Consider the following 72,089-nt stretch of genomic DNA (forward strand, 5'->3'; position numbering starts at 1 on the left):
CTCTATATAAAATGAGAGGGAAAAAAAAAGTGTTAAATCTCCTAAGCAGGCATCACATTTTTTTTTTAAAATTACTCTATCAGATGCTCAAGGAAAGTTATCAGAAATTAGTACAAAATGTTCAAAATATCTAACATAGAATCTTCTCCATTCCCCATTTTTTATACGATTACCATGAAATATTTGAGTATTCCTTAAAAATATCTGATGGCTCTACGATAGGTAATTAGAAATTAAATATACAAAATTCATGCCCTCCCCCATCCAATATAAATTATATATTTTATCCAAAAGAGGAAAGAAATTTAAATCAAATAATTACAACAGTGATAAGGATTCATTTTATTGTGTTTTCCATATAGACAGAGGTTTTTTTGATGAAGAAAAATCTTTACAAAGATCATCTATAATTGAATCAGCACCAAATAAAATTTAGCTTTTAAATGAGTCAGGTATTCTACATTTGGAATTCAATTTCACAAACATTCAAGGTTAGCGACTTTTGGTAAGAAAAAAAGACTAGCAGAAAGGAAAAAGACACCTTTTCAACAGATAGTAACATAGTTTTTTTTTTTTTAATTGCTCTGGGAAAACACAGTATAGTTATTTAAGAAATGTCTTTTAAGCAATATTTAAGTGCTTCAAGTCAAGAGGTCTTCAGACTAAAAAATATTTTAAAATTTGCCAAGATACTGCAGCATCAAAAATATTCTCCTTATTCACTTAATTTCATGTTGAAGGAAACATTTGACAGATAAGTAAACAAAAGGCAAAAAAGTTTACCTGCATTTTTATATAATAAATTTTAGATCCATAAAAATTTCCTGGTTTGTACACAAAGGCCAATGCTTGACCTTCATTGATCCATTTCTATGTAGTTAAAAAAATACAGTATCAAATCTTTCTCCCTCCCCAAAAAAACTAGAAGAAATATTTTAAATTGTGAGTGTGTGAATGTAGCTATGCATATCTTTAAGTGCACAAAATACACAAATATCACTTTACTTGGAAAATTATTTTCATCATACTGTAAACATCTCTTTCCCTAAATCTGGACATTTCAAAATAGTCTTTGGTATTCTTAGCTATTGTGCTTTGAAATGGAAACTTAAAAGATTTCTGTAGCAGTGCTACATAGACATTTTAAGATATAAATAAGAAAAATGCACTTGGAATAAGTTATAATTAGCTGCTTTTGCATAATTTTCAACAACTACAGTGTATGCTTAGTCACAGTTTTATGAGAAAGAATATCTTCTTTTTCAACTCCTTAATTTTAAGGAACACTTAATCATTTTGGCTAAAAATCCATTTTTGCAGTGGATCTGACGGATTGCATGACACTAAGCTTGGATGCTCTCCATTTGCTGAAAGGCACATTTTTAAGAATGGATTATATAGAAGTTGATCCTACAATAAAAGGAAACACAATAGGCATTAAATTTCAAGACTCATAGCTAACTGATAAATATGGAAACTACATTATGGTCTCATGGAAGCTAAAGGGAGACTCACATACCAAATGTACATTGTTCTTAACTTTTAATCTTCCTCAGATCAACTATGTCATAAAATCTTGTTGGTTTTTGGCATTTTGGCATTTATGCCACTACTGTTCAATTCACAGAAGGTATTACATAAATGAAGAGATGTAGACAGAGTGAGGGCTGCATCAAGTTTTCAAACAAGAAACATTCCATTGGGATATCCATAAGTGACAAACTCTTTTAAAATATTATGTTATAAAAATCAGTCTCTTATAGTGTTCTGGTAGGGCACAAAACACTTTTTAGGTAAGAACTGCTATGTTCTAGCTAAGCCTTAAAACAAAAACAGAGGGGCACCTGGGTGGCTTAGTCGGTTGAGCATCCGACTTCGGCTCAGATCATGATCTCACAGTTTGTGAGTTCAAGCCCTGCATCAGGCTCTGTGCTGACAGCTCAGAGCCTAGAGCCAGGAGCCTGCTTCGGATTCTGTGTCTCCCTCTCTCTCTGCCCCTCCCCCACTTGTGCTCTGTCTCTCTGCCTCTCAGAAATAAAAATTAAAAAAAACAAACAGAAAAACAGGAAAGATATTTTATATATTCTTTCAATTCTAAATTCATAAAAAAGTTCTAAAACAGGTGAAAAGAATTAATTACTGTAGGTGAGGAAAATATAATGATTTTTTTTCTTTCTGTCAGGATAAAAAAAATGTGGCTGTTGTCAGAAGCCTTATAAGAAACTCTTAAAAAGACAGATATGGGCAACTATTATTAATAATTCACAAAAGTGTTGATCTGTATAAATCATGCTTTCACTAAGCAACTTTACTATTATTTTGCTTCTAAGAGTATTTAATTCCTAGATATATTCTCTTTATCACATTGGTAGATATACACAATAACAAAGTTAACAAGGAGAAATTCTGATAGATAACATTAATATGCTATGTTTCATTCATTTTCTCAGATAAGCAATTAGAGCTAATCAAAATAATTACATGGAGAGGTGAATTAATTGCACTCAGTTACCTTTTGGATCTCCCATATCTGTTCTCCACTGGCCACTGTCTTGTGACCTTTGTAGGCACATGCCCTCAGCTGAACAAGACCTTGAGCAGCATGAAGACATAATTCCTTCTGGATGTTATGGCGAATTTCACGTTGAGCCGAGTATTCAAAATACTGTGAAAAGAAGAATGCTATTACTGACTTGTATCCTCAGTTGCAAAATAATGGTCCAATAGTAATAATAATAATAATAATAATAATCACTGAATAATGAAGTCATGTATACTGAACAAAATAATACAATAAAAGTAGGCATTAGAAACATAAGCTGAGCTTTTATGACAGAAGATGCTAAATGCTTTTCCAGTGTATCAGCAATAGGTAGTTACTTAAGAATGTATTGTCTTCCTCTCATGTCAGAAATAGGAGGTTATCAGGTGGGATGGAGGCTAGCTAGGACAGGTACAGCATGGAAAAGGATCTGGAAACTTCTAGCAAGCATATTAATTGCCTCTTCCTCTCTGCAAAGTGTTCCTTTTCTCTTATTCCTCTCAATTAATGGCATTTTCATTTACATTAGGAACAATTCTCCATGTCTCAGTTTCCTTGCCTGTAAAATGGGTAATTTATTTATATTTTTTCTTTTTTCGTTTTGAGAGAGAGAGAGAGGGAGAGAGAGAGAATCCCAAGCAGGCTTCACACTCAGCATGGAGCCTGACACAGGGCTCGATCTCACGATTCTGAGATCATCACCTGAACCCAAATCAAGAGTCGGACGCCTAGCTGACTGAGCTACCCAGGCACCCCTAAAATGGGTAATTTAATAGTTCCTACCCTACAGTGTTATGAGGATAAAAGGGATAATAAGTGTAAAACACTCAGAACAATAACTGGTACATGGTAAGCTTTTAATTCATTTTAGCTGTTATTACTAGGATTGATGTTTCTCTCTCCCCATGTGTCCAGTTACATAGCTTCTTAGCTCTACCAAATTTCCTTCTCAGACGTCACCATCCCACTTTCCTTGGTACATCACTTCTCTTATTCAGGCACTCAGAATCTTTACTGTAATACCTCCAGAGACCTGCAGTCTCTGCCCCCATAATCCAATTCACCCTGCTGCCAGTCTTTCATAAGACTGATTCAATCTCCTACCTCCCTTACTTGAGTGAGTCACTAATGCTGCTAAGAGAAGTCTACACTCCTTAACTGGTACGTGAATTCTTCCGTTTTCAATCTTATGTCAACCAATGCCTAAACTGTATGCTATATTCTTTCCGCACAATTCTACCAATGCAGAGCATATGCATCCATAACTCTAAGACTGCTTTACTGTGCTGTGCCTGAAATATCCTTCTGGATCCTTCTCTGCCTAGCTAATTCCTTTTTAGCCTCAAAAAGCCAATTCAAATGTTACTTTGCTTCTTTAGTTTTCCTGAACTTGTCCTACTGAACAAAATTACACCCGTTTCAGGGTTCCCGTGGCATATCAGAAATAACTTTTATTGCACTCTATCGGAATTGTGTGTGTAGCTAGCTGGCTTCACAGACCAAAGTCAGGCAGTGTATCTAATAATAACATCCATTACAAATCAAATATTTCACAATGTTGACATTCCAAAGATAAAATAAGTGAACATAATGGATTTTTAATAATGAAGTGATTAGTCTTAGCACTAATATTTATTGAGCCTTTATTATGTGCTAAGCAGGGGCTGTTTTAAACCCTTTATGTGTATTAGACTAGGCACTTCACAAACATTAGCTGAATTAACCTTGAGTTCCCCTGATCTTGGCCTCATGCTTAATTTAGCTCCTTCCATAAATATATCCATCATTTTTATAACTGATAGTTCTTCAGATGGAGACACTGAAAGAATAGGAGTATAGATCATGAAAATAGTACTTTGGCTAACATTCCTCAAGAAAGATAAATCTTAGAATTTCAAAGATGGTGTGAAAAGTTGGTCCAGTATCTTAGCTTACACACGTTATATATTTTTTAATCATTAAAAGGTAGTTATAAGGAATAGGAAAGAGTGGAAGATACTTAAGCAACCAAAAGAATGTATAATTAGCTAGCCGGGGATAGTGGAGAGACATAACTTGGAACGAGGACAAATGCCCTGGAGTAGAAAGTAGCAGCAGCAAAGCATTACATGTTACAAAGCCATAATGACTTACACGGCATTATTGCACCAGTATATTTGATCAATATACTCACATTATCAAATTACTTATTTTAAAAAAATTTTTTGAATGTTTATTTATTTTTGAGAGAGAGAGAGAGACAGAGCATGAGTGGAACAGGGGCAGAGAGAGAGGGAGACACAGAATCCTTAGCAGGCTCCAGGCTCTGAGCTGTCAGCACAGAATCCAACGTGGGGCTTGAACCCACGAGCTGTAAGATCATGACCTGAGCCAAAGTTGGACGCTCAACCGACTGAGCTACCCAAGCGCCCCTCAAACTACTTATTTTTACTTGGCATACACAAATACTGTTATAATGGAGTTTTTATGTTATAAAATTGTCATTATCTGGTCAAAATAGTAGAAGGGAGCATGAAGAAATGATTAAGTTGGATGACAGATCAAAAACACTTAGCACTAAAGGAACTAAAATTTGCAATGTAGTTTAAATGCAATGCTTGACTTAAAATAAAATTTAAAGGAAAGAAACCAAAATAAAATCGACCACGGTGTTACAGTGCTAGAAATCAGAGTCATCTTCTTAATATTTAAACCAGGACCCACACCTGGGTGGCTCAGCCGGTTGAGCATCCAACTTTGGCTCAGGTCATGATCTCACAGTTTGTGAGCTCATGAGGCTCACTGCTGTCAGCACAGAGCCAGGTTAGATCCTCCGTCCCCCTCTCTGCCCCTCCCCCACTTGCATGTTTTTTTTTCCTCTCTCTCTCTCTCTCTCACACACACACAAATAAACATTTAAAAAAATGAAACCAGGAAATATTATTCTCCTTCTCAAAACTCTCAGATGGCCTCTGTCATATTCAGAACTAAATCCAAGTTCCTAGGGGAGGTCTGCAAAACCTTCAATGACCAGGCCCTTTATCGATGTCTCTGACCTCATTTCCTACCCTGTCTTCCTGGACCACTCTGCTGCAGCCACACTGACTTGCTGACCACTCCATTTACCTGCCACTGGCTTCTAGCCTTGCACCCCTTCTGCCAGGATGTCCCCTTCCTGGAACACGGTTCCTCTCCAATTCCTTTAGGCCTCTGCTCCAACATCACCTTTTCAAAGAGGTCTTCCTGAACCTCTGAAAACAAATCCCCCCTCCACCCTGCTCCTCACATTCAAATCACCCATCTACCTCACTTCATTTTTCTTTATGCCCAAAATTACATATGTTTATTTCTTCTCCTTCAAGAATACAAGATCCACAAGGTAGGATTTTTCAATACAACAGTGCTAGTTACATTACAGGCTCTAAACAAATATTTATTGAAAGAACATGTGAACTACTTCTCCATCCCCCAAGTTTTATTATTTTTTTAATTTATTTTTATTTTGTTAAGATTATTTATTTTGAAAGACAGAGACAGTATGAGTGGGGGAGGGGCAGAGAGAGGGACAGAGAGAAACCCAAACAGGCTCTGTGCTGCCAGTGCAGAGCCCAATGTGAGGCTCAACTTGGGAAACTGTGAGATCATGGCCTGAGATCATGGCCAAGAGTCTTATGCTTAACCAACTGAGCCACCCAGGCACCATGCCTTCCATCTACATTTTTAAAATACATCTATACTGTATTTATAATTTACAAGTTATTTCAGAGAAAAGACTATAAAAACATCTTTATGGCAAGGACAAGAGAAAAACAGATAAACAATGTATAAGATATTTTCAACTCTTATGATAAAATAAATGTAATGGTAGAGGAAGCTTAGGAAAATTTGTAAGTATTTACATTTAGTGATAAGGTTTTTACAAATGACTAAATACTTATTGTCCAAAAACTTAATTTTAATTAGCATGGTCCAGTATTATTTCCAAAAAAAAAAAAATACAATTATTTATTTTTCTTCTAATATATAGAAGGCAATGTTATTTTAAAACGTGTGTGTGTGTATAATATATATATATATATATATATATATGCATGCACATATGTAGATATATGTATGTATAGGTATATATGCATGTGTCTATACCTGTGTATATGTGTGTATGTGAATCTCCATCACATTCTATAATTATATCTCAATCACTAGCTATGGCTTCTGGGCTTCTGTGTTCTCTACCCTCAGTAGATTAGTTGGTTTGATGAGAAGGGATTAGAACTAGAGTAAGCTGAGGTTAATGACTAGGAAGAAACATGGAAGAGGATGGACCAGGAGATAAACTGATACTTTCTTAAAGCTGACATCACCAAAGTTCCATCCGCTTAAAATAAGACATCGTGAGTATTTAATAGTACGAAAATCCTCCACACACATCTTGAACTCTACACCAAAATACCTGCAATTCGCAGAAGAAAGACATACCAGCTCTCCTCCTTAGAACCCCCCTTCACATTCTTCCCATCCTGTTCTCACTCCCACCAGCCATCTCATAACTCCTATGTACCTTTCAAAAAATGTTTTCAAATGTCATCTTTCCAAGGAAAATGTATGGGCACCCAGTCTAATTCATTCAGATGCCCTCCCCCATACTCTGGAAGCACTCTGAATGCTTTATCCCAGACCTTATCATGCTGACAGTAACCATTGGTTTTGAAATATAGATTTCTTGAGGGAGACAGAATCTAAATTTCTTGAACCCAGCAGAATACCTGGCATGGAGGGGTCACTCAGTGAATTTGTTGAATGAACAAATGAGAAGAGTTCAATCCTTCCAGGAGTTAACTTGTAAAAGGCAAGGCAAAGAAGCTAAATGCTAAAACTGTATGTTAATAAGTTCTCTACCCATAGTAGGCCAAACAGTGACACTTGACATTTGTCTTAATTGTTAAAACAGTCAAAGCGTGGTAACAAGCAGATAAATCATCAGTCAAGGATAATCAAGAACATGCCTTTTTTTATTAAAAAAAAAAATTTTTTTTAATGTTTTTTTTTAATTTATTTTTGAAGGAGAGAGAGACAGAGCATGAGCAGGGGAGGAGCAGAGAGAGAGGGAGACATAGAATTTGAAGCAGGCTCCAGGCTCTAAGCTGTCAGCACAGAGCCCAATGTGGGGTTCGAACTCACGAACTGTGAGATCATGACCTGAGCCGAAGTCAGACGCTTAACTGACTGAGCCACCCAGGTGCCCCATACCTTTTTGTAAAGAACATATTGAAATAATATCATGATCCACAAAAATAACTTATAATACTGCTCTTCTGGTATCACATTTAATATAATTTGCTATCAAATGCAGTTAAATATAGCCTTTATGTATAATTTTGCAAAAGCACCTTGCCAATAGTCCCAAAACATCAAAGACCCACATACAAGATCCTGTTGTTGTTTTTTTTTTAATTTCAGATGGCATGACTCTATTATTTTCTCATTTGCCTTTCTACTGAATGGGTAGGTAACTTCCAATTGTTTTCCGTGTCAGGATGAAAGTCAAAACAAAGTATGCAACAACTTTAATATTAATTGCCAAACATTATTAACCTAAAAGCATTTTAAATACCAATTTATACCAAAATATAAAGCTGATTTGGGACTTCTGACAACTTATTTGTAAGAGCCAACAAAAAGGGAGGATTTTTAGCGCAGTGCTCACCTGGTTTCCCCCAAGTCCATGGCATGTATACAAAATTAATGGTTTGCCTCCTTGATTATTTTCTCCAACATCCAGACACAAAGGCTGACCAATGCTTTTAATCTAAAGGGAAATTTTCAAGTTATAAGAATTTTTTTTAATCTATGGGGTTTATATATTTTTTTCAGTTAATTCCAGGAAGTAGTATTAATAAATAGTAATGTAAAATCTCAAAAGCAATAAACCGGGAAGTATTTCAGCAATTTTCACTGAACCACATAAATGTTTGTGGCAAGGCATAAACCAAGTAAAAAGGAGGAGGAAAACACTCACATATCCAGATATAACAGGATTAAGGTCTGGCACATATGCTTCTGGATAAATAGTGTTCAGATACCACGTAAAATTTTTACATTGAAGGCGGTGCTTTATTTCAAATCTTTTTGAAAGATCACCAAATGATTTCTGGAGAAAGAGAAGAAGTAAAAAGAATGCTTAATCAAAACAGCACTGATAAAGTAGTTTAAATGCTACTATTTGTGTTTACATTTGGATCTTAAAGAAAAAAATTCTGGGCCAAAATGCAAGATGCAATTTAAAGTATCCACCATTTATTCAGGCAACAAGTATGCCTGCCTGCTTGTCTCTGCCTTCAAAGAGAGTCACGTTACCACTGTGGTGCTGACGTAATACTATTTTATTCTTTCTTTGTGGTACCAGACGTCCCCCATGGGCAAAAGGTCTCTAGAGAAATGCTGTGGGCCAAGAAATGGTAGTGGGGGCATCCAAAATGGATCTTAATTTTATACCCAAAAATGATCTGTAAAGTGAGGTGTGAGGAAGCAGGTATAAAGAAACAGTTGCCAATACAATGTAATTTATATCTCTTCTCTAGTCAAGACTACAAAAAACAACACAGTTGGGAATAATTTTTTTTTCTAGTTTTAAATGGGTTACTTACTCCTAACAAAATCTTAAACATAATAATGTATTAGTAGAAAAAGGCAAGTTTTTAATAACTGCATTTTATTTTCCTTTATCGTGAAAGGACTAGGAAAAGAATTTTAAAGAACACTATTAAACTGAAAAGGTATTTGGTCTATAGGCAAAATTTTAAAGGAAAATTATATTTGGTACCTATTATATAGAAAGTTTAAATACTCAAGCTTATCATTTCAGTTAAGAAAATATTTTCTCTGCCAATTTTAATGTCTTGACCAGGGATTTTAGCAAAAAATGTAAACTCTAAAGGACTTCTGACTAGCTTATTCATTTTATCACGAGATCTGTTTGCCTTGTGGTAAAAATAGGGGTTTACTGGCTCCCCTGCCCTGTTGTGGGAGATAAGCAGTTAGCGCCCACTTGCCTGCTTAGCCAAGTACACAATCTTCCCAATTTGTCCTGGTGGCCTTAGATAAAAAGATAGCCATCTAACCCAGTAGTGCTCTGACTTTGCATGCCACTGGCATGTTACAGGAAGTTACTGGAGACCACAGAAAAGCTGGAAAGAGGTAACCAGACCTTTCTTTATGACAGTCAAAATGTTGATGCCCTTTAATCTCAATATATACCCTCTGCAAATCAGCACTGTTTCTTAAAAAGGGGGTTGGATGCCATTCACTGAAGCATGTTCTTAAAATGTTGAGCTTGTGAACCACACCCAATATTGAACCTGTTGGAGCTCGGTTCTAATGTCTTAAGCATTACAATTCTGCACAGCTTTTACTATGACAGGTCAGTAACAATAGTGCCATACATTTGTGAGCACTTACTTCTTTATTTCATAGCTACTCTGGTAGACAGGCAAGTGTTTCATCTCTGAAAACAGGGAAGCAGAGAGAAGCTTGGCTGAGCACACACCTCATGTTGGGCCAACTCTCAACCACCTTATGAAGTGTCATCCCATTTTACAGACTCAGAAGGCCTTTGCAAAGGTAACCCCTCCAGTGAGCAGTGGAACCAGAATTTGAAATAAAAAAGCCTTGATACTTCTGGTTTATTCTCCTACCACACTCTGACATTGTCTCCATCTCCAGTTCAAAGAGCCACTTAGCACCTTTATTTAGGTGTTAATCACATCACCTAAAACCAGTTAAAAGCGGTTCCACTTAACCATATTCTTTGGGTAAAATACTACACCAAAGCAGTTACAAAAACTAAATATCTTCCATACTTAAAGAGTAACATCAAGTGGAATGCCTAAATTTTTAAAAAGGCATTTTACTTGATTTTTCCTCAAGAAAAAAAAAGAAAACATTGGCATCAATCAGTTATGTGTGTGTGTATACACACACACATACACACAAATATATATAATATATTTAATATATTATATATAATATATATAAATATATATTTAATAAATATATATAATAATTAATATGTATAATATATAATATATAATAATTTAATAAATATATAAAAATATATATTTAATAAATATATATTTTATATATAATATATATATAATATATATAATATATATATATTATATATATATATTTGAGAGAAAGAGCACGTGCATGTGCACACGAGGGAAAGGGGCAGAGGGAGAGAGATGACCTGAGCCAAAATCAAGAGTCAGACACTCAACTGACTGAGCCACCAGGTGCTCCAATAAGTTATATATTCTGAGTTAAAAAACTCGATTTCAAAATTAACTTTTAAAAATGTTTTGCACTTGAACTGACACAAATAAGTAAAAGAATATGTGAACTTGATGTGGATTTTTATTGTAATTTAATGATTTAGCTCTAACTTACTTGTTTAACAATTTTTGCTGCATCTGTGTTTCTCCTATAAAATATTTCCTTGTACTCATCCATCCAGACTTCTGCAAGGCGAACTTGGTTGCGAGCAATCACCTGAGTGCCTTTTGGAAAGGTATGAGGGCTTTTGCTGCGAAAGACATGTCCAACAACAGAGCAAGGCATAATCTCCAACTGCCCACCACATTGCCATACCTGATAATTAATGATATTTGTTTAAATTCACAGTATTTTTAAAATATAAAAGTGTTGCTTTTAAATTCACCTTTAAGATACTAATAAAAACAAAACAGAAAAGATTTATAATAACTTCACAAATAGTCTCTGTCCTCTGCCAGTTCAACTTAAATTCTTAAATATAAAAAAACAACTTTATGAAATGGTACAAATACTAAAGACAACATAAGTATACTTTCAGGAAATATTTCAACAAAATAGTGATTTCAGATCTCTCATAAAAATAAAGCCCCACATTTTTTTTTTGCAAACAATTATGCAAGCTCTCTAATATATACAAAAGACCAAAGACTCTTCTGTATTTGAATTCTATCTTCTTATACAAGTTATATGGCCACTTCACTTGAACCAGATTCTCTCTTCTCTGGCATGAACTAGCAGTCTTGGAGTAAGTGGACCCAGACTCTATTTACTCCTTGCATATTCAATTTTCTAATTTAGAAAACAATTCCAGATAATACCAAAGTACAATCTTTTAAGCTTGTGAAGTAGTTGGTCATTATTAAAGACTCATACCTATTTAGAGATAGAGGGACAAAAAAACTTATTTGCATTATCTCTAAATAAAATGAAAAATTATTAAATCAATACTTGCTCATTTAAAAATCTTAGCAATCAGTTCTGCCATGAACAGTCACTAAGCAAAAAATCAAAAATGAAGACATGCTTAATAATCTGTGCTAGCATTAGGGCAAGAGACCATATTCTCTCTCTCTCTCTCTTTTGTTTTTAAACAAATGAGAAAACTCAGTGTTATTTTTAATTCAACAAATTGTGCCTGAGATCTAACACGCGCTAGGGGTTGGGAATACTTAAATGGATATAATAAGACCCCTCCCTTGAGCAGTTCAAATTTGGCTAAGATCATCATTGCCATTATGTAATGGAGCCAGAGCTAAAACTTAAATCTTCTAACTACTAGTTCAGTTCTTTTCCCAGTACCTTCCAGTCTAAAGGATGAAAGATGAATGATAGAGTCATTGCAGAAAATGAATCATGAAATGAAATAAGTGTATGTGGAGACCATCCAAAGTTTTTGTTTTGTTTCTTATATTAACTTTTAATATGTATAGGGGGAAAAAAAGGTCATTTAATCCAAAGAGTTAAGGTCTTTTTAAAGTTATACATAAATATTTTTCCATTCTGACTCCCTTGATAATCAACTCATTTCCTGAAGCACTAGACTGAATTATATTTATCTTGGCTGGAATTCAGTTGCTACAAGTGCATTAATTGGTGCTATTGGCTGGACACAGGAGTTTAACTGATTCCTCTTGTTACACTGGCCGCAACAAGTAAATATATTAAGTTAACATTTTGAAAAGAAATACCCGTATTCTAAAAGTTCTAGCAATTGAATTTTAGAAGCACAAAAAGTAGAAACTGCACACATCTAGGATAATCATATCAGCCAATTAGAACAAAATGTGTATTTTATTGTCTAATATGCGTTATATTTATAAACTTACTCTGAAAGACATTTCTATATTTTCACCTCCCCAGATTTCCATTTCTTCATCATAAGTTCCAATATATTCAAAATATTCTTTTGATATGGAAAAAAGGCCTCCTGCAAAAGTGGGTGTTCTGAAAAATAATCCATTGTCAAATTTTGTTATAAAAATAAAATAAGGAAAAACAAGTTATTTAAAGAGTGACTAAATCAAATCACAAACAAATTAGATCACAATTTCAAGAAGTTTTATATTGGTTAATAGAAACTAAAAATGCTACCTTCAGAGTCAAGTTTTATGGGGAAGCAGGGAGGGAAGTACTTTAAATATATTTTCCCAGAGAAACAAAATTATTAAGTGTCTTCTAACCAATTCTAAAGATTCTTTACTAATGATTATGAGAAGACAAAAGGCCTCACTGATTCTACTTCCTATTCGGTAACATCATGTGTAAGTATATACATAAATGGCTTCTCTATTCCCAACATAGGATGTGTGTGTGTTTCTTTATTTCATTAGTGTGAATTACCTTGGAGGCAAAAACTGTAAAAAGCAAAGTGTGAATACATATTCAAATAACTGAACTGCATATAAGACTTTGGGAGCAATCGTCTTACTTAATTGGGTAGGTTTCATCTTTCCTTCTTTGCCTCTCGTGATCAGGAAGCGATTCCCAGCCAAAGGAAAGGCTCCAGTCAAAGTTTCCACGGTTGTGATTGCTTCCATAAGGAGAGGGTTTGTTGAATTCAAATGTGTTCAGGTCTATGGATGCAATATCCGGACTCACCACGGCAGTGTAATTCTCAGCTATCCTGGCCAACAAAGGTTCTAACCAACCATAGAAACACTCACCTGGAAGGGAACACAATTCTAATTAACCCAACGAAAACACTGAGGGTTTTCTCTTTTGTGGTTTGAAGATGATTTAGAGAAACAAGAATAACAGCCATTCGTGTTTTGAACATTTACATAGGGGAGATTTCTTAAAGGTTTCTGGTGACAAGATGAGGGTTGGATGAAAAAGGTAAGGCACAATTCAGCATAGTTAGGAAAATTTATCTACAGAGGATGATTTTTTTTTTTAACGTTAGGGAGGAAATAAAATGATACTGGTGTATTTAAATTTCAGATGATGTGTTTTCCTCTAAAATGGCCTTGGATCAAAGGTAAGTTTTTGCTGATCCATGCCATCTAGCCCCAAAAGTGTTCTGATTTATATAAACTTGTCTCCCTCAGTAAGGTATAGTAACAAAATCTTCATTTCTCTGAGTCTTAGGAGAAAATAAGCCAACGAGTCAGAATATTCTTATGTCAGCAGTTGGAGAAGGACCAGCCCTAATGGAAAGTGGGGGCAAAGGAATGCCATACAAAGTCTGGGTCTTGGCTGGGGGCCAGGCTCACTTAATACACAGAGTTCAGGAGACTCAGTCCTACCCACGTCTCCCCATCAGGCAGAGTTTGGCAGTTATTAGAAGGACCACTTGGCATCAAGGAGGATCATCAGATACATTTGCCTCAGAGGAAGAATGCCCAGTGTGACATAATTGGAATTTTGGACCAGGAGAGGAAATATTGGAGAATGAACCATTTCCTTTTCAAAACACTTCCCTTGGATTACCTATAGACCTCTCTTCATTTGAAGGCCAGGTATTAAGGGAGTACTGGATATGAAAACTCTAAAGAGACTCAAATCCAAAAGTCCTCCTAGAAAAATTAGCATATGACCAAAACCATTTGCTGGGTCAAACATAATCCAAGGGCTAGTCAGTTCAATTCAAAACAAAACAGTCATACAAAGAGTATAATCCAGTAAATCTAAAGCTGAAGGACTAAGGGACATTTTGGTGATCCCTAACATGCCCATTAAAATTTACTCTAAAAATACTTTCTAAATACTTTAAAATCATTGACACTAGAGAACAAAACCATTAAAAATAAAGGGCAAAAAAAAAAAAAAGGCAGTAGCAACAAAAACAAAAATTGATACTATTCATGGAAAAGATACCAGAAAAAGTTGGAAGGGGACACCTCTAACTTAGCACAAGAGGAGTGTGCAAATCTTTGAAAAAAGAATGGAAATATAGAAATTGAAAGTATCAGTACCAGGTCAAAGTTTAAAGATAAAATTGCTTACACTTAAAACTTTCATTCATTTTAAACTATAAGAATCAATAATAATAACGAAAAACATTTGGGGGGGGGGGGCGGGTGGACACAGTGAGTATCTGAAAAAAATCCCAAGCAAGGATAACTCGCTGGGAAATCTGGTCGCTGAAGGAAAGATACTGAAGTTAAGGAGCCTAACTCCATGTAAGTGAAAGGAGGCTCCTACCCAGAGCTATAACCTGCTTAGGCTGTCATTGCTATAAGCATCAGCTGAAAATGATGTTAAAGAAAATACAATTAGTTATTTAAAGAAAAGCTTTCTTCACTTTTTAAGTTAGAGGGAAGCAGAGGGGAAAATGTTACAACTACATCTATACATATATACTTACAGTGAGCATCTAAAAATGTGAGGGTTTCAGCTGTTGCAACTGTTGCTCCTAGCAACCTGGCAGTGATCAGACCTTTTCTCTCTCTTTGTCTAACTATTTTTACTATAGAAAATTGTTTTATATATTCCTCTAGTTTATCATGTAAGTACTCTGTAAGAAAAAAAAAATATCAGGATTAACTCTTCCTAAGTTTATTTTCATATATGAACACATGAAAGCAAATGAAGAAACCACAGGGCAATGATATCTCCACATTTGTCATCTTAACAGTTGCACACATCCTCCCATTAAGACGAAATTGTATCTTTAACTCTTTAAAGAAAAGCAATAGCTATATATGCAAATCTTAACTTCTGAACAACTATAACACATACTGTGGTAACACTGACTTATCCTGTACATGCAATATCAATAAATATATTTTGTGGGGAGGGGAGAGACTTCAAATGGAGTAGACCCAGGAGTTAAGAAGGCTCATTTAGGGGTCTGAGAAAACTAGCTAAGGGAGTGAAGGAAACTGAATTTGGCCAAAAAGATATTTGACACATTTTAAAATTGGAATTTAAGTCTGGAAATTCAAAGAAAAATGCCAAGTATCAAAAGGATTCTCTGATACTTAGGCAGTGATCATAATAATTTAAAACAAAAATGATTAGGAAAATGGCAAATAGGAAAGCCCAAGGCTACAGCAGTTTAGGAATATTTTTACAAAGAGTCAGCATAAAATTTTTGAAAGCTTTGGAGTCTGCTGACACAGAATTTTTTCCAGTAAAAATATGAAAGAAGAAAGGAGCATGTAGTTAGGAATGGAGCTAAAAACAGGCTAAATCTTATTAATGGGTATATAATTTAAGATATTCAACATTCCAATTTGGATGAGACATGATAAGCAAGAGTTAAAACAGTAGGTAAAAGAAAACACATTAATCATGTCAGTCAAGTATTGTTCATATTTTGAAACAGCTTCTTAAGTCTGCTTTTTTTCACCAATAAATTCTTGATTCTTTGTTAAGTATACAATGTGTTTCCTCAGGTGGACTTCTTGGGCCCATAGCACAGCCTCAAAAAGATCTGGGGATGCTGAGAACATCAGTAAATGTCCTAGGGTAGATGTTTGCTTCTGCCTGATTCCAGAAGCAAACATAGATGACTTTATCTATGATTATATATATTTTTTCAGTTCTCCAGTGGTACAGATAAAAGAGTTGCTTATTCAAAGTTTAAACATTCATAAAGGAAGTGAGAGTTCAGGAACAACTTCTGTGGACAATAAATCTAAGCATTGCTGCCTCAAAATAATAGGCTAACATTTTCATACCTTCTAAGAACCTCAGAATTAATTCTCTGAAAGACAAGCAGGATTGTAACTTGTCTTAAAATATAAATCATGGATATTTCTGCCTTAATCGTAGATTTATAAAATAGAAACTTGTATAAAAACATTTCAAAGTCTTTAATGGGGATTGAATCTTTTTTAATGGAGTCACTATAGATTCCTTCAATAAACTGTCCCCTGTTTGAGTCATTAAAGAATTTTTTATTGACCCACAACTTCCAAACTTCCTATAAATTTTTATCTGCCCCTTAAATTCAAGCCCCATCCATACCTGTATTTTTGCAAGGTTAAGAGCACAAAGCCGTGAAATCAGACCTCCTGGGTTTATTTATTTATAGCACCATTACTTTTAGCTGAGTGACTTTTGGTAAGTTATTTTATTTTACTTGGACCTCAGTGTATCTATAAGATGGGGATAACAGCATTTACCCTTACAAGGGATTGCTGAGAGTATAAAAATGAAAGATTGCTGTGCATTTAAGACAAGGCTTACCACATGGCCCATGCTCTGAAAACGTTGTCTTGTTTTGCTGTCACTAGGATTTAACTATCTCTTTGTCACTTGATTATCCACATATTATGCTGCTCTTTCCTAAACCAATTGAAACCAGGGACTATAGTTTCTACATCACAAGCTCCTCTACAACAACTAGGAACACATTTTCTATAGCGGGTACTCATTAAATCTTTGATTCAATAAGACAAATTAATTACATTAGGATGCAAAAAGATTCCTCACCAAGAAAACTGTTGCAAATTCATTGCCAATGCTATAAAGAATTAAAATATTCAGACCCTTTGACCAAGCAGTCTAACTTACCCAAAGATACAATTCAAAAGAAAGGATATTCATTACAGTGTGATATATACTAACAGGGTGGGGTGAATGAAGGGGAATGGTAAAATAAGTAAAATGCATCTAGTCCATCATGGTCATTAAAAATAAAGTTTTGAAGGTAAAAGAAATGGGCTAATAATAATACTGTATGAAAATGTCAGATTTCAAAATTGGATTTCTGACATGGATGTAACTAGGTAAACATTCTATGTTTATTTAGACAGCGATCAAGAGAGAAAAAGCGAAATTAAAATTAAATAGGAAGATTATGATTGGATATCACTTTTCTTTCTGATTTCCTTTAATTCTATTAATTTTGTTTGAGCAATAATAGAAGTTACCTTCAACTGAAGGCTTATTACAAGTAGCCTTACTGTGACCCTAATTTCTCACTGCTTGAAAAATCAAACAAATAAAAACCATCTGAGAAGGAAGCTCAAAAAACCAAAGAGGGATTATTTTTTTCTTTTCTTTTTAGAATATAACATATGAAAGGCATGCAGAACTTAATCAAATGTCACTTAAAACTCTATGGATACAGGGGCGCCTGGGTGATTCGCTCAGTTAAGCGTCCCACTCTTGATCTCAGCTGAGTTCATGATCTCATCGTTCATGAGATTGAGCCCTGCATCGGGCTCTCTGCTGCCAGTGCAGAGCCTGCATGGGATTCTCTTTCTCTCTCGTTTTCTGTCTGCCCCTCTCTTGCTTGTGTTCTCTCTCTCTCTCTCTCTCTCTCAAAACAAATACATAAACATGGGGGGAAAAAAAACACACCTCTATGGACTACAGACCAAGAATTAAAAAAAAAAAAAATCATAACATTTCAAGCAGTAAATAAATCAGTTGGTTACAATTAAGTGGTGTTATAACCTGGGTAAGAGGACTGGAGATTCAAATCTCTGATCCAGTACTGTGTACCCACATGCAGGGAACTTGAATTATAAAACTTCCCCATTTAGTGAATACATTTCACATCCATGTCAAACATCTCTGGAGATAAGCAAATTTATTCCACCTAGATGATACTTAACTTGAAAACAATCTCAATTCACTCATGATATTTTATTTTGAAGTTAAAGACATGTTTAGGATTGTATGTAGAAAATTAAATAAGCCAGGTTAGTAATTTTATGCTTTATTCACTTATTATCATTTCTTAAGTCTGGATACATCTTGTTATTGATGACATGTCACTTAATAAGCAGTATTTTTTTCTTTTTTCATGGCACATAAATTAATGGTTTATCTTAAAACAGATGTTGCTTTTGGATAGATGAAAGAGTATCACTATCTCCATTTTACAGATGAGGAAACAGCTAGTTAGTATTGGAGTGAGAATTTGACCTTAAAGAATCAGGCTCCGAACTCAACTAATTCAGGAATAAATTTTGTGATCATTGAAATAATCTATATCTGTTTGGTATTTAAAATACTCGTTAATGTTTGAAAACTTAGCAAATTAGGGCATTTGTCTGATTAGCCTTGCAATTCCAATTTAAAATGTACAATTTAGTAACTGACCGTTGATTTGTAATTTTAAGTAGACATTCATTAAAGAATTCAGCTAACTTTGTAAACAATATTGAAATACTTAGCAGCCAAAATAAAACAGGATGTAGTGACTTTGTAATGATTTTTAACTACTCATTTATATTATTAATTAATGTATTATTTATATTAACTCATCTAATCTTCAAAACAATCCTAGGAGTTATGTATCATTTATGTATTTCCTCAATTCTAAGCTGCACCATTAGATAGTTATTATAATCAATGGCATCTTAATGTAATTGGTTGTGAGGGTTTTTTATTCTAGCGGTATATAAACTAATGATGAAAAAAGATAAAAATTAAAAAAATAAACTAATGATGTATTGTGCAATAAATTCGATGAAATATGGCATTTTCCCCATTTTACAGATAAAGAAACTGAGGCATAAAAAGGTTAAGTAATTTGTCCAAGTTACACAGCTGGATAGGACCAGAACTGGGATTCAAACCAAGGCAGCCTGACTCAAGGCTCAAGTTTGTGTTCTTAACCACTATGCCTTACAATAAAAATCTCACATTGAGGACCACAAAGTTAGAAGTCATGGTACTTCAAACATTTCTGAACTTTAAAATATTTAAATATAGACACGTTTGAATTCTACTCTCATCCATCATACCCATCATCCAAGGTACTATATTCAAGCTGGGGGGGCGGGGGAGGGGTGCATACAGAGAGTACAATACAATCAAATAGACTTTGGACAACATCACATGGATTTACTTGGAAAACAACCTAATTTGCATGTGCTTTCTTACCATCTACACTAGCATCATCCACCAAAATGATTTCCTTCAGCAGTATGGCAGGGGAAGAATAAAGCACACTGTGGACAGTTCTAAGCAGCGTGGACCAGGCTTCATTATGAAAAACTATTATGACACTGGTGGTAGGCAGGGGAGGACAGCGCTTAAATTTTTGTTCAATACATCTAGAAGAAGTCAAAGAAGTAGAACAATTATGAATTTTATTACTTTATTTCAGAGCTATGCCATTACTAAAATTATTATTTAACCATTATCACCATAGAAACAATAGCAGACAATTTTTTTTCTATGTAAGTTGATCTTAATGCTATGCAAATGCAAATCAAAACAAAATTTTTTACACAGAGATCATGTCCACTGATACAGATTCCAGGTCAAGGATTAAAACGTGCTATTGTAAGTTTTCTCAACAATATAATTTCAAATACAAATAGCATTTTAAATAGAAAATATAACCTACAAGCGAGATAACCTATAACAATGGCAAACACTTGTAATCGCTCAAATAAAAACCAATTTTTCTCCCCCCCCTCGTAGAAATCATCCATTTTTCTTATTACCTCCAATTTTTTTTAACAGTGCAACTTCAAGGGCACCTGGGTGGCTCAGTCAGTTAAGTGTCCAACTCTTGCTTTCAGCTCATGATCTCGTGGTTTGTGGGATCAAGCTCCGCATTAGGCTCCATGCTGACAGCATGGAACCAGCTTGGGATTCTCTCTCTCCCACTCTCTCTGCCACTCTCTGTGCATGTGTGCACGCACACACTGTAGCTCTCAAAAATAAATAAACTTTAAACAGTGCAACTTTATTAAATGAATATTCATCTTCGTAGAGATTCTTACTTTCCTAAGTATGTAATATTTTTCAAGTTTTTAAATCAATTTACTTAATCTCTACTTGAACCAAAAGGGAAAAAAATGGCTTACTATAAAATCTATTTTTTTATGATGCTCACGATTCAGCAAGACTTACTAAGTTGCTACCATATACCAACCATGCTGTGTTAAAGATTTTGCTCCAGTAACCTGATCTATAGTTTAATTAAATAAGACCTAGCATTTTAAAATACTAAACTTAAAAATTTTACATAAAATCCTAAATCCCTGTTAAAAGTCATGTGATCTTTTTGCCATATGAAACATTGATAGGCACAAGGAGTCGTTTTTGGCTGATTAATGGTACTAACCATTAGCTAAACACATTAGTTACAAATTGATCTTGAGTTTATTTTTATAATAATATCTTCCTCAATGAAAATAATCTTCATAAGAAGCTGTTGGGTATGAGTGGATCTGTACAGTCCCCAGCCTTTGAGACTGAAGCTGACCACAGTCCCTCACGTACTGAGTTGAGGTGAGGATCCAAAGATATAACAGAGTAGAGGGTTTCAAAACACTGTAAAATCAGAGTAACCCTGGGACATAAAATATGTGTGGTCTATGGTAAAAATAAATAATCTTTAAGTTCACTTAAAAATCATAAATGGTGGGGCGCCTGGGTGGCGCAGTCGGTTAAGCGTCAGACTTCAGCCAGGTCACGATCTTGCGGTCCGTGAGTTCGAGCCCCGCGTCGGGCTCTGGGCTGATGGCTCGGAGCCTGGAGCCTGTTTCCGATTCTGTGTCTCCCTCTCTCTCTGCCCCTCCCCCGTTCATGCTCTGTCTCTCTCTGTCCCAAAAAATAAATAAAAACGTTGAAAAAAAATTTAAAAAAAAATCATAAATGGTTATACAATTTTAGACAGAATATAAAATCCTCCCACTCAAAAGGCACTATAAATACAGCGTGTGAACAATCAAACAGTGCTGTTCAAACCCAAAGATAGGAAGCAAATCATTCACTTATGGAGATAAGAAACTAACACACTTCAAATGCTCTGTGAGGGAAACAGAGCCCCCAGTATGACCCTAGAGGCCTGGGAAAGCCACCCAAAGAAAGATATCCTGTATGTTCTCATTATTCACTTTTATAGCCATACCTCAGTTTGAATGTTTCAGATACTATTCTGAGAGGCTGTCTTTAGGGTGGAATATTAGTAGGGATAAACAAGGAATTAGGTTGAGGATAAAGTATTAATAGAGTGTGTCAACACTGTTGAGTAAGAAAAGGAAGCAAAGGTTATGAGTGAAAGTGATTTTGCTCTCTTTGTGCCTTCATGATTTCAAATATACATGCATAGTCAGAAGCAAATAATGACATTCATCCTCACTGACAGATGAAAGCAAATGATATATTTTAAAGTGAATTTTGGATAAACTACCAATTAGAAGTAAGGTCCAAACACAAACTACCTATTCACAATTAGTCTTGACTCACAATTACACAGAAATGTATGACTAAATATAAGCTTGTATTTTTAAGACATAAAGGTTTGCAAACCAACATAAATTAAAAGTAAAAATTATTTAAAAACTCCATGCTGTTTTTCTTAAAAAAAAAAACAAAAACAAAAACCTTATGATTTATTGTTTTAGAAGCATTGGTATGGGGTGTTGGGATTAAAAAAAACAAAAACAAAAAACCTCACATACGTTTACTTGTCATGTGACTAATATTAATAATTACAAAAAGGTTTCAAAATTTTAAATTCAAAAATTCACAAAAATTCACATTAATGAAATGTGATCACTTTAATCTTACAAAGCTTTCCTTAGTTCAAGCTAGGATTTCTTTGCTTAACTGATAACTGCTAACATCAAGTAAAGGTGTCATGTTATAGCATTAATGCAAGTGATACAATTTCACAGTATGATTTCATAAACCTCATTTATTCTGAAACAATAAAAAAAATTAAACTTAGGCTTTAGATATTGTTTTACATGTCACTTAAAGTAGTGAAGTTAAATAACTTGCCAAACTGACTGCTTATACTCAAACCATTTGTAAAATTTGGCATATAGATATGTACTTAAATTATCAATCACATGACCATCTGACTTTGAGAGACACTGGATCTATATTTTCAATGAGCATGGAAATGACCAGCAATTCTTCAGAAAATGTGTTCCTTGCTGATTTAAGTTAAATTTAAAGTAAGAAAGTGTTAAATCTTCACCAATTCTTCACAGTTCTAGGTATCCAATTCTTATCCAAAAAAGGTTCTTTACTTTAAGTACCTCGTTGTTTTTCACTTACAATGATTTCATTATTGAATATTATTGTAGCTCCTCAATGCTATATTGGGGGAAAAAAATAACTTGTCTTGAGCTGACATTGACTGTCATGTCAAAGAATAAAAGTTATGCTTCTTGATTTGTGATGTGGATTGCTTTTCAGTCAAGACCTCTCCCCAAATCAGTCAAATGCAATACTGCATTTTAACTATTAACATAAGAAAAGAACTATTCCGTGCCTTGTTATAAAGGTAGAATATTTTATAGACATTCATTTGTTTCTTCACACATTCACTTAAAAATGATTAGCACCTTAATCTTGAATCACACAGATTACAATAGAGAGACAGAAATCTAATCTACCCAACTTCAATATTAAGGGACTCTTAGTTAGAGCAAGTATTCATGATCATATATCTAGAAAAACAGGAGTGAAGCCATCGACCTAAGTCTATCAAAGTTCTTTTCTTCAGATGCGTTTCCAAATGTAATTCTATTATAACCAGGAAGCAAAATATGTAGGCATGGCTTGCTTACGGTTTATCTCATACTTTCAACAAATCAACAAATGGTTTGAAAACTGCTGGAATTTATTTTAGTTATTTGAATTCAAATAGAACACTTGAACACTACCTCAAAGATAACAATGGACAGAGCATAGTTGGAACTGGAGGGAAACCAGAATAAAAACACTGTGTACTTGAGATACCATGTAAACAAAGGGACATAAAAGGCAATGTTGGCCTCTTAGAAGCTAAAGAGAGACAATTCTATACATATGGTAACTTATTCAACAAAACTCTAGAGAAAAAAAATCATAATTGAATTAGCAATTTAACAATATTGTTCTTTAAAGGAAAGATTACAAAAGGTTACAAGGCATTCTGAAATACAATTACAGTACTGAAAGTAGCCACAAAGTCTGTGACTTAGTTCATAGAAAATTCTTATCTAACAGCTCCAAAATTTCGGCACTTTTTAAACATTTTTATTCTACAGCAACACACAGAGGAACAGAAACAGCTCCTCTGCCTCCCACATCTCCCATAAAATTGCCCAATATTCCCTTCTTAATAAATTAGAAAACTAAAGCATCTAAGAATTAAGAATTTCCTTGTGGTTCTACAGAAATCAGATCTAAAATTTAGTCTCCTAATTTGTAAGGTAACAACCTTCTACATCTGCAATGCCTCACCAAGCATAGATATGGAAAGCCTCAATAATAATAAGCAAACATAATTAAATTAAACAGCAATTGCTGATATTTTGCCTCAGAGAGTGACTACAGAACAAGCAAATTCCTTAGCTAATGCCCCTCCCCTGCAAACTCTAATGTTAAACAGTAAACAATGAATATTCTTTAACATACTCAGGAGGTCGAGTGTCTGGTCCAAGATCTCGGTGTAGAGAAATCCTGTCACTTGCAAAAGCATTAAAACAGTGTTTTGCTTCTCCACGTTCTTTTTCCTTCTGCTCTTCAATACTTAAATTGGTTGTCTTGAATGCTTTGCCAGAAGCACCAGGTGCATTAGAATCCTGAGGTGGGCGGTCAAGAACAGGTTTCAATTCTGCTGCTGTATAATATCCTTGCAAACAGGGTCTCTCACCAGCATCAATGTTTTGCCTGACCGGTGCTCCTATTTGCATTTTTGGCATTGCATCTTTAATATTGTTTACAGCTTCTATCATTAAATCAAACATCTTGTTTTTGTTTTTCATGTTTCTTTCCATCCGTGATTCCTCTTTGGAATATTGAACACTTACTTCTCTTTGCATTAAAATCAAAAATATTATAAAGAAAAAAATTACTGCCCCAAATTTCCAGAATTTTTTATGATAATGTCTTTTAAGATGTAATTTTACTAGTCGTTTTAGGTGAGCCATTCTGACATTAAAAGCTTCCCACTTGACAAATAACAGTTATAGTTCCCTCTGTTACTTATATTTTTTATCATAGATTTGCTGGCAAGAAGGTTTCATTAAATGGTAATACCTATAAACGGAAATGATAAATGGCATTAGTAGCTAATCATTCCTATAGGCATGGTTCAATTGATTCATTCAACCAACAACATAAGCTACAAACAATTGTACTCTTATGGTTAAGAAAAATACAAAGATATCTTGCCCTCAAGAAATTTACACTTTTGGAAGAACACATTTACTATAATTAGCTATAATCTATCGAGGATATACTAGAGATTTCTCTCCAATAAAAAATACCTTGTAAACTGTGGCTAATATTTATTATATGATATGCATACAATTATTTTTATAAACATATTTAGAGTTTCTTTAAAAAAAAAAAAAGGTACCTTAACTCAATGACCAAGGGGCCAAAGGACCTCATTGCATTGATTATAAAGAAAGGGGGAAATCCGTAAGAAAGCGTAGGTATACTGATAGGTACTGTTAGGCATACATCTAAAATAGTGGCTTTTATTTTATGGAGTTTGTCCTCAACTTATGCACTTCTATTCCAACTAAACCAGTTAAGATTATAAGTAGTTTTAACAAGTAAACTGGCACACTCTCAAATTTATTCACCTGATAATACTTGTGAATCCTGACAGAACCACTGAAGAGTAGAAAATTAAGAGTGTCTAAGGTGTTGTTATACCACAGCTATTTTCTATAGTTCACACAAATAATAAAATCTAATAACAAAAAGAAGATGGCACTAAGCTTTTTACTTGAAGTGACTCTAAAGAGGCAACAGTGTCTACCCTAAGAATAGACAACATGTTTACTGAACTCTAATATGGGCCACCAGAAGCAAAAGAAAGGAAAAGGAAAAAAGAGAACATCGATGACAGCCTGATTTTCTTCACGATGTTTTAAAAAATATAATATGAAGGGGTTTCAGTATATAATTACATACCATGCACCATTATACTCAAATTTGTAGGCACAAAGGGGAAGGAGAATGCCTGTTCTCCCTACATTCTAAACATATTTTAAAGAAAATTTAATTTATAGATGTGAAAACTAACTTTGACACTTTATTCAGTTTTTCTTCCAAAGATACCACTAAATTTAAAATTAAAAAGCCAAGTTTTAAGATGGATTCTCTGGCCTTTAGTAAAAAATTTTAAGCTAAATAAGCAGAAGAGGCAGAATTTGAATAGTTAGTTCTGTATACTACTTCTAATTGGAAAGATACGTATGTATGTATGGAATAGGCACTTTGGTTTCAAAAGATAATTCAATTATAATGTATTCTGCCCAGAAAAATGAGATCCTAATACATCTGAGTTTTGGTTGCTTTCAGAGCCTCATGTAAGGATTAAAATGACCTCGTAAACTTTTTACATTATTTGAAGATACAATGTAGTTTCAGAACCATACAATTCTTGCTGTGTATGTATGTAAGCTAGATTAGGCATCTGAGAAGGAATGTGCTGGTCTCCTTAGGATGTTTTAATACAGCATAAAACAAGAAAGGGTCCAGGGAAAGCATACAGTAAAGGGAGATGACAAAACTAAATATTTCCATAGCAGTGATGGTTTTCCCAAGATACTATATGCCCAAAATCATATTAGAGGGTAGGCTGGGGAATGAGAAAGAAGAATGGAATTCTTCACCAATAGGGCAATAATCTTATCATTGTGTGTGTGTCTATCTGAAGAAGTCACTCAATTAGCAGGTTTTAGTTTGGGATGTCTCTAATGAGGGAGTCAAAGGAAGCTTATGAAGGACACAAATGATGTCTCCCTTCCTCCTGGTTGTTTTTCTGGCACTCACGATGTCGGTGACACAGTGAGCACCCAATAAATTTTTTTACCAGGAAAAGGAAAGAAGGACCAAGATTTAATTTATTAGAAATAATAAAATAATAATTTACTTTTGTTAAATACTGATTAGGTCCCCAATACTTTAATATTACACAGGTTCTCATGTAGTCTTCCAATAATCTTGAGAAGTCATTCCCATTTTGCCCACAAACACTGAGCGTCAAATAGATTCAGTGGCTTGGCCAACATGATTCAGTTTAAGTGGAAAAGCAGTACTCTCCCAAATGTGTTCAAACTCAGGTCTGATCTAAAATATTAAGCTTTTTGGGGCGCCTGGTTGGCTCAGTCGGTTGAGCGACCGACTTCGGCTCAGGTCATAATCTCACAGTTTGTGAGTTTGAGCCCCGTGTCGGGCTCTGTGGTGACAGCTCAGAGCCTGGAGCCTGCTTCGGATTCTGTGTCTCCCTCTCTCTCTGCCCTTCCCCCACTCATGCTCTGTCTCTGTCTCAGAAATAAACATTAAAAAAAAATTTTTTTTTAAATATTAAGTTTTTTACTCCTGAAACCAATATTGCACTGTATGTTAGCTAACTAAAATTTACATTGAAAACAATACTAAGCTTTCAGTTGAAGTTATCTGAAATAAGATCTTCAAGGGTCAAGAAATGATACTCTAAATGTAAGGAGATAAGGGGAAACCCTAAGGAAAGAACTACAATAACTTCATACCACATAAGGTTTTCTGGACAAATGAGTCAAATAAACACACACACACACACACACACACACACACACACACACACACACACACTGGAGCGCTGGGGTGGCTCAGTCAGTTGAGGGTCCAACTCCATTTTGGCTCAGGTCATGATTCCAGGATCCTGGAATCAAGCCCCATGTCATGCTCCTCACCGAGAGTGGAACCTGCTTGAGATTTTCTCTCTCTCTTTCTCTCTCTCTCTCTCTCTCCCTCCCTCCCTCCCTCTGCCCCTCTACCCCACTTGTGTGCACTTTCTCTCTATATAAAATGAAAATAAAAATAAAAAAATAAAAATAAAAACAACACAACTGTCTTCAGAACGTGTTTTTGGAAATAAGGCTGAGGATGAGATTATAGATTTTAACAATGGAGGATTAAGAGATTGAGACCTTTTAGTGGCAGAGTTTACTAGAATAGGAACATGACGCTTTGCTCTTTTCAGATTATTTCAGAAGGGAACAGTCTTCTTTTACCAATTGCTGATCACTTGAAGATTCTGAAATGAATCTCCCAGGGATTTTTATATGACTTTTCTGTCCTTTGCTGCTAATGTGCAATATTAGGCTTCCATTAATGATAAATTACACTCAACATTAAGCATCTCTATTAGCGGTCTTCAACTCTGGATACACTTAGCAGAAAGCTCTTTAAAAAGAGTGCTTTAGGCCTCCCCTCTAGAGAGTTTGATATAATTATTTTAGGGCCAGGGCCCAGGTCCTGCTTTTGTTGTTATTTTAGGCTCTCCAGATAATTCTAAAGGGCGGCAAGGGTTAAGAATCACTGGTGTAGGTCACGAGACTTTAGGCAAATCAAAACTAGCACTTGATAGGGAAATGACTGCACCTAACCAAAAGCAACCACACTATTAATTTCTGATACTCCAAAGACAGGTTTTTCAAAATAGAATGCTGATATAAAATGAGCAAAAGTTATTTTGACATGGAGAGATAAGATGAAATCCAAAGCAAGAATGACCCAAAGTTTCCTGAAAAGGCTCAGAGATTAATGCTGATATAAATGACACATTGGGGTTTTACTACAAATTATGGCGTTGTAAAATTACTTTGAAAATATGTTATTCCCATCACAAAGATGGAAAAACTCAGATTCTGCACAATAAAACACATAATCCAAAAGCCACACAATAAATGAATGAGTTAAACAAAACCAGGATTCTTAACTCCTATTCCTGGAAATAACATCACGTTCCTAAGCCTCACTACTTACCAAATGTCAAGACCTATGGGAAAACAGCCAATGAAACAAAACAAATTTCTCTTAATTTCAACTTCCAATTAAACTCAGAAGTTTCAAAAATGAAAAAAAAAAAAACCAGCACAACAGCAAATTCAGGATATAAAAATGATTAGCAGGTAGAGGTCTTATTGTACTTTCTAAAACCTTTAAACACACCTATCTAAAATGTCATTTGCTAATTATTAAAGGTCAGATTCACAGGAGAGATTAATATCACGAAATAGTTTTTTTAAACTAGAAAAAAAATTAATTTAAATTCAAAGATGTATTCAAAGATCTCTAAATTATTATAAATTTCTAAAATTAGAACAAAGTTAATATTCAGAGGGCTTATCAATCTATATGCTAGAATATATGTAGACATTACAAAAAGGCATTAATAATAAATTAAAACATGCACAAAATAATGATACTTTAAAATGACTAAAACAATATGCATGATTCTAACAGTCTGTGAGATTGGGTTAAAAATCAATGGGTTATTCTCCAGGGTAAAAACATGTTGCTATCTGAACAGAAAAGACTGAGCTATCACAAATCAAAATAACTACAGAGCTGTGGCTTTCAGTTATGTAGACTCTAGTTTCTCAAACTTTAATGTGACAATGAGTCACCTGAGGATGTCGTTTACATGCAGATTCAAACTGGAAAAGATCCATCTTTAGTCCAGTTGTCCCTTCCAGGTGGAAAAGGACACATTGCAAAGACATTAGTTAAGTTGTTAGTTTAATTTAAATATTCCAACTGAAGCAATCTTCTAAAGCAGTGAAAAGCAGAACGTTTCATAACCGCATGTGAAAGTAACATTTAATAAAATAAGAGGATAGTAGTTCTTTCCATTTCTTGTTCCTATATTTGTGACAATAAACCTTTATAGCTCCAGGGATTTAAGGTCTGGTTCCAGGTGACTTTAACTGGCACAAAGCCTAATTGGTATATGAAACTTGCTGGCTACAGCATGAATTAAAGCATGCGATAAAAAATTAAGGGTAATCACAAAAAACAAAACATTACAAAATTATATATCCAAAATGTAGCATAGAGTGTAGAGTAAGAAGAGTACACTACTGTAAATTAATTCATATTTGATCTTTGCCACACATTATCTAGATCTACTAATCAAATCAAAACAACAACAAAACTTGCTCTAATAATAAACCTTACGTGCTTGGGCAGAAACTTTATTAAGCACCTCTCATCTACTAGTTAGGGAATGGAGGGGTGGCAGGAAGTCATTTCTGCTTGTATTTATTGGTAAAACCAAATTTCATGGTGACTTACTATTATGGTTGGCTAGTTTCAGTTATGATTAAATCCATTTCCACACCCTTGCCTGAAATTCTTCTAAGCAGGAAGTGACCTGTGGATGTTTGACAAGGGACAAACACTGATACAAAGCAAACTGCCCTGAGATGGCAGTTCCTCACAGGAGGAAGCAGCAGACATATCCCAAATATCCCAGCTGAAAAACAAACTGGGGTTGCTCTGGCTGGCTGGAAAATGCCACCAGTGAACAACTAACTGCATGTAACTGTCACAAAGTAAGATGACTTTCTGAACAAAAGTCATCTGCAGGTTATGTGACAAAAAGTCTAGTAACAGAGCTGAGCTCCAACAACTCAGAGGCACTGCTTTTATTTAATACTGAAAAGGGTGTGGTCACACATCCAACTTCTCAGCTAAACCTGGTCAGATAAGCATCTCTATTGACAATATTATCTTTGAAGGTGAAAGGTTATGAACAGGATCTTAATTTGTAGAGCAGCCAACTCTACACAGTTTGGAGCATACAAGTAATTATGGAACTGTACTACCCTTTGCAGGGGAGGGTAATATGGTGGTGAAGGCAAGCTCACATATTCTCTCTCCTGCTACTGTGATTGAATCTGCACCTGTGAAAGGTATATACTGATTGGTTATGGCATAATTTTGAGGAGTGAATTGAGTGGTCCCACAGATTATCCACTTAACTAGTACTTCTCCTGGGTAGAAGTACTACCTTTTAAAAGATTTGTCTATTTACTTTGTAAACACAGTTGATGGCTCTTGGATTAGTAAGGAGACAGAAACTACATAGTGATTTGAAAAAGGAAAGTATAATATATTATTCTGAGAGGACTGGAGTAACAGGGAATTGGTTAGTGAGAGTTAAAAAGAATTCAAAATAATATAGGAATAGTAGATATAAGGGGCAATCACCACCTACAAGGCTGAGATGAGAGCCCAAGGAAGAACCTTCCCCTCACCAGCACATAGATCCAGAGATCTCTACAGAAAGAGCAGTGTTGGCTCCTTGACAGTGGAAAAGTTACAGAGGTATCTCACTAGTGAAACTTGCCCAAAATCTGACCTGTGGAGTCCCAGAAGAAGCCATTCATAGGAAGATGTCAAACCCTGGAACTTGTTAGGTGCCGATGCTAACAGCTGGCTGCTGATGGCACCTGGAGTTAAGAAGCTGTGCTCTGCAGGAATGTAGTGCACTTTCATGTATAGCCTGGGCCAATATGGTGCAGGTTGGTGCCTAGGATAAAATTTGGGTAGTTGGTGCCTTGGAAACCCAGTTTTGTGGGGTCCCCAATGTGCACATGTATAAGGCTAAACAAAGAGTGTATGGAGCAGTGACCTGGGCTGGGGAACAGGTCCATGATGTCTATGACTCCAGGGTACAACCCTGCTGTCCAAGTCAAGCTCTGGAGAAAGTGCAGGGGGCAGAGGTGTGCCAACTCTAGAGAAAGCTGTGCCATGCAGTTACTTAACACTAGAGAATACTATGTGGAGGCCTAGAAGTAGAGAAAAAGGTATATGCTCAGTAAGAGCCTAGCCAGAAAGTCACCCTGAAACCAGGAAGGAAAAGTATCTTCTACTTTCAGTATCCCTCCAGTGCCCTCTACTGACAAGGCTTAATTAACATCGTGCCAGCCAGCAAAGGAGAAATATTTACAGATTTACAGCCCCCCCCACCCCGCCCCGCTCCATTATTACAGAGCAGGAGAAGAGAATGAATTTACAGCTGAGAGACAATAAGCAGCATAGTCTACCCTTTTGACTTCTCAGTTTCCATATGCACACTTTCTCGCACATTTGAACTCCGGTGGAAAAACAAAACAAGCACCTAGCAAGATGCAAGCATCCTACTTACAAGTGAAGAGGAACCCTGGAATGAGACACAGAATGCCAACAGCCATTGTCTCCAGTGACAATGGGAATTACTTTTCAAATTCTGACACAGTCCCAACGTAATATTCAGTTACCTAAAGACTAAATTGTAAACTTAGTATATAACAAATTCTATGCAATATTTTGTTAAAGAAAGAAAGAAAGAAAGAAAGAAAGAAAGAAAGAAAGAAAGAAAGAAAGAAAGAAAACGGGAAGGAGAGAAGAAAATATTGCCTCCAAAACACAAAAAACAAAAACCAAAAAACAAAAGGCCTATTAAGTACAGTGACAACTGAATGCCCAGAAATGTTACTGAGGCACCCCTAAATTTTTGTGAGTCTGATTACCCGCTGGTTCTCATATGCTTCACTAAGATACCTAAAGTAATTGCTACTTTCTGCTCATCAAATACAATCAGCATGATATTATCAACATAGTAAACCAATGTGATATCTTGTGGGATGTTGGGATAATTAAGATTTCTAGGACAGGAGAACTGACCTGACCCTGAGACAAGACTGTGAAGATACAATGTTGGCCAAGCTAGATAAGAGTAAATTGCTTTGGGGTGCCTGGGTGGCTCAGTCCATTGAGCGTCCGACTTCAGCTCAGGTCATGATCTCACAGTCCGTGAGTTCGAGCCCCGCGTTGGGCTCTGTGCTGATGGCTCAGAGCCTGGAGCCTGTTTCGGATTCTGTGTCTCCCTCTCTCTCTGACCCTCCCCAGTTCATGTTCTGTCTCTCTCTGTCTCAAAAATAAATAAACATTAAGAGAAAAAAAATTTTAAAAAGAGTAAATTGCTTTTGGTGGTCCTTGTAAATTGGTACAGAGAAAAAGCAGTTAACCAAGTTGATAGCTACATACCAAATGCCAGAGGTAGTGTTGATTATATCAAGTAAAGACACCACATTCTGTTTCAGCAAGCACATTTGGAATCATCCAATGATTAAGTTTACAACAGTCCATTCATTCTTTAAGATCCATCCAACTTGGGCCCAGGACAAATAAGTGAGTTAAATGAGATGTGATAGATAACTCAAGTCTTATTTCAAATCTTTGATGGTGGCACTGAGCTCAACAATTCCCTTCAATATAGTATTCTTTCTGATTTACCATCTTAGAAGGAGGGCAAGTTTTAAGGTCTTCCACTTAGCTTCTCTTATCACAATGGTCCTCAACCCATGACACTTAGAGAACCAATATAAGGATTTTGCCAGTTATCCAGGATGTCTACTCCGATTATATATTAAGGAAATGGGGAAATAAGCACAGGGTAGATCTGCTGACCAGCTGGACCCTCCTGTGAGTCAGACTTTGGCTAAGACTCCACCTATTACCTAAATGCTATAACTCCACACGATGACTAGAGAGCCACAAGTGGTATTTTGGCTCCATAGGAATTGGTACAAAAGGTCTGAGTGTATTTTCTTTTCCCCAAAGCATAGCCTCTCTAATAAATGGCTATAGGTCCCTTTGGGGAAGGCTTTTGAGGAAAATTTGTGGTGTATGCTTGAAGCAATGGTGTAGACTTCAAGACTGGCCTCAACTTCAATCAAAGGGCTCTGGGCCTGTAAATTGACTTGGGTTTGGAAACTGAGTGAGAAGTAATGATGCTCAACTGTGGCAACTAAAGCCAATGCTTTTTGCCACCAAGCCTAAAGTTTTTTCTGGTATATACAACAAGTGATACTGTAGTACTGCCCATCTATTTCATTCATCACATTTGCAAAACAATGCCTTCTGATTATATCTATGTCCCAGATTTCCATTATGGTAGATACCTACTTTGTCCTTGGTGGTTAAATGCTGCGACTTGTCTTCTGCTACTATGGAATCCCATCATCTCCATTGAAACCAAGGAGCCAATCTTAATGGCCTACAAAGGAGAGCAACCACAGATTTTTTTTTTTCTCACTAATGCAGGGACTTCTCTCACTAATGTTTTTCTCAATATCTTAGTAAAAGGGAGAGTGTACTGGGCCTTGACATGGAATATAATTGGAGGATGGGCACTCAGGTTGCAAACAATTAAGTCCAGTGAACATTCCTTTTATGAAAGAATCCCAAATCTCATGAGTAGTAGACAATTTCTACTCATTCTCCCTTTTGAGGCCCCAGAATTTAAGGGATAGGTGAATAGGGGAGCAAGTGAGCAATTGCTCAATTGCTATCACTTTGCATTCACCTTTCTACAGGCTTAGCTATAACTCACTGGGTACATACTCATCCTCTACCTCTCAGCTTCCATTCTTCTCTAGAAAAAGTGTCAGCAAACTTTCCATAAAGGGCCAAATAATAAATATGTTTTGCTTTGTGAGCCATATGGTCTCTATTGCAACTACTCTATTTTTGTGGTGCAAAACCAGTCATACACAATACACAAATGAATGGACATAGCTAGTTCCAATAAAATTTTGTTTACAAAAACAGGTGGTGGATAGAATTTGGCCCAAGGTACTGTGCCAATCCCTAGAAATTCAAAATGGCTTCAATCTCAACATTTCTTTATTTCCCTGTGCTTACCTCTTCTCCATTAGTGTCCACATTCCCAGATGTAAAAGAACAAAACAGTTCTTCACAAATCCATAACATCATTTAAAAAAAGTAAGGCATAAAAGCAATGTCTGCCTTTACGATTAGGCTATTTTTGCACCTATTTTGAAACATGCAATATCCCTCCACTTATCTAGTCACCATCTGAAATTCCTGCATTCCCCACTCCTCATGGTTAGAGTATGAAAAGATCTTATTAATACATGTTTCAGTTGGAAATAAACGAGTGTCAGACTAAACTTTTATTCTCCTTTCAAAAGCCAACTTCAAATAGGAAAATTTTCCTCATATATAGACAATTACCACACAGTGAGGTCTATGAGAATACTGAATGCCCAGCTCCATATAGGGAAGGAAGGGGGACCTAACTCTGTGGGGTTTGTACTTAGTTCTTCTGGCAAAGGGGAGAAGCCCTAAGAGGTATTAAGCAGGGTGATGACCTAATTACAACTGAAATTTAATTAAATTTAATTAAATTTAATTTAATTCTTGGGGCCCTGGGTGGCTCAATCAGTTAAGTCCAGCTTTAGCTCAGGTCATGATCTCACAGTTCGTGAGTTCAAGCCCCATATTGGGCTTTCTCCTGTCAGCACAGAGCCTGGATCCTCTGTCTCTATCTCTCTCTGCCCCTCTCTGACTGGCACTGTACACACACTCTTTCTCTCTCTCAAAAGTAAATAAACATTAGGGGTGCCTGGGTGGCTCAGCTGGTTGGGCACCTGACTTCAGCTCAGGTCATGATCTCACAGCTCGTGGGTTTGGGTCCCATGGTCAGGCTCTGTGCTGACAGCTCAGAGCCCAGAGCCTGCTTCAGATTCTGTGTCTCCCTCTCTCTCTGCTCCTCCCCTGTTTGTGCTCTGTCTCTATCTCTCTCAAAAATAAATATTTTTTTAAAAAGTAAACAAACATTAAAAAAAATAAGATAAAATAAAATAAAATAAAATAAAATAAAATGATTATTCTTGAAGCTGTTTTTAATATGGATTTGGTGGAGAGGGTGGTGAACCAGAGAGGAGACTGAAGGTGATTAGCAGACTATTAAAATTAATCCAGGTAAGAAATTGAGAAGGGGTGTGGAGGCTTGGGAAGAGATCCAGGAGGTAGAGTTGGCTAAATTCAGCAAATGAATCAATATGGAGGCTGGAAAGGTTGTTAAATTGTGAATTGTGTAAGGATGGGTTCTTGACTTATTGAAAAAAGACCAGCTAATGAGTGCTCTCTGTTCTGGATTATCTGCAGTGGAAGAGCTGGAGTTAAAATAACAGGGCAAGGGGCTGTGAATGCTAAAAGACTAATGACAGAGGGTAAAGGATATAAGAAGGAGACTGAGGTAATAACAGCAACAAGTCTTAACCAGTTCAAAAAGATGGGTCATATCTGAAAGCTCAAATAAAACAACGAAAACAATAATTTGCATTAGAAGCCCTCTCTGTACTATGAATTGCCCCTCACAAGGGTCCACTCTGCCATGAGGTATTTACTACCAGGTATTCTTCTGCCCTTTACCCTATCCATCTGACTTAGAATTATCAAACTTGCATGGTCTCACACTACTCGCCTCCAACAAATTATCAATCAGGTATGAGGATAACTTCTAGAAATTTATCCCACAGATATGCTAATATGCAAGTAGAATGATAACCTGTAAGTCTGCACATTAAAGCATCATTTTAACATCAAGACACTAAAACAACCGATAACTCTATCAATAGGGAAATAAATTACAATAAATAAATTATGATACAGTCATATGATGGAATATTATGCCAGATTAAAAACAAAGAAGCTACTTTATATGCTGATATGAGGTTATCTCCACGATAAGTTAAGTGAAAAATGAGACTCATTTGCATTTTTATGTATGCAATTTATATATATAACATATACTTTATTATATATACATATACACACACACATAGACACACACATGTATATATTACACATATACAATATATATATATGTAAAAGGAGCATTGTTTGCTCATAGGAAAACCAGGTATTAGAGGGCAACAGTTAAAAGAAGACTTGTCGGGGCGCCTGGGTGGCGCAGTCGGTTAAGCGTCCGACTTCAGCCAGGTCACGATCTCGCGGTCCGTGAGTTCGAGCCCCGCGTCAGGCTCTGGGTTGATGGCTCAGAGCCTGGAGCCTGTTTCCAATTCTGTGTCTCCCTCTCTCTCTGCCCCTCCCCCGTTCATGCTCTGTCTCTCTCTGTCCCAAAAATAAATAAACGTTGAAAAAAAAAAAAAAAATTTTTAAAAAAAAAAAAAAAAAAAGAAGACTTGTCATATATACGTCCTTAGTTTTTTTAAATTTTGGACCATGAGGATAGAGTAACTACTAAAAAAATAAGCAGGGAAAAAATTGAGAGTAGAATAAAAATTTTCGGACAGGTAACATCTCAAATTTATTAATTCCATTCATCATTTCTCAAGAAGCTACTGGGGGATGTGTTCCTACATGAGAAAGTAAACAACAAAATCATCGTATCTAAAAAATAGGGACTCCTTCAAAAATGTCAGCAAAGAAAAATCCCAAACAACTGCCATGAAACAGGCTTAGAAAGCAATAGGCCAAATTGGAACAAGAGAACAGAGAGCTCCAGAAGAGACCAATAAATCTGATAGGTTTGATTATGTGGAAGAATCATACTGAGAAGATATTGGAGTATATAGAAACAGAAATTGATACTCAAAAAACTAAGCTATTTTTTTTCTTAAATGAATTATTAACTCTATGGTTCAAAAATTTTTACTCATACTCATAATACACTTGCTTGGCTCAGCAGTAAACAATATGTACACAATAATCATAAGTAAATACCTAAATGCAAACAAAAAATGTGAGAATTATATTCAGAGATGGAGGGAGAGCAAGAGGCATGTGTGCGTAAGAGCTAAATATTTATCTACTTTAATGGGAAGTCAGTTGATAATGTCAAACATTGATAAATTAAAGAATAGTAGTATAAGCACATTATTGCAAAAGGCAAATAGGAAGCAACACCTAAAAGAGGTTAAAGCATTCCTAGACGCAGCAGCACTGGGGGAAATGAGAGTTGACTGGATTTTTGTTGCTATCGCTGTTGTAAGGCTTTTAATAATTCTTTTTAGTTTTATTTACATTTAAGTAGGATAGAAGTACAGGACTTGGAATCAGACAGCTTGGATTGGAATATTGTCTCCGACATTTTACTGCCTCCTAGACAGAGGCAAATTACTTACTCTATTTTCCTGTCTCTAAAATAGGGAGAAAAATACCATGCACCTCATTGAGTGGCTTTGAAGATTAAATGTTTTAATTCATGAAATTGTTTAAAATATGCCTGGCACATAAGTGCTTAATAGTAAAATAGTAAAGAAGGGGTAATACTTATTAAGACAACAAATATTATCTTCTGTTACTTGATAAAAATGTAAAGGCATTAATAACTGAAATCTAATTTTAAATATATGAGCCACATATTAAAGTCTGCTCCCTTTGTCAGGAAACTTTAACTTTTTTTAAGTTAATACTCCCAGGTACTAAGTGGGAATTTGTTTCTTGAGGCTACAGTCTTCAATTTAAATCCATAGGCAGAAGCAGGAGGTCGGGGGGGTGGGGGGAGGCGAAGACTGGTGAAAAATTCTAGTTAGTCCTGGAAAAGGGGAGCTCAAACTGGAATCTGAAGGATGAGTTTTTAGCTAGATGGGCCAAAAGCGGAGGGAAGAGAGTTCCAGGCAGGGATGATGACACTTGCAAAGACCAGAGGCAGGAGGAGCGCATGGTCATAAAAAGGGCCAGTAGAGCTGCAACAGAGTAACATGACACAGGTGTGTGCAGTAAGCAGAATCTCAATCGTGCCAGGCCTTTAGGCTGAGTGAAGCAGTTCGTCTAATCCTAAGGCAACGAAGGGCTTTAAGCAGTTTTGAATGTTTTGAAAAGATCCCTCTGGGAGCAGCGTAGGGAACTAACCAGAAGGAATTCAGGTAATCAATAGGGAGGCCATTTGTAAAAATCCAGGCAAGAGATGTTGATAGTGACAAGAGTGGAGAAAAGTAGATGGATTCGAAAAATATTTATTTAAGAGGTAAAACTGACAGAATGACTTTTTTTTTTTTTTTTGGTCTAGTCTGATTAAATTACATTATTTAAGTAAAAGTTGCCCCTCCGGTAATTCCTCACCAATAGCAATATACTCAGTTGTACAACATTTATAAACTAAAACTATAAGACATTTCAATCACAAAGTTAACTTTTCACTTGTAAATGGTAAAACCCAGAACTTGGAACAAAACCAAAAGCCACAATAATATGGAATTCAAAGGAAGAACATGGAAATAACAGCAATCTAAATTAAATAGACTAATTAAGCACAGTGAAACAAGTTTCCTAAATCCTCAATTTCTGTGGTCGCTGCCCAATAGGAAAGCAAATATACTGCCTGCCCAATGCCTCTCCCCTCCCTGTGCCACTTTTACTCCAATATTTTTACTCCACAATAGACTTAGAGGAAAGAAAAATATTACATGCTTTGCAAATATCTAAATGGGTGTGTATGTGTACACAGGCACAAAAGCAGACTATATTAAATCACATATGTAAAGTGCATGATAGGAGTATGCATAAGACATCACTCCTAGCCCAGATGTATGTAAAAGGCGGGGGGGGGGGGGGTTTCCTAAGTGAGGTGAGGCCTCAATTGAGTCTTAAGAGCTAAAAAGAGGTATAGAAGTAACATCAATGGGGGGTTAAAAAAAAAAAGCACATAAGAAAAAGCATTGAAATCTGTTGTTGGAACATAAAATTTGATTTATGGAGTAGAAATCCATAGGTAAGCACGGGTCAGATTCTGTGAGACCATTTTAAGGACCATGGGTTCTATCCTGAGTTATGTGAAGTTATTAATAGGTTTAAGCAGAGGAGAGAGACATCCAGGTTTACATTTTTACAGATCATTAGTGGAGGGGTTCTGCTGAGGATGGATTTGAGCATAACACCATCTGCTGAGATATTAGGTAGCAGGTAGCTATGGTACCCCATTTAAGAGTTGATGAGACCCTGAACTGGAGCAGAAGTAGAAGAATTTGTGGGGGAGGGGCAGAGGAAGAAGGGCAAAAAACGTTAACAGATTCAGTGATATGATAGTTGTGGAGGTTAAGAAAAGAGAGTTAAAAAATGACCTCTGGATTTCTGACATGACACCTGGATAGTGGAACAGATCCATAACCCATTCTCCAAAATACCTGGAGCCAAATATGTTTTAAAATTCAGAACATTTTGGATGTTAGAAAGGAGATATGGTTTACACACCCAATATAACAGTGTACCCCCAACAGGGCCTGGAACAGTACCATGTAATTAAACACATTCCACCAAGTGGAATAGATGATAAAGAGCTCCCTGACAGTAAAATTAGGTTTTGTAGCAAATTGAGTTCAAGTGTTGCTGACAAAAAAGTTATCAAAAACATTTTGGTTTTCCAGGGTTTTTTTTGTTGTTGTTGTTGTTTTTCTTTGGTTTGGGTTGGCTTTGGAATTGTGGATAAGAAATGATAGATGTACTAACACCTGTAAACAAAACATAGGAAGTAAAACAGGCTGTTTTTGTTTTTGATGGAATGAAGGTTCTGGTTTACTCAGGTATGATCTCAGATAATTATGATATCTTAAAGATGTCTAGGAAGCAATGGGATAAATGAACAAATTAGTTGGGACAGTTTGAAACTAAAACAATCACAAGGAAAATGTACACTCAGGGAAATATTCTCTATTTGGTGCCAAAACTATGAACCCAACTCAGAGAATGACTCAAGGAGACTTCATCTGTCAATAGACACTAATGACCTCGAATTGAGAGTCCTATTTGCTTTACCACATAAGTTAATGCATTTTGGTCTCTTGCCATTGTTGGCATTGATTTGAATTCAATGTTGCTATTAACAGTACATTAATTTTGTTAAAATTACTCAAATTATATAAAAGAATTATTCTGGTATTAACTAGATGCATAATTAGGTGATTGGAAATATGTCCTTCTCAATCAGATTTTCTAACCATAAAAGATCTGTCATAACAAATGCATTTCTACACTTTACGAACCAAAAAACTGACTATGTTCTGAAGACGATTTGGGGGTTGATCATTTCAAAAATATTAAATATACTAATTTTCTTTTAGAGAAAAATTCCTTCTACCAGGAATTAAAATTAAATTTTTCTATGGAAGGCTTAATCATCCCATGAGAGTTTTCCAAGCCTACATCCCTACAGATCCTTAGAGACCTAATCTAATCTCTCAATCTCCCAATCTAATCTTTTTAGGGCATAGGGGTCTGATTCCTAGAATTTGTTTCCTGTTTCACAGTAAAAGAAAAATATATACAAAATCTTAACAGACTACAAACCAATAATAAACTGGCTTATGTTTACTCTAACAGTTTTTTAAGCCTCTGTCTAGCACTATTAACATAGCCATAAAATTTAGAATTTGGAATAGAGGTGGGCAGAATTATTATGTTGTTTTTTTTTTTAACGTTTATTTATTTTTGAGAGACAGAGAGAGCCAGAGCCTGAGCGTAGGAGGGGCAGAGAGAGAGAGAGAGACAGAGACAGAGACAGAGAGACAGACAGAATCCAAAACAGGCTCCAGGCTCTGAGCTGTCAGCACAGACCCTAACGCGGGGCCTGAACCCACAAACTGTGAAATCATGACCTGAGCCAAAGTCAGAGGCTTTGAGCCAGGCACCCCAAATTATTTTTCACTTTCAAACTTTCACTTGATAATTGCTACCATCAAAAATTCTTCAGAAAAACCCTTCCAGTTTTCCCTGTCCCTAAACATACTGCATACACTATGCTGAGGATCCATTTAAAATACAATAATGTACGGTGAGGTTTCATGCAGTTCCTTATGTTTGAGAAATTTAGTCTAGCACCAGATCCTAGAGTCTAAAGCCCTTCAATAAAAGTTTAATGAGGAATGATGGTACAATTCTACATTTTTAAAATATACAGTTTGTTTTTCTTTCTTTCAAGTATGTGTGTGTATATGACATAGTATGCTGATAGAAAAATCAGCCTTAAAAGTACAAATTCAATAGGATACTGCTATTTGCATTATAGGTTCTAGCCCAACTGTGGTCCTAAAAGTCAACCAGTGTGTTGAGATCAGTATTTTAAAGATAAGATAATAGAGAAAATCCACGTTATGAGCCTAAATATTGTTTTGTGAGCCTTGTTTAATATATATACACAGAGAGTATACTGCATTGAGGCATAGAATTCATTTCTTATTGAGGATTGCAGTCCAAAAAGAAGTTTTAAAAATACTAATGTTGAAGAAGTATGCTTGCCAGCCAAAACTCTAGAGTGTTGCCAATGGAGGGATGGCCCTGGGTTACTGCCTTATAAAATATATTTTAGGCCAATACAATAAAAGATCAGAAGACTAAATTGTGTTGTCCATGTTGACTCAAAAAATTAACTGTGGCTCTGAAAAACCAAGAAAGGATGAAAAATCTCAATCCACATGGCATCTTCAATACACATGTGAGAAGAAGTGTGACATCCTCACTCACTCTCCCTGGAGTCCGGCATCCTCTGGACAAGTAGAAATTAGGGTAAATCAGAGCTGGACAAAGAACAATGGAGTATTCTGTACTTACAAAGGCCTTACAAATTATACAAAAGACAAAAAGATAAACATCTTATGGTAAGTGAGAGTGAGGGTGGTGAAAAGTAAAGATAATACGACTCTTGAGTCAAGTCTTTGGAATAATAATAATGCCACTAACTTGCTGGGTGAACTGAAATTAGAATCTCTCCCTCAGCCTTGGTTTATCACGAACTGGATGGATTGACTATCCAAACTGAGAAGAGGATCCTGAGATTGGTAGGGGTAGAGGAGATTCCTGATTTAAGGCCTCATTACCTTAATCTAGGGAAGTATATTTTTTTTCTATTTTACAGATAATTTAACTGAGGCACACTGTTACTCTAATGCAAACATGTCACATTTCTCCCTTAAGAGTAAAGGTAGTCTAGAAACATCTGGCTCAATAATCGATGAGGTTTAAATTAATACTCTAAACTCAGGGAACAACACCTACACCTAATTTGTAAAGAATATTCAGCATAGGTATTTCTCTGTATGGAGATGAGATTAAGAGGGCAGGCCAGGCTCTTTTGACATAAGCAGAAGGCACTGGTTGAAAATATCATTAATAATCACGTCCTGTTTGTGTGGTTGTCATGTATCTTTAATTGCACCTCTATGAGTTAAGGCATTTTCTTAAGTGTGCAGTTTGAAATACATTTTTAAACCTCAGTGAAGATAGAAGTAAAATGCAGGCAATGGAATTGCCATTTATTATGAGAAACTTCTATGTAAAAATACTAGTTAAAGCGATATAAAAAGAAAGATGCTTGGTACAAATAAACTGTTCAGAATGTTTAGTGCATATGCTAGACTTCAGATATTAAAAGTAAAAGTTAAGTTTAAAGAATTCTAACTGTAGGGTATGACTTTAACCTCATGTGTTTTAACCACAGACTCAAAGAAAACGTACACAGTAAATGAAGCAACACATTCTCCCACAAGCAGAAATTCTCAAATGAAAACGCAACTTTCTTATTTTTCCACAACAGTATTTGAACGCAAGTGTCTTCATTATATGTATTATAACTTTTATAACAAGTTACGTTGGCTTCATAACATATTCTAAAAATCAGAAAGGCTGTTAACCTATGGGGTTCTAAAAACAGAAATAGTTATTTGAGGAGTTTGAAGTGAAGTGTTTTTGAGGAGTTTTGAGGGAGAAGGAAGCAAAAGGCTATAAGGTAAGCACCAGTTTCACCCTCAATTCTTAAGCTTTAGAAAAGCCTAATTAGGCAGGGAAAGGAATTTGGGCCTGGCACACCCAGGTTCAGACGTGGCAGGATCCTGAAACAAAGTTTTTCTGAACCTTTGAGTCATATGCCACAGGCAAACCAGAGCCGCGATATTGCAGGTCGTTAAGTCAACAGGTCCTTTAACGAGATGGTGTGCGGTTGGTGAGTGGCAGTTGGATTTCTTCCTGCCACGAAGAAAATAACTCTACTCGATCAAACCGGAAAGTGGGCGCAGCTCTGGCTTAGGGAGTGCACCCGGAAAAGTGCAGAGAGAGAGAAACAGACAGAGACAGAGGGATGTCCGCGTCCCGACCACAGAGCGCTTTCCAAACCACTCGGAAACCATTTAAATGGCTCGGGCGGCCGCGGTTTCCAGCCTAGGACTGTCTGGGGTCCGGCTGGGAAAGTTGCCTGGCAAAGCCATGCCCTTTCCCGTCGCGGGTTTGCTCCCCCTACCCGGCACGGGGGCGAGAGGAGACCAGCAACCTGTTAGCCCGCGTGCAAACGCGGCCACCTCGCGCCTGGCCCGGCCCCTCCGACCCCGCACTCCGGGAGACTCTCCCAGGGTCAAGCTGCGGGCCACCAGGACTCGGGCCCCGGTCCGGATCCTCTGGAGCCTCCCTACAGAGACTGTCAGGGGCGACAGGGCTACCCCCGGAGCGCCACCTGCCCCGGCCTCGGGCGCCCCTTTCGGCCCCTCCGGAGGGGCAACTGAAACACCGCTCTCGAGACCACCCCCAACCGGCCACCGGGACCGTACCCCTCTCCCCACCACGTGAACCTCGGCGTCCGTCTGCCCAGGGTCTCCCGGCCCCCGCCCCCGGCCCCAGCGCCGGCCCGCCCGCTTACCTGGCGGGTGGGCACAGCAGGGCGGCGGGAAGCAGCGGCCGGGCGGGCGCTGGACGTGGGCCGGGCGCCAGGTGCAGGTGGCGGCGGCGGCGGCGCCTCCGGTTGCTGTCGCTACTGTTGCCGCTCAGTCCAGCTCCTCCTCCGCCGCCGCCGCCTCCTGCCTTCCCGCTGGGCCTCCTGCGTTGCCAGGAGAGGCCGAACCGAGGCTCCGCTTCCTCCTGGAGTCTCCCAGGTGAGCTCCAGCCTGCGACGTCGGCAGGGGCGAGGCCCCTGTCCCGCGCCTGCGCGCCAGCCTCCTGCCCCGCCCAAGCCCTACCTGAGCGCTCCAGGTGAGGACCGAGCACCGCGCGCGCAGGGTGGGGGCGCCGTCCGGGCGGAGCGCAGCCGCCGCGCGGCTTCCCTCTCCGCAGACGGCGAGGCTGGTTCTCCTAGAGGGGCGCGTGCCTCCGCCCGTCTACATTTGAGGAGTCCCGCACGGACCTGGTGCCAGTGAGCACCTTGTAACCAGAACACGGTCTGGGTCCTTGGGGAACCAGAGGGTCTAGATTGCCCTCACACACGTCTTCCCTTCTCTAAGGTTCGCCAAAATGAAGGGGTGCACCGCCCGGAGACCGGGGGGTGGGGGGGCCAGTGCCCCCCGAGAGCCACCTCATGACGGCTGCAACTGTTGTCTCGTATGTTTTCCTCGAGCAAGGTTCAGCAGCTTCTGTCACCAGTTAGGTTCGTGAGCTATTGGGTGAGCTTCCTTCCCATGTACTAGTCTTGATTTCATCACTTGACTCACTTCAGCGCAGCTAGTGGTTTCCGTTTCTGTAAGCGCGCGCTCTGGTAGGGGCGCCTCCCGTCCAAAGGAGGAGCCTCCCTCTTCCAAAGAAGAGCCTCTGGTATTTGGCAGAGCCTTGCTAACTTGGGGCGCACCACCCCTTCCTGGGCTGCTATAGAAAGGCAAACCGATTCCCAGATGGGAGAGCCAGCAGCGACAGTACAGAGAAACCTGCTGTCCTTGTTTGCAAAGACAAGGGTTTCCTGGAGAGGTTTTGCTTCTCCTGGAGGTTTGCTTGAAAGCTCATCTACTGGGAGGGTGACGATGCAGACTCTAGGGACATAGGGGATTTTGCTGTTGTTTTTAAAGACATCTTTTTTTTTTAGACAGTATTTTTTTTTTCCTTTTATGATATTTACAACTTTGTTTCAGCCTGCCTTCTTCTGTTATGACAAACATTGACACACCCAAAACCAGGACTTAAAAATGACCCCTAGGGGCACCTGGGTGGCTCAGTCGGTTAGGCCTCAGACTTCCGCTCAGGTCATGAACTCACAGTTTGTGCGTTCGAGCCCGGGATCGGGCTCTGTGCTAACAGCTCAGAGCCTGGAGCCTGCTTCAGATGCTGTGTCTCCCTCTCTCTGCCTCTCCCCTGTTCGCCTGTTCGCACTCTGCCTCTCTCTCTCTCTCTCTCTCTCTCAGGGAAAAATATTAAAAAAAAAAAAAAACACAAAACTTTAAAAGATTACCTCTATACTTTCTTATAAACTCATCCAGTATTTGGCTCTATCTTCAATGTACATAGGAATAGAAATAGAAATAGCCGAAAATGTTTTAGTGGCATGCTTAATTACATGGTGGCAGGATTTGTGTAGTTTAGCTCTGGCCTTCCTCCTGTATTTTGACACATACACTTATGGTTTCTATTTATTGGCATATTAGTGTTACATATGACCTAAAATTAAAATTTAGAAATACTGGTTAGTATAGTATCAGTAGGTGTAACTTTAGAACGTGGCTAGTCTGACACTGGGCTTAGCATCCATGGTACTATTTTATACCACAGCTATGAATCTGATTTAACACTTTAGTTTTTTGTCTTGTATATTGTAGTTATTTTGCAAGCATCAAGGAACCTTTCTGTGTTTGTGATATTTTAATATCAGTACCTGCAAGCAGTTTTTAAGCTTTCCCTCTCTCCCCCCGCAAAACATTCAGGAACTGCTTATGTGTATTACCATATTAACTTGATAATATTTGTCTTTAGATCCAGAGCTGAAAATACTACCTACCCAAATCCGCCCTACCTCCCCCCCCCCCCCGCTTTTTTTGAGGTTCTGCCATTTTATTTGTTGTTTGCTTCTAGATGGAGATTAAAGTCTCAGTCTTTGGGAAATTTGGGAGAAATCCTAAATGTATAACCACGGAGTCTGTATCTCTTGTCTTGCACCACCCATCTCTGAATGAGGGAGGAGCCAAAGACTATGAGAGTTTCGATGTCCCACCAGGCAAAGAGCAACAATTTTCACCAACAAGAGCAGAACGGAGCAAATGGATATAGAAAAGCAATTTGGAATCCAAGGACTGAGATTCATTGACAGCAAGACTAGTACAGTCAAATAATAACTGTAAAGAGAAGCTAGAGCAGATCTACAAAAAGAGAGAGCAAGAAAATAGGACCAAAATACTGCATGAGGGGTAAAAAAAGAACAGAACAAATATAAAAATCAGGAGTTCCTAAAAATTGACTGCCAGCTTTACAATGGAGACAGATAATTTAAACAAGGAAAGTCGTGTTGTTTGGGTCTGGCATATCTACTAGCATTGCACATAGTATTTCATTTCATTCCGAAAGCAAAGTCTTAAAACTAATAAAAGTTTTTTACTTTACAATAAAATTCAAATGCTGCAGGCCCAGAAAAGAAAGCATGATGCTGCAACGTTTAATGCCCTAAATCCAGTGAGATGAAGGGTTTTTGAAAGTATCATCCCATTTAAAGATTATGAAATAAAGAATTTGTTTTATAAAGGAGAAGTTAGTATTTCTTTATAAAATAAAACCCAGGAAACTTAGTGTAGACATGCTTCTCAGAAACAAGGTTGTTGTAATTCTACATGTTTGGCATGTAATGGCAGCTAAAATAGAAAATTAAGATGATTCACAGGAAAGAGAAACATTTCTCTCTCTCTCCACACACACACACACACACACACACACACACACGGAGAATTAGCTGTAAAATTCTTATGTAAATAGATTTAAAATAATACTGTTTAATAATTTTTGTCAACATTTAAATTAATGCCAAGACTGGTATGTAACACTTAGTAGGTACTCAATAAATATTTGTTAAATTAATAAATTGATCCATTAAATACCATGAAAAACCCATTATGCCTAATGTCTTACACAGAGTACAAGTCCAAAGAATGGTTTTAACCGAACAGTATGGAGAAATAATCTAGGGCAAGTAAGAATGATAGACTAAGAATTTGAGGGACAGCATCTAGTAACAATAGCTATCAGTTATCATTTATCATCCTTTCAAAAGGCACTACACAAAGCAACTTATACTCGTACAAGTTACTTTACTTCTTGGCTTAAATTTTCTCTTTCTCAAAATGGTACAAGGTGATCACCAAGTGCCTTTACACACTGACGCATGTAAATTCCATGATAATTGTCATGCAAAAAAATCCTCTGGATATAGGAATAACAATTAATGGAAAACAAAGATGAAAGAATGGGAATCACTTAACTGAGAAATTTTAATTCATAAAATTAGTTATAATATACAGTGTAGTATTAAGATTCACTAAGTCCAACTTTAAATGTTTTTAGTTTGTTAATTGTTTAATTGTTGGTTACCCTGGGCTTAGCAACTTGAGCTTGAAACATATTGCCTGCCTGATTTAGCCTTTAAAAACAATTTTGCCTTATGTGGAAACTGGAGTCTCCAGTCAGGATCTCAAAGTCAAATTGAGAGTTTTGGCTCAAAGACTAAACAGATTGAAATAATTTCTACTAAAAGAATTGAAAGGCTATTGATTTAAAAGGAGAATAGTGTTGGTATCATAGTGAAGAGCCACAAATATGTGGGTTTTTTTTTATAACTGTTCAGCATAATTCTGCATTGAGTTTAAAATAAGAGTTAAAACAGTAAAAACATGAAGAGATTATTTTTAGTACGAACTTTTTGAGACAGTATCTTGTATGAAGATGACCTATGAGGGTCCCCCCGCCTCAAGAATAGCAACAGAACAACCATCTGGGACTTTCGAAGAGGTACACATTTCTGTGAGTGTGCTTATTGACTTAAATTGCAACAGAACTATGTCTTGTTAATCTTGTATCCTTAATGCTTGGCACATAGTAGGTGCTCAATAAATATTTGATGAAATGGATTGGGTAGAGTGCAGAGTTTCAAGCTTTTAAGCATTAGCATAAGAGCAAAAAGAAATACCATGCTGAGTCAGGCTAATATTCAATCTAGCTAGCTCAAATTCTGACAGTGGCATCAAAGGATTTTTTCTGGGAAAAGATAGTGATAGTCCTGCATGATGTTGACCTTAGATATGTACTCCAGGTGTCCCTGACTCACTCTTTCCTAACTGATCTTTTTCTGTAAAATGACTTTTTAAATTATAAATCAATTCATATTTATTTTAGAAAAATGAGAAAATACAGATAAACTAAAAGGAGCCAGTTGGAAACATCCCCAAATTCCTCCCATGTAGATGAATCAGTGCTAACTGCCAGACCCTTTTTTTTCTTCTGTTTATCTCTCCAGATACTTTTGAAAAACTAGGGAGAGTGGAATGGAAGATATAGGGGGAGACAGAAACATGTTTTTAAAATAAAAACTAGGTCATATTGGGATCTTGTTTGGTAGACAGTTTTCTACTTAACTTATCTTTCCATGTCAATAAATTCATTTTTTACAACATGGTTTCTTTTTGTATGAATGTATTTATTCAGTCACTTATTGGATGATGAAGATTGTTTTCTAATTTTGCTATTGCAAACCATGCTGTGATGATCACATTCTTTAGTGTTCTCTCTCTTCATCTGTTGAAACATTTACAATGATATTCTTCTGGCTCTATTAAATTACTTTGTATCAGCCATCCAAGATCCTAAACAATGATGATAGCAGAAGAATCTTATCACAAAGACAAATCATAGGAAATATATTAATGATTTAACATTTCCTATTTGTAAAAATATTAATCCTTGTTACCAAAACTTTATGTAAAGCATGCTTATTTTGATTAAAATCTTGACACTTTAGAAATAGGGAAGTAGAATGTGCCCTTACTATGGAAAAGTCAGATCTCTTACCTTCTCCTGATGATACCACATTCTCCTGATGATACCACATTCAGATTCCCACTTCTGAAAATCTGTGTGTCTCACTTCACTTCTCCAAATCCCATCCAGCCCAGCTGGAAGGCCCTAGCCTCCCATGGAACCTCCTAAATCAGCCCAGATAACCTTGATATTTCTTAATTCCAGTGCACTGTCATAAAATAAACTTCCCTTCTCCCTTGGTCCTTGCCCCCCTCCTTACTCCAATATTGTGAAGAGAGAACTATGGAGAGACACTACCTGCACATGATATCATTTGTTGCCCAATAAGTTATGATAAACTGTTAAATAACTTATATCATAGAAGCTAGGGATGTTCTTGTAGCATAATAGGTCTAAAGCATTAGACCAAAAGAAATAGCATCATTGTAATTACAGAGAAATGTTGATTTTTCATGCATATTAGAAGGGGAATTTTGAAGGAAATTATGTTTTTTCAGTGTCTTTGATTTTTAATTTATTAACAGAAAACTAATTTGCTACCCGAGATAGGATCTCATCAACATACCTCCTTCTCTACATCTAGTCACAAAATCAGAATGTACCTGTTCTCCATTCCCAACAGTTTCAGCAGACTCTAAGACCACATCACACTTTGTGCCTCTGCAAAGTTTTAGGGACAGGGGTTCCTGATATGTAACGACATTTGGGGTTGACACAAAAAAATCACTGCTAGAAAAAAAAAAATCACTGCTAGGGAAGGAAGTTTGTTTATTTCAATTGGAACAGTTGGTGAATAAAAGAGAAAAGGGGAATGGGAATGGAGATACCATAGAAAGAGGTTAAAGGGCTTAGAAATGACAGAGAAGGAGAAGAGTAGAGGACAGAGGAATCACCTGTGTGGAACATCTTCTCAAGGATTAAGGAGAATCTTTGGGGACACATCCCCCCAAGGTCTGGTAATGTGGCTTCACTTCTGAGAGTGAAAAGGGAGAGGAGGTAAACCAGGAACAACATCCAAATTCTTTCCCTTTCCCCTTCTCCCCACCTCCCCCCCACCCCTGACCCCCATTGAAAACTCTGTACAGCTTTGGAATGATTAGCTAACTTCTGTGATAAAGATTTTAGCATTCATTGAGATACGGCATATATTTGATTCACAGTAAGATCATATCCAACAGGACCTCTCTTAGCAGCCTAAACAGTATTTTATGTAAATTAGAAAATTTCATCCATGGGCAGGAAGAGTCCACAGGTACCTGGGTTGACAAGTGGATGACCCCTTCCTCATAGTAGATGCAAATCTACTCCAGAGCATCCATGAGCTGAATGGATCCCAGTCTGCATTTCAGATCTACTTGTCCTTTGGCAGGATACTTTTATGCAGGGCACAGCGTTCACAACCTGGTGTCCAATCAGGTGAAGTCTGTTTTCTGGAGTATCTGGGGTAACTGTGCCACTTGTATTGACCGATAGAATATAGTGGAAGTAATGTTATGTCCCTTCCAAGGCTATGCTTCTTCTGTGAAGAAGCCTAGAGTGAAAGAACATGTAGAAAGAGACACCTAGCTGTCCCAGATGTTTCAGCTGAGCTGAGCACAGACCCCAGCCAACAACCAGCTAAATGCAACTTTATGACTGATCCTAGGCCAATACCAGCAGAAGGGCCACCTGGTCAACCAACAAAACCATTAGAAATATTAATTCATTGTTGTTTTAAGCCACTAAGTTAAGGGGAAGTTTATTTATTTATTTATTTATTTATTTAACTATTTCCTCTAAACTTGGTGTCTCAACAAGAGCAAGGACATAAGCACCTTTTACATTTGTGCACCCTCTGTATTCTCCCTGTTCATACAGAGAAAGCTTTGAGATGCAAAAGCTTGGATTTATTGGAATTTTGCAAGTCTAAGCCTTGAATGATTCTGCACAAAGCACGTATTATTAACTATACATTTTAAAGAATATGTGCTCAGTCTGAACCCATTTTCTATCCCCACCCCAAATCTTGATAAAATTTGTGCAGAGTGGGGAAAAAGAAGAAGAGTCAGGGTGGATTAGAGACAGGGGCATTGGCAGCATGCCTGAGCCAGAAGCCCTATAACCTCACCATGCAGGAATGCTATATTGCACAACTACTTGGTCTACCATTCATAGAAGAAGAGGTACAGGAAGGCAAACCTGATCCTAAAAAACAGGCTGTGAAGGGACTCTGAGAGCAAAAAACAAAAAAACTCCCCTGGAGAGCAGTAAGACCCCAGGGTTATTTCTTGTCCAATGTTGAAGAATGGTAAGAATAGAAAACATTTCTAAATGGGGTATTGAACAGCTCCATAGCCCTCTTGTGCCCCAGGAAGATTTAGACAGTCCCCAAAATGTTTTCCAATGCAGGAGAGAATGATTTCGATCTGGATGTTTTTATAAATAATTTTATTGGAAGAGAGGCATTCCCATTCTTTTACCTATTGTCTATGACTGCTTTGATGCTACAAGGCAGAGTTGAGTAGCTGTGTCAGAAACTGCATGATCTGCAAAGCCTAAGGTACTTATTATCTGGCTTTTTATAGAAAAAAAAAAAAAGCCAATCCTTATTTTAGATGAAGCAAAGAGAACTGGGAAAACCTAAATTTTGTGGGATAATGCAGACCAAAAATGAAATGTGTAGACCATGACTAAAAGGTGCGTTGGAACCAGGACGTAGTATCAGTAGATCACAGCCTGGATACCTGTGATGGCCTAACGCCAATTGTCTCGCACAAATACATTTCCCAACTCCCATCCCGTACTTGGAACCTCCTAGGAAGGACTTATGGAATGCAGCGTGTTCCTCATGAAACAGGGGAAATCCCAGACTTACTGATAATTATTACTACCTGGTGGATAGGGACTTGAAAGAAAATAAGCTTAGGTATAAACATAAAAAATAATTTTACATTGAGTTTCTTATATATCTGATTCTGTCTTCAAAAACTAGCACCCTCTACAAAGGCTTCCATAGTTATAAGCATAAAATGGATGCAAAAGAAATCTATGTTGAATGTTTAGCCTCAGTGGGGTTTCCTTTGGTCTCTTACCTTGTAAAACTGCATGATGGCACTGCCTTTTCATATAGGAAGTATGTATTCACAACTCATGTCTTATATAAGCTTTCTCTGACGGTGATGATGTACATTCCTTTTTAGTTCCATTGCTTCCCTCCATTGTAAGTTTTTGTTTTTTTAATGTTCTTATTCCAAGACAACCATTCTCTTGTTCCAAAAGTAAAAGAGAATAGTGGTTGGAAATCATGTATGAAGTGAGTAGGAGGAGACGGTGGGGCGGGGATCCTGAGGTCTGTGGTTTATGTTACAAAAAAGACTGGTAAGATCTTTGGATGAAAAGGAAGTTGCTTATAATCTGTTGCGATCACTTTATGTTCCTGCACTGAGAAAATGTTACTTCCTGCTTTGAGCTGGGATGTGGAGCAGGGAGAACATTTACTGAGTACTAACTTCATCCCAGCAATTATTCCTACATTATCTCATTTAGTCTCCACAAAACTCCTGTATAATCTTTCGGGTGAGGAGCTCAAAGATGTACAGCTAATAGAGTTGGACTGGGCAAACAGGTCTGTCAGACCCCAAACCCATGCTCTGTCAACTACGTCATGTCAGAGAAGTTTTAAGATTGTTTTATCCTGAATCTAAGGGTAAACGATTTTGTATCTTCAGCTTGTCTTGAAGGCATTCATTGACAATTTCTATTTTCACAGTTTCTATTTCACTCGTAAATGATAACATATGGAAAAGTTAAGCAATATATGTTTTTTTCTTCTACATATAAATCTTACATCTTCAAGTATATTAAAACCAAAGTTGTTAATTTTGTTTCATATAAAGATTCCCTTAAATATAAGATGCTATGAAACCAAAACGCAAACACACTGATTTCTACAATCAAAACATTGAGGATCATGGGAATCCCTAGACAACAAAAGAGCATAAAAGAGAGCATGAAGCTATTTTAATACAGTTCTCCTTTTTAACAATAGATACAAGAATTGTTCATTTAGACACTTTATGTACAACTTTCAGTGTAACAAAGATTCCCCCCAAAATGGTTAAAATTATGCTATAATTCTATAACAACTTGTAATGTTATATTTAAAACTGTAAAATCCTCCAAATAGTAATGCTTTGTACTATTTAATAGTATAATTTTGTCCATTTAGTTATAACTAGAAAAATGTAAATAAAATATCTCCAAATTGGTATTTTGACATAAAAAATAAGAGTCTCTGTTTCTTTCATGTAATACACAAACTTCCATTGAAAGTGAAATATTTGTGGGGCGCCTGGGTGGCTCAGTTGGTTGAGCATCCAACTTTGGCTCAGGTCATGATCTTGCCGTTTGTGAGTTCGAGCCCCACGTCGGGTCTGTGCTGACAGCTCAGAGCCTGGAGCCTGCTTCGGATTCTGTGTCCCCCCCTCTCTGCCCCTCCCCGACTCACACTCTGTCTCTCTCTCCTTCAAAAATAAAAAACATTAAAAAAAAATTTTTTTAAAGAAGAAAGTGAAATACTTGTGAAGAATTTGGGACCAATAGTTCTTAATTAAATCAATCTCTTGACAGAAGCAAAACTGTGAATTGAGAAGATACAACAAAACTCACTAATATAAAAAATGGAATTATGAGTTTTGTAGTTGTATTGTATTGTAATTTTGTAATTGTATTGTATCGGAGGCCATCGAAACACACTAGAGAGATGTATGGAATTGCAGTGCGTGGGCTGTATTTAAGAAATCATTCTAGGGCGCCTGGGTGGCCTGTTAGGCATCTGACTTCGGTCCAGGTCATGATCTCACAGTTTGTGAGCTCAAGCCCCACTTCAGGTGAGACAATCTCTCCCTCTCTCCCCCTCGCTCACTTACACCCTCTTTCTCTCTCCGAGAGAGAGAGATCATTCTAGAGGTACATAATATAAAGATATTCAGTAAAAAGGTAGACCAAAATAAGAATCATCATGTATAAATAATGTTTTACAACATCTGAGTGAGAGAGTTTTCAAAATAACTCTTCATTCCTAAAGATCGTCAAATACATAAGACTTGAGAGAAGCTGTCAATTTGTTATGGAATTTGACCTTTGGTAGCATCACTGACCGTAATGAACTGGACTGACCAGTTTTGCCATATTTTTCCTAACAGCAGTTAAACACTACCATAATCTCACAGAAATCAGGAAATGATGTCCCAGACCACACACAATTAGCTGAGTTTTAAAGGACTGAAAGATTATGTTTTTAAAATATTTTGCTTAAATACAATAATGGCAATGGTTGTGTAGTAGTCTTTGCTTTTTACTGGTTTTACCAAATACTGAGGAGTTTCAAAAGAACATTTATTGAATATATACTATATATAAAGAATGATTATGCCAGAAACAACTGTGTACCTACCACCTATTAAAGAGAAGCAATATTATCCTGATGCCTTCTGTGGGACCCTCTCGGATCCAACTTTTCCTAACCTTGAATTTTGTATTCATCATACCTTTGCTTTCCTTTAGAGTTTGCCACACACATTTGTATGCCTAAATAAAATACTGGCTAATTTTATACATTTTTTTCCCTCAGGTCAGTTCCTTTTTTTTTAATTGAAGTATAGTTAACATTCAGTATTACATTTGTTTCAGATATACAGTAATTCAACAGTTCTATACATTACATTGTCCTCATCACAATAAATGTGCTTAGTCCCCTCTATCTATTTCATCCATCTCCCCACCCCCCTCCTTTCATACATTTTTACATTTTATATATGATAAAAATATATGTATAATATTCTGCTACTTGATTTTTTTTTTTTTGCTCACGATGTAGATGAGATTTATACATGTTTTCTCATGTAGCTGTTACTAATTAATTTCGCACTATATTGACTTTATCCATTCTGCTCTTGATCAACATTTGAAAAATCTCCAGGTGCACGTATGAGAGAGAAAGACATCACAAACAATATTGCTAAGAATGTTCTTATACTTGCCTCTGGTACATGTGAAAGAGGTTTTCTTGGATAAATATCTAGGAGTGAAATTGCTAGGTTATAGCAAATTTACCAGATAATGCCCAGTTATTTTCCAGAGTGGTTATGTAACACATCCTTATGGTTTTGATGGCATGCTCTTTTACTGAACTGTAGTATATATGTGTATAGATGTACACATAGATCTGTACATGCATATAATTATATATGTATTACTCTTTTTGATATAATTTTCTGAAAATAATTTTATATACTAGAAATCTAAGTCATAGTATTAGTGCTGCCTTTTCAAAAGAACCAAGAATTGTAAAAGATGTGGTTGATTGGGAATTTTTGTTATTTGTTGCCAGGAAACAAAATATTAAGGAAAAAATGGGAAGAATGTTTTAGTTATGTCTTAACAGATGGAAAAACAAATGTATTTATCTTTCACTTGCCTCCCATTACACTACTGATGTCTTCATTTCTAGGACTGAAATAGGCATTCACTCCATTCTCAATCTTGGTCTTTGGTCTTCGGTCTTTGGTCTTCTAAAGAAGTTCAAGGGCTGATTGCTGACATTCGAAATAATGTGTTATGCAAGAAACCAGTTTCAGGGATGGAAGGAAAACTACGCTTCTTTAGCTAGAACTCCTAAAAATCATCAGAATGGGAGTACTGAAAAAGATTTCAATGTCTATTTGTCTCCTCTGTAATTTTTTTTGGACTTTTTTTTCTGCTTGTAACAATCCTCCACTTTAAGTTGAAGAGGGTTCATTAACTGCCCAACTGGGTATATTTCAAATATTCTAAAAGTTTAGACTTTACTTAACTAAAATCCTCTGGGTACAATACCACCAGAAGCACATGCTTCTCATTTATATCTAATAAGATTTCTTTAATCAGCGCAGGCCTATAAAAACGTGCTGTTCTTTGGAAGAAACATTTTGTAAAATGTCCCAAAAAAAGGTGTTTTTTTTTTTTTAACTCCGTTTGTGTAAACACTACTTTTCAAAGCTTCCTAATGTTATAGGAATTCCAAATTATTTAAATTAGAATCAAACAAATGATAATATTATCTTGAAAACTCCTTGAGTGGTATCTCCCAGCTCTTGTGTTCAACTGATTAATGTTTGTGCCCTGATGACCTCTTGCACTAGGACCAGAAACCTATAAAACCCTATCTTGCAATTAAGGTTCAGTTGCTTATATATTTCATAATGTGTCCATTCCAGTGGGGTAGTGGACTCCCTAATATACTTTATAAATACTAAATGAGTAGCCTGAGTTATTTGTAAGAAATCATTACTATGAACCTAGCAAGAAATTTATTGAAATTTCTGCTAAAGATTAAATGGAGAACTGCAGAAATTTTCTAAGATTTCCAAATATATATGGGCCCTAAATGATTTGGTGATTCTTCTAGCTTTGTTGATGGAGAGCTATTCAGTGCTGAGATGCTTTCTAATCTACAATCCAATATTGCAAAGCAAATTAATGTATCGGTCACTGAAAAAATCCAACATAAGGGGCACCTGAGTGGCTCAGTCGGTTAGGCATCTGATTCTTGATCTCAGCTTAGGCCATGATCTCACAGTTCATGAGATCAAGCCCCACATCAGGCTCTGTGCTGACAGCGTGGAGCCTGCTTTGGATTCTTTCTTTCCCTCCTGCTCGTGCTCTCTCTCTCTCTCTCTCAAAATAAATAAACTTAAAAAAAATCAAACATCTTAAGCTCAAGTAACAATGATATTAAGAGTGAATATTAATGAATGCTTATTACGTGTACTAAGCATTTTACATACCTTATTTCATTTAATTTCCACAAAAGCTCTATAAGGTATGTAATAGTATTACCACGTTAAAGATGAGGAAAGTGAGACTTCAAAGATAATGTAAATTACTCCAGTCTAGAAAGCTACTAAACAGCCAAGTGAGGATTCAGCCCATGTGGGCGGATATAGAAGCTTGTGTCCTTAATCATACTGTGCAATTCTAGATAATAGTATGAGTTTCCTATTGGTAGCTTCCTTCTCTCATCTAAGAATTCTGATGGTTCAGGGGTGCCTGGATGGCTCAGGTCATGATCTCACGGTCTGTGAGTTCGAGCCCCATGTCAGGCTCTTGCTGACAGCTCAGAGCCTGGAGCCTGTTTTGGATTCTGTGTGTGTGTGTGTCTCTCTCTGCCCCTCCCCAGCTCATGCTCTGTCTCTCTCTGTCAAAAATAAATAAACAGTAAAAATTAAAAAAAAAAAAAGGAATTCTGATGGTTCAAAAACTATATATATATATATATATATATACACACACACACTTCTGTGTGAATGAAATGACTACTGTGTACATTGTGCTGTGGGGAGTGATACAAGGACCATTCACAGTCCCTCCCCATAAGAAGCTTACAGTATAGATGGGGGGATAAAACATAAACACGAATACATATGATCAAAAGCAAAATATGACACGTGCCATATGAGACATACTGTGTTGATGCCCAAAGAAAAGAAGTCCTGGAGCACCTCGGTGGCTCAGTCAGTTAAGCAGCGGACTTCAGCTCAGGGCATGATCTCAAGGCTCATGACTTAGAGACCCGTATCAGGCTCTGTGCTGACAGCTCAGAGCCTGGAGACTGCTTCGGATTCTGTCTTCCTCTCTCTGTCTCTCCCCTGCTCACTCTCTGTCTCTCAAAAATAAATACACATTAACAAAATAAAAAAAAGAAATCTTTTTGGCTAGAGGGACATGAAGAGTCTTTGTAAAGCGGGTGATAGGAATCTTTTGAGGAGGGTGAAAGGGGAAGTCAGGATTTTGCACAAAGCATGCCCTGCAACCAAAGCTTAAAGCACGTTGTAGGCCAGACAACCTGGTTGAGCTAGGACAGCTTATGTATAAAGAAAACCTAGATGCTGGGATGAAGATTTTGTGTGAAACTATTAGACAGAGGGGAGCCACTGAAGGTTTTGAAGTAGGGAGTGACGGCTTTCAGTATGAAGCGTCAGCGCATGTGCTAGATGCAGGGGTGAACAAGGCCAGGTCATTCCCTGCCCTCATTGCTCTTACAGGCTGATGGCAGAGAAAGAGGCCAATTTTCATCACCGCTAACAGAGTGATGATTATGCACAGAACAAGGGCAGAGACTGAGTAGAAAAGCACTTCAATGTTTTGGTTTATTTCCTCTGAATACCTTTTTTTTTTTTAAGAAATAAACATTTTGTTTTAAAATAATTTGAATTCTATTGAAATTTATTTTAAGATAGTATTAAATAATGATGTTTTTCTATATTAAAAAAAGTACATACAGTCTGAACTTTACTGATTACATTTACAGATACACAAAACATTTTCTTTTGCTTAAGAGTAGTTTCTAGCACAGGTAATTTACAAAATTCATCTCAATCACTATTAAAATTGACATTTGATCATTTAAGGACTATCATTTGATATTAGAACTCTGTGGGGTAAATCTCAGAAAGACTAAGGCTACTTTCACAGATTGGTTACTTACACAATACAAATTACTGCTGCAACTAGATATACATGTTGAAGGGATGTCTTTGGAACTTCTGAATTTGACTCGAATCTCTCCAAATATAGCAAATCACAAGGTTCTCTCTGAGTTGGAAAATTTTGTAATGACCAATTACAAATATAGGAAAGCCAACTTAAAAAGAGGTCAATAGGAAAGGTATATAAACTGTCCAACTATAATCTATCACCTTCATGAAAAAAAAATTTTGTGATGAGACCTGCTTGTATTAGAAGTTTTTATAGGCTTAGAAAACATAAAACTCAGAGATTTTTGAAAATGAAAAACTAAAGAAAATTACTGAATTTATTCTAAGATACTAATGTCTCAGTAGAAAATAGCAGTAAGGTAAGCCCTCTACAACAGTCTAATTTAAACTGATAATTGGTGGTGGTGGTGGTGAGGGAGGATTAGTTAGGAGTAAAAAATCAGATTGTAGCCAAACTTTAAAAAGAATTTAAATATACTGATGTTTCGTTTCCTTTGAACAGCTCAATACCTGATACTGACAAATGTGGATACAGGTGATAAAACTGTGTGTGTTATTGTCAACACCACATAACTAACATTTACTAAAAACAAAACAAAAAAAAAAAACCCAAAAACAAAAAAAACCCACTTTCTTCCAAATAATTTGTTTTCATCATCAGATATCCATATACATTTAGTATTTTTTATTTATGCTCTGAAATGTATGCATATTATATTTTTCTTTCTCTTTTCAGGGTTAAAAAATAAAGTTTTATGCTTTCTACTATACTTTAAGAGTATTCTAAATATTGAAGATTTTATTTGCTCAAATAAATTGTATTCTTATGACGGAAAGGGCTCCTCATTGTTTCCATACCAGTGATATTTCACTCCAATGTTTACTTGCTCTGAAATTTCATAGCAGCAGAAATTCTACCATATATTGTATTTTTATCTGGTATCTATTAAGAATGTGTTTGGCTGCAGTTGACGGGGGAAAAAAATGTAACTAATAGTGACTTAACAAATACAAGTTTATTTTCTCACATAACAAGTCTAGAGGTAGGTGGTTGCTGCCTTTGGTTTGGTTACTCAGTAATATAATCAATAACATTTATTTTTCTGCCCCACTGTTGTCAACATGTTGGTTTTCCTTTCCCCTGGTTACCAGCTCAGGGCCACAAAATGACTGTCACTGGCCAGCAATACATGCATGCTCAAGTTAGGACGGGATGGAGGGGTGGGCTCCCACCTACTTCTGTCTCTTTTCGTCAGGAAGACAAAAGCTTTCCCAGGAGCCCCCTTAGCAACCTCTTACAGCTTAAGGACCCCACAAATTTCAAACGAAGCTGGGAAAGCAGAAAACAAGGTTCCCATGATCGAGTTAGATTATTGTGAGACAGAGGCACCTCGGTGGCTCAGTTGGTTAAGTGGCTGACTTTTGCTCAGGGCGTGTGCTGACAGCTCAGAGCCTGGAGCCTGGTTAGGAATTTGTGTCTCCCCCTCTCTCTACCCCTGTCCTGCTCATGCTCTGTCTCTCTCTCCTTCAAAAACAAATAAACATTAAAAAGATTATTGTGGAATACTGCCCAGAGATGGCTATATTGACATTTCAAACAAAGCCATAAATTCTCAGGGAAGAAGGTGAAAGAATGGGTATTTGGTAAGGAGCATAAAAGGGTCTGTCTAAATGCCCTAATTACTTGGAATGTAAAATTCTTAAATATGGGAATTGTGTCCAGTCCTTCCCTTACGTATAGGACTTAGGTCATAACGCAAGTTGTTGATGGTACAAATCCTATATCAGATATAGGTATAAGAGTATATTCTATATATTAAGGCAATTATCACTAAATTTTACTCAGTTGTACCAATGGGAGAGGTACTACACAAAACTAGAGGGTTATATATATATATATATATATACATATATACATATATATAAAATCTTATATATGTATATAATATATATATAATCTTAGCTCAGACTGCTAAATACCATGCACTGGGTAGCTTAAATAGCAGACATTTACTTCTCACAGTTCTGGAGGTGAGAAGTCCAAGCCCAGGATGCTACCAGATTCAATTTCTGATGAAAGCATATATTCTGGCTCGCAGATAGCCTCGTGCCTTCTTGCCGTGTCCTCATATGATGGAAAGAGAGTGTTTTTCTTCTAAAAATACTATTCCCAATGAAGCCCAATTTCATAACCTCATCTAAACCTAATTACCTCTTTAGGGCCCTACTTCCAAATACCATCATATTCGGAGTTAGAGCTCAATGTGGGGGTTTGGGGAGGGACAAAAATATACAAGCCATAGCATATATATGTAATATGCCATATTACATATAGAAATATATAATAACACACATATATGTAGATTTTTATTCTAAGTCTTCAAGTATTTATTATACATTCCTATGACCAAAAAATTGTAGACGCTGAAAAATACTAACAGCAAAGAGTTCCAGCTTTTAAAACATTAAAGGTAAGATACTGAAGCAATAAATACAGATCCAAGCTGAACTAAAATGTTATATAATCAATATAACAGTATCAGCCTTTTACCTGATGGCTATTATGTATTAGTGATATAAGTATTTTATTTTATCAGAATTTCCCAACAATGCTGCTAGGTAGTCATTGACCTCATCTTGAGGATTAGGAAACTAACGGGCACCTGGCTGGCTCAGTCGGTAGAGCATATAACTCTTGGTCTTAGGGTTGTGAGTTTGAGACCCATATTGGGTGTAGAGATTACTTAATTAAAAAAAAAACTTTAAAAAAAAAACTAAAAAAAAAAAAAAAAAGGATTAGAAAACCGAGAACACTGAGAGTTTAAGCACTTGTTCCCGATCACCCAAGTCTAAGCAATGGATCTGAAGTTCGGAATGGTTCTCTTTTTTCCCAACGCTATGTCTACACATAGAGCACACACCACCACAGGCTGCTTACTTCATTTTGTGAATAGAAGCTTCCCTCATAATGTTGCTTGTTTTACCCTTTTTCTTTTCTAAAATTGTGTTTTTTATTTATTTTAAGAAAGAGAGAGAGCATTCATGAGCAGGGAAGAGGCAGAGAGAGGGAAGAGGGGGAAAGAGAGAATCCCAAGCAGGTTCCGTGCTGTCAGAGCAGAGCTCGATGCAAGATTCAATCTCACAGTGAGATCATGACCTGAGCTGAGATCAAGAGCCACACCCTTAACCAAGTGGGCCACCTGGCACCCCTTACCCTTTTTCATTCCTAGCTTTCTCATGGGTGACTTAGGTAAATGGGCAGATGGAAAGAAGATCAGATTATGGAGATGATAAAGTGATGAGAGACGAGATTATAAACAGAGAAAATGTGAAGAGTGAGAGGTGAACGAAATGGGGGAAGAAGAGCCAAGTTAAACCCTTGGGATTCTGAAGGGAGCAAACAGGAAAGGGGAGAGAAGGGAATGAATACCGACGAGGTATTTCTCCAGGCTGTGGGTCAGCGGAATGGCAGTATCCCACTCCGTGTCCCTGCTCTCTCTGATCTCGGGCCACGCATGTGGCTTGGCATTGTACCTCTAACAGTAGGATTCTGGGAGAGGCTTGTGGTAGTTACTGAATTACACTTTCCCTAGCTATTCTTGTGTTCCAATTCTCCCTTTAAGGTCTTTTATGGTTAATCTCAAACCACATAAATATTTAACTCTCCTTTTAGTTACATTCCAGAAGCCTGTTCTCAAACAAGCATAAGTTAATACTCTAAATTTCAGTAACCACAAGCTGAGATTAATCTGCCCTAATGTCACTGTGTTCCTCCTCTTCAAGTGAGTGTAAAGAATGATGTGCAAAAAGCCTTGACCAATTTGCAACTCCTTTTGCTTCACTATTAATGTAGCACAGAATCTCATATATGGAAAGGAGCTTAAGGTCCTAACCACTCAGCCAACATTTCAATCTACCTACCCTGTTTAAAATCCTCCAAAGTGGTCTTTTAGCCTTATTTGATGCTTCCAATTCAGGGAGTTCAGCGCTTCTGCAGGTAGTCCTTTCCATCTTTGGACAACTCTTTTAGAGAGAGCTTTTTTTTTGTTTGTTTGCCAATTGGAATAACAGATATTCCACAATAACAAAGGCCATGAAATGTCAATGACTTTTTAACAGCAGAGACTCATTTCTTGCTTACGTTACATGCCTACCACAGGTCAGCTTGGCCCTGCCCCACATTGACTTCTCTCTGGGGAAGGAGGAAAAGAGGAAAAGAGTTCATGGCAAATCCCATGCTGTCCTTTAAGTATCTACATTTCATTAGCCAACAGAAGTCACACAAAATCCTAACCCTGGGTGGGACAAGAGGAGAAATATCTCAGAGAAAAAAATATTTTGAATAATAATACAATCTACCATGTGTTTATTGAGTCAAAATCCTTTTCCAACTATCATCCCACCCGTGGTCCTTCCTCATCACCTTTGCTCTCTACCAGTTCTACAAGAGTTAGAAAATTGCGGTTCTTTGAGCTGTCTCCTTTCTAGTCTAATCTGCTCCAATTCTTTCATCGGCCTGATCTCTATATTTAGTGCTCTCACCTAACATCACTTTTAGAGGCTGTTCAGCCATCTTAGATCCCCAGGTGAGAAAATTGTTGGTTTATTCTCTAGAGGAGGGCATCCCTGACACACTCCCCTTTGGGATGATGGGTTTTGGCTGATGCTGAGTGTACAAGACAAAAAAAAAAAACCTTTCCTTAAATAATACCTTATCTAATAGTCCCCATATTTTTTCATCAGCTCAGACCCTTAAGTTTTTTGTTTTGTTTTTTTTATTGGAAATTTATCCATTCATTTTCGACAGAGAGAGAAGGAGAGCACACAAGAGTGTGACTGGGGGAGGGGTGGAAAGAGAGGGAGACAGAGAATCCCAAGCAGGCTCTGCACTATCAGCATGAGTCTCACAGGGGGCTCAAACTCAGGTCATGACCTGAGCCAAAATCAAGATTGGATGCTTAACTGACTGAGCTGCCCAGGGACCCCAACCATTAAGCCTTTCACAAACTTCCAGGTCCCTTAGCTATTACACCTCAGAATGTAGACTTCTTTGAGCACTTTTTTTTTTTTAATGTTTATTTATTTTTGAGAGAGAGAGACAGAGTATGAGCAGGGGAGGGTTACAGAGAGGGGGAGACACAGAATCCGGAGCAGGCTCCAGGCTCTGAGTTGTCAACACAGAACCCAACACGGGGCTCCAACCCACAAACCATGAGATCATAACCTGAGTCGAAGTTGGATGCTCAACCAACTGAGCCACCCAGGTGCCCCATCTTTGAGCGCTTCTGAAAACAGATGTCATATCCCTGACTATAGTTAATTTAACAATTTGAAAAAGGATGTGAACGGAAAAAAGCAGTTGTATTGGCAAAATTGCCCAAACCTCTGCTTGTTGTATAGGACTGGTTCACAGTGTGGACTTTGGAAACAATTGGTCTTAGTTAAAACGTGACTCCACTAAATACTACCTATGTGACCTTGGGCAAGTTACTTAACCCTGAGCTTTTATTTCCTCATCTAGTGAGATACTTTATGTGGTTTTTGAGGGCACTAGACGACACAGCAGTAGAGCTCAATGAATGTATTCTCTTGCTACCATATTGGGGTCCTAACACTCAAACCTATCTCTGCTGTCATTTAACAGGTCCTCTAGCATCTCATATGCTCTCCATAGCTATGCACACCTTCTCTCCCCAAGATGTCTTTCTAGCCTTATGAAATCTTTCATTCCCAATGTTAAAAAGAAAAAAATGATAGGCCAAGATAGAGACTTACCCCCTGGACAGTAGACCAAGACTTAATTGCAGCTTTAACCTCTCCAGGAATGGAATTTTAAGACAACCAATCTCAAGTTTTCTGGTTAGAACCAATGAGGTAATCTATCACATCAGCCTCTCCACCTCCCAAAGGAAGATAAGGTAATCCACCTAATAAGACCACCTGTCCTTCCCTGGCAAAATTCTTTTTCTTTTGCTATTAACTTCCTTGCCTCACCTTTGTTCCTTCCATTTTGTACAATTCCTCAGAGCCTCTTCTATTTGTTAGATGGGATGCTGCCTGACTCATGAAATGTTTAATAAAGGCAATTAGATCTTCAAATTTACTCAGCTGCATTTTTTGTTCTTTAGCACCAAGATGGCATTATCCAAGCTCAACCAGTATCTCTCAAAGTGTTGTCTGAGAACAAGCTTCATTGAAAACACCTGGTGGCTCACTTGGACCTATTTCAGACTCACTGACCAAATATGGAACTGGTTAGTCTGCAATGTAACAGGCTCTCCAGGTAGGGTTGCCAGATAAAATACAGGACTTGCAGTCAAATTTGAATTTTACATAGAATGTACTTTTAGTATATGTATGAGCCATGCAATATTTGGGACATACTTATACTAAAAAATAATTTGTTATTTATCTTGAAATTTAAATTTAACTGTGTGATATGTATTTTTTTATTTGAAGTATAGTTAGCGCATTGCATCCTGCATTTTTTTATTTTTATTTTTTTTTTAATTTTTTGAGAGAGAGAGAGAGTAAGAGCTTGAGAGAGGGAGGAGCAGAGAGAGAGGGAAGAGAAAGAGAAGATCCCAAGTAGGCCCTTCACTGTCAGTGCAGAGCCTGAGTTGGTGCTCAAACCCATGAACCATGGGCTGAAGTCAAGAGTCGGATGCTTACAACAGATGTTGGCGAGGATGCGGAGAAAGAGGATCTCTTTTGCACTACTGGTGGGAATGCAAGCTGGTGTAGCCACTCTGGAAAACAGTATGGAGGTTCCTCAAAACATTAAAAATAGAACTACTCTACGACCCAGCAATTGCACTATTAGGTATTTATCCAAGGGATACAGGTGTGCTGTTTCGAAGCGGCACATGCACCCCAATGTTTATAGCAGCACTATCAACAATAGCCAAAGTATGGAAAGAGTCCAGATGTCCATCGACGGATGAATGGATAAAGAAGATGTGATATACATATATACAATGGAGTATTACTTGGAAATCAAAAAGAATGAAATCTTGCCATCTGCAACTATGTGGATGGAACTAGAGGGTATTATGCTAAGCAAAATTAGTCAGAGAGAGACAAATATCACATGACTTCACTCATATGAGGACTTTAAGAGACAAAACAGATGAACATAAGGGAAGGGAAGCAAAAATAATATAAAAACAGGGAGGGGGACAAAACAGAAGAGACTCATAAATATGGAGAACAGACAGAGGGTTACTGGAGGGGTTTTGGAGGGGGGATGGACTCAATGGGTAAGGGGCATTAAGGCATCTACTCCTGAAATCAATGTAGTAATATATGCTAACTAACTTGGATGTAAATTTAAAAAAATGAGCTAGAAAACAAACAAAAAAGAGTCAGATGCTTAATGAGCTACCTAAGCACCCCACCTCCTGCATTTTTAAGTGTGAAATGTGGCAAACCTATCCCAGGGATTCTCATGCTTACTAAATTCGAGAAACTCTGGTGTAAGAGATTTGGCAAAAATGTCAAATTCAACTTCATGAATTCCCTCACAAGGGGGAAAAAAAAGGAAAACAACAAGCTACAGAAATAACCTACATACCTCATGAGTCCCCAAAACAAATATGCAGAAGAACAAGGGTGCAGTTTTCTCTTTTCAGAATAGGTGAGCTTTTGGGGCGCCTGGGTGGCGCAGTCGGTTGAGCATCTGACTTCAGCCAGGTCACGATCTCGCTTTCCGGGAGTTCGAGCCCCGCGTCAGGCTGTGGGCTGATGGCTCAGAGCCTGGAGCCTGTTTCCAATTCTGTGTCTCCCTCTCTCTCTGCCCCTCCCCCGTTCATGCTCTGTCTCTCTCTGTCCCAAAAATAAATAAACGTTGAAAAAAAAAATTAAAAAAAAAAGAATAGGTTAGCTTTTGTTCCAGCAGCCACAACAGCAACAGTAAACAAGCCAGTGGCCAGAGAAGAATCCATGTCCTTATTTCTCTCTTACTAGTTGTGTATAACTTTGGCTTGGGCTTTAGCCAAGGTGCCTTTCTTTTTTTTCCTTCCTTCCTTCCCTCCTTCCTTCTTTTCTTCCTTCCTTCCTCTCTCTCTCTCTCTCTCTTTTTTTTTTTTCACTTTTATCACAGAACTTCCTCAAATTATACATGAGCAAAGAGACAAGTACAATGAACCCTCACATACCTATCACCCAGCTTCTACAGTTATTCACTTTTGCCCATCTTTTTCATTTATAACCTACTGGTTTTGCTAGCCTTCCTTTGGGGTCATAGTATTTTTAAAGGCCTTGCTTTTTTTTTTAAGTTTTTATTTAAATTCTAGTTAGTTAATATACATATAATATTAGTGTCAGGTGTACAATTTAGTGAATAACACATACAGTACCCGGTGCTCATCACAACAACTGCACACCTTAATCCCCATCATCTGTTTTACCCATCCCCCTACCCTCCTCCCCTCTGGTAACCATCAGCATGTTCCCTAGAGTTAAGAATCTGTTTCTTGGTTTGCCTCTCTCTCTTTTCCCCTTATGACTTTGTTTCTTAAATCCCGCATATGAGTGAACACATATGGTATTTGCCTTTCTCTGACTAATTTCTTTCTTTCTTTCTTTCTTTCTTTCTTTCTTTCTCTATTCCTCTCTCTTTCTTCTCTTTCTCTCTCTCTCTCTCTCTTCCTCTTTCTTTCTTTCTTTCTTTCTTCTCTTTCTTTCTCTCCCTCTCTCTTCCTCTCTCTCTCTTTCTTTCTCTCTCTCTCTTCCTCTCTCTTTCTTTCTTCTCTTTCTTTCTCGCTCTCTCTCTTCTTCTTTCTTTCTTTCTTTCAAGCAGAATTTTTTCCTTTGGTCTAACATCCCTAAGCTGGTCAACCTCTACTCACCTTCCATTTGGCACTTCCTGTTTCCTCTCCCAGAAAGCATGTTGGGTGTGTCTTCCTCTGTCTGCTCCAACTTCCTGAATATCAGAATACTTTGCCACAGAGCCATGCTTCTCCTAATATGCAGCCTGGTCTCCTGCAATTTCGGTCCTTTGCTGAGGACTTCCTAACTCGCAACCCTTCGCTTTTATGTATAATATAGTAATGAATTGTTTCTATGGTTTGTGTGCATTTACAGAGTCCTTAAAATAAACATTATCTTAGTTGATTTTCACAATAACTCCATAACCTAAGCAGTTAAAGCACTGAGGCTCAGAAAGTTTAAAAGATGGTGGGACTTTAGTCTAAGGTGTTTTATTCCTACACGGATCTTTTTCACTCAGCTCTTGCTTCCTCTTGGGTTATTACACTTATGTTGATCATCTGTCATTTAGGAATAGTAATTAAAACACAGCTTGGGGGGGGGCGTGGTTGGCTCAGTCAGTTAAGCATCTGGCTCTTGATCTCAGCTCAGGTCATGATCTCATGGTTCATGAGTTCTAGCCTGGAGTCGGACTCTGTGCTGACAGTGTGGAGCCTGCTTGGGATTCTCTCTCCCTCTCTCTTGCTTGCACAAACATGAACTCTCTCAAAATAAACTTAAACACATACACACACACACACACACACACACACACACACAGAGCTGTGTGACCGTAGGCAAGTTTTTGTTTTGTTTTGTTTTGTTTTGGGTTTTTTCGGTTTGTTGTTTTGTTCTGTTTTTAACCTTCGTAAGCTTCTATTTCCTCATTTGTAAACTTAGGTTAACAGCAGTACCTACATCCTGAGATAGTGGATTTAATGAGACAATCCAGGTCTCAGTGACTTGCACGATGTGAGCACTTAGGAAATTTTAGCCATTATTAGAACAATCCTATAGGCTACTTAATCTTCAGGCTCAGCTCTTCTCAGTGCTGTCTTTCTGTAAATAAAGACAAAAAATGGGAAATCTAGACCAAAACTAGCAAAATGAGAAGTATGCATGGCTGCACAAGGAGGTAATGGTAATCTATGCTAATTTTTCACTTAGCAAACACTTCCTCTTTCATATCATCCCCCCTCCCTGAATTCCCACAATTTTATTTCTCTGTACAGTAAAATATAGTGCTCCTAGACTAGACTCAATAGTCTGGAGAATAACTGACTGACATAGTAGGGTCTTTAGTCAAAAGCAGGAACTAGAGTGTGGTACCAATTATTTGCATCTTGTCTAACCTCTACATTTATACTAACCTCTTTCACTTTTCCTTTTCCAAGTGCCAGCTGTTTGGAACAACAATATTACCACTATGTTCATCTTCTTTTCCCATTAGAGTCTTTATATGATAATATAAAAGACAATATAATATGATGAGATGATACGATATGATACATTATGATAATATAAAAGACCATTAGGGTCTTTATATGATGATAGGCAGTGTGATAGCATGATATCCCCATAGGATAAGATAGAGTGCCCCATACATGGATGACCTCAATGCACTCTTTTGCGTTACATCTATTAAGGATATTTTCTTCAGAAAATACTAGGGGCAATGGCTCTGTGGGTAATGAGAAACAAATGGGTTTTCACAAGGCAAATGAATGTCAAACTACTGAATAAAGAAAGAGACCAGTATGTCTCAGGTTAGGGTCACTATGCGGAACCAGAGAAGATGTAAGCAGAATTCTTTTTCTATGGGTGGGTCAGCACTTGCCATCACTATTGCCTTTCTTCTTAGACACGGCATACCACTATCCCAGAGAAAAGCTAAATATATGTTTGGGACACAGCAGATCAGACTCCTCCAAAAATTTCTTTGAAAGGAATGTGATATTTGATCCTTTTTAAAAAGCATAAAAGTGATCATCAGTGGAAAGAAAATGGAATTTTAGAGGACTTTGTTATGTTTAGTTTTGGTTTAGGGTTTGTGGGCTTGAGTCCTTTTTTTTTTGAAACTATACTTTTGGAAAGGTGGAATAGGGTAGACATTTTAATTGTTTTTATTGCTAGAAACTCTAAATGTCTTAATCAAATTTAGACTAATACTGTGTAGGGATTGCTTGCCTTTTGCTATTGAGATAGGTATCATAATCCCTTTACTCTTTCTGGAAAATGCTGATTTGTTTTTCCTCTAAGATGTGAGATGCGGAACTGTTGCTCCTTTATATCTAACAGGTTGGGTTATGCTCAGGTGTTCCACATGGGTCCTCCCATGAAAACTGAATCAGAAACCTTCAATGACTCAAATACTCTGTCCTTGAATACTATGAGGAAGTAGAATATACCTGGGCATATACTTGACCTTTCTTTGCCTACTGAGATTCTAAAACTTGGCTGAGGTCCATTTTAGTTGCTATCTTATTCAACTAACTGGACTATTGTCCAGTCCCACAAATATTGAGTGAGCAAGTATCATGTGCAAGATATTCATTCAATAAATACTTTCAACTTCAACTATGTATCATGAATGAGAGATCCACCTATAAGAAAAAAGAAGCGAAAGAGATGAAGAAGAAAAGGAAGAGAATGAGGAGAAACTATTTCTGCTGTCAAGGAACTTCAAAGCTTCCTGGGGAGAAGACATAAACATAATGGCATTACAATGCATGTGTTGCCTCAATGGACTGAGAGTGAGAGGGGGTAGATCCCTGAAAAAATAACAGGGTGTTAGTAGAAAAAGGGGAAATGGATGCTGGGTAGACAAAACTACTGCTGAAAAGGACAGACTTGAGTCGTGCCTTAGGAAAGATAGGACTTTTATTTGGGTTGAAGTATAGGCAGTGGAAATACAGATTATGGAGCTAATCATAATATTAAACCTGTCTTTGCCAACAAGCTGCATGATCTTGAACAAGTTATTTTGCCTCTCTGAGCCTTGCTGCTGAAATAGGAATCATGATGCCCAGCCCTAAGTGTTAATGTAAACATTGGCTTAAGCCCCTAGTCCTTCTCACCCGATGTCTGGTGCCAATATTTAGCTATTAGACTGATAGGTGCCTATCAGTGCCTCAGTTTCTACATCTGAAAACGGAAATGATAATAAAAGCACACCTACATCCCATGGTTGTGAGTATTAATAAGTTAATTATATAGTTTGAAGAGTGTCAACCTATACTAAGCCTATAATCATTTGGTGTTATTACCAAGTGTCTGATGCAATACAAGCCATTAAATTAATATACAGCCTGGATAGCAGATGCCCACTTAAGTTTGTTTGTTTGTTTGTTTGTTTGTTTTAATCAAATATAGTGCTAAACATTGTGAGATATCTACACGTGTATTTTCAGAGAGGATAATGAAAGAAACAATATCCTAGTTGTAAGTAATATTCACAATAACCATAATAAAGGCAGTGTGTGATAAATGTTGCAAAAAAGAACAGGTATGTTCTATTGATTGTACAGAAGAACAAGAGGTCAGGAAAAGAAAGAGAAACTATAATTGAGAGCTTAGGGGAAGGAGCCGGTATATCTTCCTGGGTGGAAGGAAAAATAATGATTCTCGAGTCAGCAATGCTAGGATAAGTAGGCTGTTGCTGGTTGGACTAATGTAAGGAAGACATTCCTGGCAAAACCAAGTGTGTTCAAAGGCAGAGAAGCATGAGTGGGCTTTGAGTGTTGCAGAGAAAGGCAAATCATTCAAGGCAGATGGGTCATGAGATGTGAACTTGGGGCCATCACATGACTGATGGAGACACAAAAATAAAGAAGCCATGTAAGAAGTCTTTTTGCATGATGCATACTTTGAATAATGTTTCCTGTTTTTCATATGCTTTTCTCCCTTGCCTTCCTCCTGTCCTTCCTCTATTCTTTCTTCCTTCAAAATATATTTATTGATAGTTGTAATGTGTTAGAGAAATGTGTCTTTCCTTATGACAAAGCTTTGTGAAATAAAGATGTTTCAAAGTTACAGTGAGACCCCAAACAGTAGTCTTTCATTCTTTCCTGAAACACATTGTTGGTGCAGTTGTCTTCTCTGACTGCCATGTCCCTGGAAGGCTTGGACAGAACAGAGTTCGTTTTACAGTCCAGTGGGCTTGGTAAAGAGTAGGCAGGTACTGCAAATCCGCCCTGCAGTATTGACTTGAATTGCTTTGAGACCTCAAATGCTCTAAAAGGTATCCTCTTCACAACTTGGTGACAAATTCTGTCAGGAACTGAAAGTTGGGTGTGTTTTAAGGGAGTATAAACTCATGGAGATACTTTCTCTCTGCTTTAATAGCATCCACATGGCTGATTTTTTGAGGTACTGATCGTTCAAAAATGAGTGTTTTATTGACTTTAAATCAATGCCCATCACTGTTTCTGTTTTATACAGTGAATTCTTTGTGTTTTCATTGTGAAATTATTCAAGTGAAAAGACAATTTTTTTTCAAATCTACTAAGCAGGAAGATTTTTATTTCTTCTTTATTTTATTATTTTATTTTTTTAGAGAGAGCGTGAGCATGAGTGGGGGAGGGGAAGAGAGAGAGAGAATTTTTTTCCCAATGTTTATTTATTTTTGAGAAAGAGACAGAGCATGAGCGGGGGAGGGGCAGAGAGGGAGACAGACTCTGAAGCAGGCTCCAGGCTCTGAACTGTCAGCACAGACGCTTAACCGACTGAACCACCCAGCTGCCCCAGAATTGTCCCGATCTTTAAGCAGGATAATAACGAAGTTAAACATTGTTAAGAAAAAAAAAAATTAGCAGTAA

General features: G+C 37.2%; 1 protein-coding gene across 2 annotated transcripts; it reads right to left on the minus strand.

The window, feature by feature from the left end:
• Positions 1–318: 318 nt before the first annotated feature.
• Positions 319–44,715, minus strand: GALNT3 (polypeptide N-acetylgalactosaminyltransferase 3). Of its 2 annotated transcripts, XM_043576939.1 has the most exons (12): positions 43,935–44,715; positions 33,452–33,542; positions 24,128–24,751; positions 19,640–19,812; positions 15,159–15,308; positions 13,281–13,515; positions 12,679–12,796; positions 10,967–11,167; positions 8,538–8,669; positions 8,226–8,327; positions 2,513–2,665; positions 319–1,410 (listed from the first exon to the last, which is right to left on the minus strand). In XM_043576939.1, the coding sequence occupies exons 3-12, from the start codon at positions 24,640–24,642 to the stop codon at positions 1,288–1,290; spliced, it is 1,902 nt and encodes a 633-aa protein (XP_043432874.1). In that variant the 5' UTR covers positions 24,643–24,751; positions 33,452–33,542; positions 43,935–44,715; the 3' UTR covers positions 319–1,287. The 2 variants fall into 2 exon arrangements, with proteins under 2 accessions (XP_043432874.1, XP_043432872.1); XM_043576937.1 differs by lacking the exon at positions 33,452–33,542.
• Positions 44,716–72,089: the final 27,374 nt, after the last annotated feature.

This window comes from Prionailurus bengalensis, chromosome C1 (assembly GCF_016509475.1).
Source record: "Prionailurus bengalensis isolate Pbe53 chromosome C1, Fcat_Pben_1.1_paternal_pri, whole genome shotgun sequence".
NCBI classification, from domain to species: Eukaryota; Metazoa; Chordata; class Mammalia; order Carnivora; family Felidae; genus Prionailurus; species Prionailurus bengalensis.

What these genes read in the sequence shown, in the direction of transcription:
- GALNT3 (XM_043576937.1), bottom strand. Translation starts at nt 24,642, where the DNA reads ATGGCTCACCTAAAACGACTAGTAAAATTACATCTTAAAAGACATTAT. An exon ending in CAGCAAAAATTGTTAAACAA is followed by an intron (nt 8,670 to 10,966) that starts GTAAGTTAGAGC and finishes CTCTTTCTCCAG; the next exon opens with AAATCATTTGGTGATCTTTC. An exon ending in AGATATGGGAGATCCAAAAG is followed by an intron (nt 1,411 to 2,512) that starts GTAACTGAGTGC and finishes CTTTTATTGTAG; the next exon opens with GATCAACTTCTATATAATCC.